General features: G+C 50.3%; 1 protein-coding gene across 2 annotated transcripts; it reads left to right on the plus strand.

Annotated features, from left to right (window-relative positions):
- The first annotated feature begins 26,387 nt into the window (after positions 1 to 26,387).
- On the plus strand, positions 26,388 to 57,241 carry CYTH4 (cytohesin 4). 2 transcript variants are annotated; one of them, XM_086404015.1, is made up of 13 exons: positions 26,388 to 26,491; positions 35,662 to 35,744; positions 37,600 to 37,664; positions 39,002 to 39,068; positions 40,563 to 40,681; positions 42,400 to 42,480; positions 44,079 to 44,191; positions 46,251 to 46,399; positions 51,268 to 51,379; positions 52,779 to 52,855; positions 53,315 to 53,386; positions 53,921 to 54,075; positions 55,302 to 57,241. In XM_086404015.1, exons 1-13 carry the CDS (start codon positions 26,473 to 26,475, stop codon positions 55,372 to 55,374), a joined length of 1,185 nt encoding a protein of 394 aa, XP_086260141.1. In that variant the 5' UTR covers positions 26,388 to 26,472; the 3' UTR covers positions 55,375 to 57,241. The 2 variants fall into 2 exon arrangements, with proteins under 2 accessions (XP_086260141.1, XP_086260142.1); XM_086404016.1 differs by lacking the exons at positions 26,388 to 26,491; positions 35,662 to 35,744; positions 37,600 to 37,664; positions 39,002 to 39,068; positions 40,563 to 40,681 and adding an exon at positions 42,065 to 42,158.
- Positions 57,242 to 70,951: the final 13,710 nt, after the last annotated feature.

The raw sequence follows: 70,951 nt of genomic DNA on the forward strand, positions 1-70,951 counted from the left end.
CCTGTTCCATAAATTATCTTGTCGTATCTCTTGTCCACATCTCTACTCTCTGATACTTTTTTGGTGAAGTTCTTTATATATTCTGATTTTCAAACTTAAATTTACTATATGCATTACAAATCTTTCTTCCAGTCTTCGAGATGTCTTATAATCAGTTGTGACTTTTAATACATAAAATTTTCACTTGGATGTAGTCTGATTTAAATTTCTTTCCTAATAACTTGTGCTTCTGGAGTGAGTTTTGCTTACAAAGTTCTGCCTTATTCCCAACTTCATCAAGATAATCTACCACATTTTCTTCTAAAGCTTCTAAAGTTTCGTTTCCTACATTTCGGTCCTTAAACATTTGGGATGGATTTTAGGCTGTGGTAAAATAAGATTTCTTCAGTTTTCATGAGGTTAAGGATTTAATTTCACCATCGCCATGACCAGTTACTCCAATAATTTAAGAATAATTGTTTAAATTTTGTTTATTTAATTTTGGTTGCACTGGGTCTTTGTTGCTGTGCAGACTATTCTCTACTTGTGGAGAACAAGGGCTACTCTCCAGTTGTGGTGCACAGGCTTCTCCTTGCCGTGGTTTCGCTTATTGCAGAGCGCGAGCTCTAGAGCACGCAGGTTTCAGTAACTGTGGCACTTTGGGCTCAGTTAGTTGCGCTCCTGGACTCTAGAGCACAGGCTCAGTAGTTGTGATGCACAGGCTTATTCACCCAGCAGCAAGTGGGATCTTCCCCAAACAGGGATCGAACCTGTGTCTTGTGCATTGGCAGGTGGATTCTTAACCACTGAGCCACAAGAGAAGCTCCAGCACCATTTTTTATTTATTTGTTTCCAATTTTTGGCTGCACTGGGTCTTCCTTGCTGGGACTTTCTCTGGTTGTGGCAAGTGGGTGCTACTCTTTGCTTCACTTGTTGCGGAGCACAGGCTATATGAGCACAGGCTTCAGTACTCGTGGTGCCTGGGCTTAGATGCTCTGCAGCATGTGCAATCTTCCTAGACCAGGAATCAAACCCATGTCTCCTACATCAGCAGGCAGATTCTTAACCACTGGACCACCAGGGACATCCCAGCAGCACCATTAATGAGCACAGCTGCCTGTCTTGTCACCAGCGAGCTGCGGCCGAGCTGTCCACAGCAAGTGTGTGAGTCTGCTCCTAGCTTCTCCATCTATTGGTCTATGTGTCCACCTTGGAGCCAGCATCATGCTGCCTTAATTACCGAAATTCTGTGTTAGGTCATTATATTCAGAAGTACTAAGTCTCCTCTCAAACTTTTTCAAAGTTGTTACAGTTGTCACTAACCATTTGCTCTTTCGCAGAAATTTTAGAATCAGTTTGTCAAGTTCCAAGAAAAACTATGACAGCATTTTGATTAGAATTCTGTTCAATTTATAGAAGAATTTGGAGAGAATTGACAACTTGGTAACATCCTTCAATCATTCTACCATTAACATGTCATATTTCTTCTTTATAGCTTTCAATAAAATTTTATAATTTCTCCCAAGAAATGTCATGCACTTTTAAAGTAAGATTTATCCCTTGATACCTTATTACGTTCAGTGTCATTATAGCTAACACTTTTTAAAATGTCATTTTCTGTTTGTTACTTATTCATAGAAAAATGTCAAACATTGTAGATTGCACTTATATATATGGCAACCTGGATGGAAATTCTTATTATAATTTATGGAGAGTTTGTTACTAATGAGTCTGTTTTTGTAGACAGCTTATCTGTGAAAAATGACAGTTTTATTTCTTCCTTCCCAATTTTTATAACATAACTCCTTGGGTTGAATAGAATCAGTGATGGCAGACATCTTTGCTTATTTCTGATTTTAAAAAGAATGCTTCTAGTATTTCACCACTGAATGTGATGCAGGCTTTTCTTGGCAGATATTATTATCATATATTATTATCAGTTAAAGAAACTTCCTTGCTATTCTTAGTAATAACAGCTTTATCTTGATCATAAGTGTTTAGTTTTGAGTGCTTTTTTTTTTCTTATGTATCTATGGAGATACTGCGAATAATATTAATACATTCCCTGATGTTCACTTGGGGCTTCCCTGGCAGCTCAGCAGTAAAGGATCTGCCTGCAGTGTAGAAGACATGGGTCCGATCCCTGGGGTAAGAAGATCCCTTGGAGAAGGAAATGGCAACCCACTCCAGTATTCTTGCCTGGGAAATCCTGTGGACAGAGGAGCCTTGCAGGTTACAGCCCATGGGGTTGCAAAAGAGTCAGACATAACATAACAACTAAACAAAAAAAAACAAATGTTCACTTACCAATGAAATAGGGAAGTCAGGTTTATTCCTGCATAAACCTAATTTAGTCTATCTGGGAAATGCTGCTGACTATCCCCCAGTAGCCATTCTCCATTTCTTTTTTAAGAACAGAGCTCCAAGATATGTAGCCAACCCCACGCATACCCAGCTGAAGTCCGCATCTCTCAGTGTCCCCGGCAACAAGACGTGGTCCTATAATTACATTTGGAGGAAAAGGGTATGAATGGAGTGCAGTTTATATTACCATCTCCTTGAAGGCTACGCCATGTGTCCTGTACATGTTTTTTTCCTCTCCACTGGACAGGAAGTATTGATAGAAATACTGCTGCAATCCTAGATGTGTGGGAGATGGTAGATTCGAACCATTCACAACTGGATGTGAGAGAGAAATATACCTTGTCTTCTTTAAGCCATTGTGTTTGGAGGTTTTTTGGTTACAGCAGCTTAAACTGTACCCTAAGAAATGCAGTCATGATGATTGTCTTTTATATATTGCTGGCTTCAAACTGCCAATATTGGTGGGGGACCCCAAGTTCATCAGTGAGATTTGCCAGTAATTTTCCTTTTTCACGGTGTATTTTTTTTTTTTTTTGAGTGGAAGGTATCAAAGTTATACTAGTTTCATGAAATGAGTTGGCAGTAATTATTTTTTTTTCCATTTGTAGAGAAGTTTGGGTAATGTTGTATTGTCTCTTCATTGAATATTTTGTAATATTTGTAAAGTCATCTGTGTCTAGTTTGGGATGATGTAGGAGGAGGGGGTGGTAGATTTTAAACTACTAATTCAATTTCTTTAATAGATACAGAGCTATTTGAAATTTCAATTACTTCTGAAGTCAATTTTTGTCTATTTTTCTAGAAATAGTCAATACATTTTTCTATTTTGCTTAGGTTTTAAAATTCACTGATATAAAGCTATTCATAGTATTACTTTGTATCTTTTTTATCTCTACTTTTTAATTTTTGTTACAGCCCTTCTTTTCATTCTACATTGATTATTTTTGTCTCCAAACTTTGTTCTTAATTGTTTCCCAAAGTTGTTCGTTTTATTAGTCTTTTCAAAGAACCAACTGCATATCCTTTCTACTATACAATTTTTTCCACTGAATTTCTGGTCTTTGAGTTTATTCTATTGTTCTTATTTTAGTTCTCAGTTTTGAATGCTTAGGTCATGAGTTTTCAGCCTTGTTTTGTTCCTCATATAAGCTCTTGAGGCTATAAACTTTCCTCAAATACTACTTTAGCTACAGCTTATAGCTTTTTAAAAATTGTGGTACAATTTTGATGTGTGATATTTTATTGTGTTTTAGTTCTAAGTATCTTAAGGTTTTCATTATTATTTTTTGACTGTGTCATTTGAAAATGTGTTAATTAATCTTCAAATGTTGGGGAAAGGGGTTTTTTGTTTTGTCTTCCTAATGTGGTATTGTGGTCAGAAAACATGAGCTGTATTTCACGGATTCATTTAAATATGTTGAGACTTGCTTCATGTATGACTTAGTATGAGGTTTGTTTTTTCATAAATGTATAGGTTCTTCATACAAATGAATTTACTTACAAAACAGAAAGAGACACACAGGCTTAGAGAACGAACATATGATTGCCCAGTGGGGAGAGATAGTTAAGGAGTTTTGAATGCGTACTGCTATATTTCAAATGGATAATAAACAAGGATCTCAGCACATGGAACTCAGCTCAATGTTATGTGGCAGCCTGGATGGGAGGGGAGTTTGAGGGGGAATGGACACATGTATGGCTATGGATATGTATGGCTGATCCCTTTGCTGTTCAACTGAAACTATCACAACATTGTTAATCGATTGTATCCCAAGGCAAAATAAAAAGCTTAAAAATAAATGTGTAGATCTACAGTGTTCCATATGTGTCTCATGAGTCAAAGATGTTAACTGTCTGCTTAAATCTTTTATATCATTAGATTGCTTTAATTTGTCTCTTGATCTATCAGCTCCTGAGAAGGGTATTGATATGCTGACTCTTGCACTATAAAGGCGAATTTCTCAGTTCTTGTAATTCTGTCGCTTTTTACTTTTGCTTTATATATTTTGGGGCTGTATCCAAAATCACTACAGATGGTGACTGCAGCCACGAAATTAAAAGACGCTTAGTCCTTGGAAGGAAAGTTATGACCAACCTAGATAGCATATTCAAAAGCAGAGACATTACTTTGCCAACAAAGGTTCGTCTAGTCAGGGCTATGGTTTTTCCTGTGGTCATGTATGGATGTGAGAGTTGGACTGTGAAGAAGGCTGAGCGCCGAAGAATTGATGCTTTGGAACTGTGGTGTTGGAGAAGACTCTTGAGAGTCCCTTGGACTGCAAGGAGATCCAACCAGTCCATTCTAAAGGAGATCAGCCCTGGGATTTCTTTGGAAGGAATGATGCTAAAGCTGAAACTCCAGTACTTTGGCCACCTCATGTGAAGAGTTGACTCATTGGAAAAGACTCTGATGCTAAGAGGGATTGGGGGCAGGAGGAGAAGGGGACGACAGAGGATGAGGTGGCTGGATGGCATCACTGACTCGATGGACGTGAGTCTGGGTGAACTCCAGGAGTTGGTGATGGACAGGGAGGCCTGGCGTGCTGCGGTTCATGGGGTCGCAAAGAGTCGGACACGACTGAGTAACTGATCTGATCTGATCTGATCAAATGCATTCAACTTTAAAATTGTTAAATCTTCATAAAAATGTTAACCTTTTATTAGAATAGCAGCCAACATTTTCTAAGTCTTCCTTGTATTCTAATATCTGGCACTGATATGGAACTTAGTAAATTTTTAACAGAAATAAGAATTTTTAAGTTAAAAAAACAAAACAAAGCAATGGGATGAAGTTGCCCTGGGTGTGTCTCTGGCAGGCCCCCTAGAGGCAGCACTAGGAACTGATTTGAGTGGAGCCTCACTCTGCCCTGGTCAGCCCCAGGCTCAGCATCACAATCAAGAAATGTCGGAAAGGGGTGTCCAGGGAAGTCCCTGGCCATCTAGTATATAAGATTCTGCACTTCCACTGCAGGGGGCATGGGTTCAAATCCTGGTCAGGGCACCAAGATCCCACACGCCACGCTGCTGCTAAGTCGCTTCAGTTGTGTCCGACTCTGTGCGACCCCACAGACAGCAGCCCACCAGGCTCCCCCATCCCTGGGATTCTCCAGGCAAGAACACTGGAGCGGGCGCGGTGTGGCCAAAAAAAATTTTTTTTAATTTAAAAAGTAAAAAAAAAGAAAAATGAAAAGGAGGGGTAACTAGCTCCAGGCAGTCCCCATTGATGGTATCTGACCCCCCGCCTGGCATGGTCCTCCCAGAATGACTGGGCTCTGGAGTCAAATTCCTTGAGTTTTGGTTCAAACAGCCGCTGAGGGCTGTTTGCTACCCTCGGCCCCAACCCAGCTTCCTCTGCCGATCGCTTCAGGCCACTTTCCACTTCCAGTCATCTCCCTCCTTCCTGCTAGAGGAGCCTAGAACAGGCCCAGCAGCCTCTAGGGGGCAAGTCCAGGGCACAGGGAGGGGATTTTTGCTTGGGAGTTTCCCCACAAAGCCCTGGACGCAGAGCGCGGACCCCTTTCTTCTTCAAGTACTCTCCTTCTGCCCCTGGATCAGGTTTTGTATCCCAGACACATCCAGGACCGAGCACAGCCAGGCCACTCTTGCTCCCCAGCCCTCAGACCCCAGAGCCCTCCCCTCATACCCTGAGACCACCCTTCGATTGATGGATCACTGAGAACTGCCCCTCCAGTCCTGGTTCCCCGGCCAGGTCACCCTCCTCCTCCTCTCGTTCACACATCTGCTCCTGGGGTGCTGTCTTGACCTTTCTCTTACACCCCCTGGAGTCATCTCAGCCCTCTCTGGGTTCTATCACTGTCCCCAAAATACGACTCGTGGATCTCGCTCCCCTGCCCACTGTAGGGGCTACCCCCACCCCCCACAGACGGCCCACTGGTCCCTGCAACTCCACAGCTTTCCACATCTCCCATCCCATTACAACACAACTATCCTAAACTGGAGCCTAGACAGCATCATGGTTAAGCTTTTAAAATTTTTTGTAATTTTAATATTTTGACATTATCTCTGAATGAGTAATAACATTCACATGGTCTAAAACCTAAAAGGCACACAAGAACTGACCATGACAAGTCACAAATAAGCCTATCTTCTAGCCCAGCCACTCAGTCTCCTCCTAGAAAACCACCTTCATTGCTAATTTCCTTTGTGTCCTTCCGGAAGTACCCCAACAGAAAAAGGCGTTCGTTATTTCCTTTATGTCAACCGCAAAGGGAGCACACGATGCCTGTTGTCTCACACGTAGCTGGTTTCCATTTATTATTTACCTTCAAGTTTGTTCCATATTTGCCGATAAAGAGCTTCCTCATTCACTTTTGCCGCTGAACAGAAGTCCATTGTTTCACATGCTGGAATTGATCTGATTACTTCCTACTGAAGGATGGCTTGGTTTTCCTCAGCCTGTTTCTCCTCCAGCTGTGCTGCCGTGTATTACAGCGTGCACACACCGTTTGGTCAGGTGTGAGTGTCTGAAGACTGCTGGGTGCTAGAGCTGTCGTTTGTCTCAAATCCCCTCCTGGGCTGTGTCAGCCATCCTCCCACCAGCGGGGCATGAAAGTTCTTTTCTCCTCATTCTCATCAACAGTCTTCTAGGTGACTTTCTTACGTTTGATATTCCAAGAAGCCAAAAAAAGAGAAAGCAATGGCATCTTAATTTGCATTTGTTTTAACATGAGCGAGCAGGCATTTTTTCATAGTGTTGAAAGCCATCTGCATTTCCCTTTTCTGGGCACTGTGTTTTCATGCCCTTTGCCCATTTTCTTATTCTGGCTTGGTCTTTTTCATTGATTTTCATTTTAGGAAAATTAATTCTTTGTCACATGGGTTACAACCACATTTACCCAGATTGTCACCATGTTATTAATAGTGGCTTGAACCAAGCAGACTTCTTCAGAAGCATGTCATTCATCTCTCTGTCTTTTCTTGTCTGGCTTCTAGTTTCTTTGTAATTCTTAGAAAGGCCTCTGCCATCCTGAAATTGCATTTCTAGAGCCTTCTATGATTTCTCCTTGCTGTCATGATCTCGGTTTTACGTTTGGCTAGTTGACACATCTGATACTATCACACTGTACCATATAAGGTACCACTCCTACCTTATTCTTTCCAAATGGCTACCCCCCTTTTTTCTTTTTCTTTTTTTGGCTGTGCTGGGTCTTCACTGCGGCATGCAGGCTTCTCTTTGCAGAACACAAGCTCCAGAGCACGCAGGCTCAATAGTTGTGGCTCACAGGCTTAGTTGTCCCAGCATGTGGGATCTTAGTTCCTCGACCAGGGATTGAACCCATGTCCCCTGCATTGGAAGGCAGATTCTTAACCACTGAACCACCAGGAAAGTCCTAGATGGCTGCCCCTTGACCAACACCATCTACCCCAAGAGTGTACCTTCTCCTCGCTGCCTGAAGCGACCTTCATCTCATGCTACCTTCATACATGGGTTTAGCTAGCCTTGAACTGAGCAGCATTTCTGGGCTTTCCCTCCTCTCTGTCCAGCATCCAGGGCCTTGAGGGTTCTCCCTCCTGAATAGTTCCACCTCCTTCTCTCACAGCCCATCTCACAGCCTGGCTCAGAACTCACCGTTTCTCTCCAGAGGTGTTCCGATGTGTCAGTATCAGTGCTGGGGGAGGTTTCCAACATGTCAGTGGGATCCTGTTTTCCCAGAGAAGGCCCACTCCCATCTGGTTAGGGCAGGAAGGTCTCGATGCTTGTCCCCATCCACCTTCACCCTCTATCATCACTGGGGCAGACCCCAGAGGCCCTCCATTGCCCGCTCAGAGTGGTCTTGCACCTGCCATTCTTCCTCCCAGAAATCTGTGCTCCTCCTCCTGCCAGGCCAGATGTTACTTCTCCCCAAGACTCCGCATTGGGTGTACCACCCCCAGCTCCCACCACTCACCTCTCCACTCCTCAGCACAGCCCCTACCTTCACCCTGAGCAGGTAGGAGCAGAGACCACCCCCATCCTCCAGTCAGCCTTCCTGTCAGCCTTCAGGCCCCACATGAACCACACAGGACAAACCAAGGCACAGAGACTCCTTGGCTCCAGCGGCCAGAGGCCAGGAGTCTTGGGGCAGCTTCTACTCCATCCACTCTTAGTGTGCCCTCCTCCCACACGGACCCCCAGCCATTTAACCCCGTCACTCTCACCTTTTCCCTTGTGCCCTTGCTACGGTCAGTTGTCCAGCTCTGCCTGCTCTCATGTGGGTGAGCTGGAGCCCTAACCCTAAGCAGGGAGAGGGAGGGAAGACACCTTCAACAGGACCTGGCCTGGGGGGTGGGAGGACACTCCCGGACTACAGGTCACCTGTGCCACTCCAGGCTGACATGCGCTATTCAGTGCATACTCAACGACTTGTCCTGGGCACCGGGCCCTGGGGATATGGCAGTGGAAAAGGCCAAGACTCTGCCCAGGAGAGCTCAGAGCCGGCAGGGACACGGACTATAAAGAATATAACAAATAGAATGAAATACAGGTGGTGAAAGTGCCCTGAAAAAATAACAAAGGAGGCTGGGGAGAAGAGAATGACACAGAAGGGCAGAGGCAGACTTAGTGTGACTAGAAACCAGGCTGAGTTCTCAAAGATCGAAGGCTGAGCACTGCAGGAGGGACCTGCCAAGGGCAAAGGTGGGGAGGAGCTCGAAGTGTTCTCAGGCGCAGCAAAAAGGCCCGTGGAGCTTGAATGAAGTGCACTAGGCCAAGTGGCCAGCAGGCCTACAGGTGCCAGGCACCACTGTGCACTCAATCTGTGAACAGGGAAGCCACAGGAGCCACATCAATATGGCACCCTCTGGTGGCCATGTGAGGAATAGACCATTGTGGAACAAGGGCAGAAGCTGGGAGACCCTGTCATCACAGAAATGTCCAGGAGAGAGGGGACTGAGGCTAGGACCACCAAAGTAGTGGTGGAGGAGGTACAAAGTGGCTGGACCCAAGATATGCTGTGTGGTCTACAGGCTGATGGAGTCAAGGATGATGCCAGTTTCATTCTTAGCAACTTGGCAGGTAGACGTGCCGTTTAACCAGGAGGGGGTGATGGTGGGAGGAGAGGGTTTGCAGGATGGGAATTCAGGCTTCCGTTCTGGAAATTTCGGTTGAGAAGACTGTTGGACATGAGAGTGTCAAGTATGGAGTTGGATGATGTGTCTGGAACCAGGGAAGGAGCCAGACTAGAAATATAAGCATGGAAAATCCCTCTTACCGTATACTTGTCACTGAGTATGAAATATCTTGGGAGGGGGAGAGATTCTGTCCCCTTTCCAGGCTTTTCCAGATCCACCCTCACCCAGCTTCGGCCTCCTGCCCTGGCCCCCTTCTCGTCCTCCCCTCCACACCCCAGACAGCAGCTCATTCTCAGATTGCTCTTCCTGCCCAAGTTACCCAAAGCACCCTTAATTTCTCCCTACTTTGTTCTTCCAACCACACACTGGCTGGCTGCCTCCCTACCTCCTACCCTCCACCCCCTACCTAGCCCATTCATGGGCTGCACACAGTGATTGGAGAAAGCCCATTGGGGCAAACTCCAGCTTCAGTCTTGGCAAGGCACTGAGGTCTCAGCCATCCTCTTACTGAGCCCTTGAGGGCGCTCTTTCACACACGCCCCGGGCCCTCTGACCATCACCTATTCAGGAACCACAAACCTTCTCCTTCAGTAGACCTCAACTCCCATCTCATTCTAACCCAGCCAGAGATGGGTCCTCCTCCAACTTCCTTCTCCCCCGACTCACGGACCTGGAGTCAGCTGTGTGGTCACGCCCACCCCCTTCACTAGCGGGAGAGCCATGAGCACATGGCCAGTAATGTGCGAGCCAAAAACACTCCTAAGTGTCTGGGAGGCTGAGGCCACTGGGCCAGGTTTCCCGTTCATCATCTGTCCCTCTCCTCTCCTCTAGGATGCTGCTCTGTTCTTTCTGCAACATCTCCAACTGCTTTTCCACATTCACCCCTTCCCATACCGAGCCGCCCATCTTACAGAGGAACAGTCCTGGGGCTTTGCCTGTGTTCCCCCAAGCTTCCACCCACCTATCCAAGCCATCTCTTGGCTTACCTCTTAGGAAACCCCTCACCCACTGCAATCTGGTTGTTCTGTGGCACAACTGTAGCAGGATCAGACCCAGATGTCAATACACAAAGATGAGGGGTCCAGGGACTAGGCCTAGAAGGGCTGGAGACAAGGGACCCCAGTGGAGATTGGCCTGTATCTATGTATTAGGCCATGTTCTTCGAAGGCACCAATGGAGCTCCAAAACGGATTGCCCCTCACCACCATTGAAAACACTCTCTTAAAGGTCATTTGGGACTTCCAGATTCCTAGACCCAAGGGCCACTTCTTGATCCTGAATCAGTCATATTTTTGTGCAGGAACTAAAACCACCCTAGTTATCTTCAGTAGAGAGGGATTTAAGGTGGAGAATTGGGTGCTTTAAAAATCACAGGAAGTACTCTGTGAGTGGGTGGGCCTCCAGGAACGACTCCTAGAACACCACAGAACTGACCAAGAGGACCTGCAGCCAAGGCCACGAGCAGGACAGAAAAGCACAGTGAGGGAAGGGTAAGAGAAGGCAAGTGAGCTCACCCAGGGCTCCATCACAGGCTCCATTCTCCTAGCCTGTCTGCGTCACTCGGCTGCACTCCCCGCCCTTTTAAGCATACTTGCTTTGCATTTGCTTGGTTTCCTTTGCCCGAGCTCCAGGTGTCTACAGAGTCCATTCTGCTGCAGGTAACAGAAACCCAGCAGCAGGGGCTTGATCAGGTCAGCCAGTCAGTCAGTTCAGTCGCTCAGTCGTGTCTGACTCTTTGCGGCCCCATGGACTGCAGCCCGGGCCTCCCTGTCAATCACCAACTCCCGGAGTTTACTCAAACTCATGTCCATTGAGTCGGTGATGCCATCCAACCATCTCATCCTCTGTCATCCCCTTCTCCTCCAGCCTTCAGTCTTTCCCAGCATCAGGGTCTTTTCAAATGTGTTAGTTCGATCAGGCAGGGGGCCTTATAGCCTATTCAGCAAAACAGGAGGAGGCCACCCAGGCCTGAAGCAACAGTCTTGTGATGCCTCGATTCTGCCGGTGTCTTGATACCATCATCCTTGGCACTTGTCCTGCATCTCCAGCTTGTTGCTGTGTATCTGCCAGATGGTGGCCACACACTCACCCCCCTGCCCCAGCCTCACAGTCACATTCCAAGCAGCAAGAAGGCAGAAGGGCAAAAGACCCCAAATTGCATTCTCTTAATGAGAATTTCCTTTTACTCAGGAAGGAGCACCCTTCCCCAGGGACTTCCTTATTGGTCATAAAATGTCACATGGCCACCTTTGGCTGTAAGGGAGGCTCAGAAATAATAATTTAGCTTTCCAGACTTTGTCACAGAGGAAGGAAAGGAGAAGATGGATTGGGAATAGTGTTGAGTGAGACAATTTTTAATGTTTGCCATAGCCAAAAAGGGAATTATTAATGGTTGTCCAGGCTTCAGGCAAGGATGGATCCAGAAGCTCACATCACGTTGTTCGTGGGGCCATGCTCAGTCGTATCTGACTCTTTTTGACCATTTGGACTGTAGCCTGTCAGTTTCCTCTCTCCACGGGATTTTCCAGGCAAGAATACTGGAGTGAGCTTTTCTGCCTCCAGGGGATCTTCCTGACCCAAGGATTGAACCCACATCTTCTGTGTCTCCTGCACTGGCAGGTGGGTTCTTTACCACTGCATCACCTGGAAGCCCTTATAAGATGTCATCCAGACTCAGTCTCTCTTGCTCTGCATCTCCCACTCACCATCCTCTGCTTTGGCTTAATTCTCAGGCTCCTTCTGGTGGTACAGGAGGCTGCAGATCTGTATCATTTACCCACCTAGAAATCACACCTGAAAGTTTTGTTTTCCTCCTTGTTCTGGCAGAAGTCCCAGGATTGAATCTCACTGGCCCTACTTCAGTCATGGGACTCCTGCTGAACCAGTCACCACAGCCAGGGGATGGAATATTATTAGCTGCACCTGGGTCATGCCTTCTCCACCTGCTTCCTGGAGCTACAGATGAGGTCAGCCTCATAAATCACCTGGACTGAAAGTGGAGGTGTGCTGGTCCCAAAAGAAAGCTAAGACCCTCTCTGGCTAAGGAAGAGCAGATGCCAGGTAAACATGAACAGCTGATGTCTCTAACTCCTGCCCTCGCCTTCCCTGACCTCTCTCCTGCAGGCCTTCTGCCTGTCTAACCTCATTCTCATCTCTGGGGCCCTCATCCAGCTTGGAACCTTTAGCACAGTGCCCCAAGGGGATCTGAGCTCAGTCCTATTCTCACTCCAAAGCCACCGTGACCTCATGCAGTTCCGTGACCCTGTGGTCATCTACATGGTGATGATGCCCAGACGCATACAGCAAGCTAGATCTTGCTGTGGAGTTCCAGATGTGTCAACCTACGATACTATGTCATGTATAAACACATATAATATACACGTACATTTGTAATATGTAAATACATACCACAAATACACATAACATAAAAATCACCGTCTTAACCGTCTTGAAGTGTACAGTTCCGTGGTATTAAATGCACTCATAATGTGCATCCAGCAACCACCCATAGCTCTTTTCACCTTGTAAAACTGAAACTCTGTCCCCATTAAACAGTGACTCCCCACCCCCTCCCCCAACCCCTAGCAACTGCTGTCCTACTTTCTGTCTCTATGATCTTTACTACTCAAAGGACCTCATATAAGTGGAATCATACAGTATTTGTCCCTTTGGGACTTTTTTCACTTAGCATAATGTCCTCAAGTTCCATGTTGCGTGGATGGAGCTTGCAGACATTCTTCATTTTGCAGAATTACTTCAAAAAATTCTTCATTTTGCAGAATTTCCTCTTCTTTAAGGCTGAATCATATTCCATCACGTGTATAGACCACATTTTGCTTATCCATGCAACCATCAATGGCTACTTGGGTTGCTTCCACATTTCAGCTATTGTGAATAATGCTGCCACAAATGTGGGTACATTTGAGGCTCTGTTTTCAATCCTTTGGGGTCTATACACAGAAGTGGAATTTCTGGATCAAATGGTAATTCCATTTTTAATTTCTTGAGGAACCACCCTGTCGTTTTCTACAGCAATTGTACCATTTTACGTTCCCACCAACAGTGCACAAGGGATCCAATTTCTCCACATCCTTACCGTCCTTACCTTACTTGTTTCCTGTTTGTCTGCTTTTGTAAAACAATAGTCATCCTAATGGATATAAGATTGTATCTCACTGTAGTTCTACATTTCTCTGATGATCAATGATGTTGAGCATCTTATTATGTGTTTATTGACCATTTGTATATCTTCTTTGGAAAAAATGTGTGTTCAAGTCATTTGCCCATTTTTTAATTGGGCTGTATGTTTATCTCTTGTTGAGTTTTAGAAGTTCTGTATATATTCTGTATACTAATCCCTTATCCTAAAGGAAATCAACCCTGAATATTCATCGGAAGGACTGATGCCGAAGCTGAAGTTCCAATACTTTGGCCACCTGATGCGAAGAGACAGCTCATTGGAAAAGACCCTGATGCTGGAAAAGATTGAAGGCAGGAGGAGAAGGGGACAACAGAGGATAAAATGGTTGGATGGCATCACTGATTCAAAGGACATGAGTTTGAGCAAACTCCAGGAGATGGTGAAGGACAGGGAAGGCTGGTGCGCTGCAGTATATGGGGTCACAGAATTGGACTTGACTTAGCAATAAACAAAAATAATCCTTTATTGGATATGTGATTTGCAAATATTTTCTCCCATTCCCTGGGTTGCATTTTTACTCTGTTGATAGTGTGTTTCTGCACTAATTTTTAAAATTTTCATGAACTCCAATTTATGTATTTCTTTCCTTTTGTCACCTGTGCTTTTGATGTCTTATCCAAGAAATCATTGCCAAATCCAATGCCATGAAAACTCTGTTCTATGTTTTCTTTAAAGAAGTTTCTTGTGTTACATCTTACATTTAGGCCTTTGGTCCATTTTGAGTTAATGTTTGTAGATGGTATTAGGTAAGGGACCAGCTTCATTCTCTTGCATGTGGATATCCAGTTTTCCCAGCACCTGTTGTTGAAAATCATACTTTTCTCTATTGAACGGTCTGGGCCTCTTTGTTGAAAATCATTTCTGTCTGTCTACTTTTAATCTGTTTTATCAAGTCCTTTTTTAAAAAAAGTATAACTGTCAGAGCAACCTTTCTAAACTGTAAATTAGAGGTAGTCTTGGCTCCCAGCTCTTCACATCTGGTTGTGTGATCCACGGGGGACTCAGCCTCACTCATCTATGAAACAAGATCACAATGGCTGTCTCAAAGGGATGTGGTGAGGAGCTCTGGAGACAAAAGACATGAACACCCTCTATGGTGTCTGGCACAAGGGAGGTTTCCTACCAAGGGTGGTTCCTTCCTGATCTATTATCAGTCTGGTAAGATAAGAAATATATGCTGTGTTCTGGCATGCAAAACCTCCCACAGTCTAGCGACCATTTTCCTTTGAAAGCTCATCTCCCCGGCCCCTACTAAAGCCACAAGCACAGATTCTCTCACCTAACAGCATGCGTTCCGACCTACAGATGCGCGTAGAGGTCACCTGCTCAGCCTCACCTCTGTGGTCCGCATATGCTCTTCCCACCACTCGATCCCCCTCCTTCTTCTGCCTTCTCTCCTCCAAGCCAGTTCACATAACCTCCCCTCTGGTCCCTTCACTGGTTATCCCCACTCAGAATCCATAATGACCTGCATACCTGTTCCAAGAACTCATCACGTGCCCATAGAACCATCAGGGGATGGACTGCCCCATCTGACTGGCTGTCCAGGGCTCGGCTGGACCTCACTCTGTCTTGAGCAGAGGCAGTGACATGAAAAGACAGATGTGGCCGTTGTGGGATCTCACATCCCTACCACTCACAGACCCTGGGACCCTGGACAATACACTTCACCCTGGGGACCTCAGTTTCTCCTCTGTAAAATGAGGATAATCATAACTATTTCACTGAACGTTTGTGAACATCGGAGATCAATGGATTGTTTAATGATGTATTCAAATATTACTGGAATGATTTTTAAATGTAAAACTCTATCAAATGGGACCTGTAGATGTTGAATGGACACCTAGGTCACCCAGGATGGGAAGCCAGGATGCAGATGCAGGCCATCTAAATGCAGAATGCAAGTTCTCAACCACCCTGGCAGATGGACAGGTGGTGAAGGGATGGAGGAAAGAACGGCTGGTGGATGATGGATGGAGGCCGGGAGGGTGGGCCAGTCACTGGATGGAGTCAAGAGGCCGCCTGTGAGGCTTTTCCAGCTGAAGTCCAGCCTTCCCCCACTTACCCCCACTATTCCCCAAAAGGGGCTGGACTAAGGTGAGACACTTTGAGGCAGTCATCTCTGGTGCAGAATCTAAAGGGAAGCCAAAGTCACTAATCAAGATAAATTAACCTTTAGGTGATAGCTTTGGAAATCAAGTGCCAAAAAGTCATGGTGAACAAAATATCAAAGTAATGTTAATTTTTTACCTTTGAAATAAAGATCAAATCTCACCCAGCAGTTGTATGACCTTGTCTGTCTCCCTTGGTCCTGGCCTTACCTACCACCCCAGCACCTCCTTACCCCTCACCCATCTCCCCCAAGACATCATTTCACTACCATCCCCATCCCCACCCTGAGCCAGCATGGAGAGTCAGGGAGGGAAGTGATGGAGAATGAAAGAGAAGGCAGGTTGGGGGCGACGCTGCCACGCTATTCCCAGCGCCCAGCCCTGGGCCCCACACAGACCCCTCAGAGGAGCTCCAGGCCATGGCTTCTCTGAGTGGTATCCCCTCAGCCACCACAGGGTGGAGCCCGTGGGCTGGTTTTGGTCTCAGAGGAACCAGAGGAAGAGGGAAGGGAAGAGGGTGGTCAGAACATTCTGGGTCACCCATGGCTGGGTGTTGGCTGCTTTTTGTGGATTCTTTCATGAAATTCCTCACACCTTCCCTCGAGGGAGGTGCTGACATGATCCTAGGTTTTAGAGAGAAGGAAAAAGAGGCCCAGGAAGGGAAAGTGGGCCATAGCTGGTGGGGATCTGGCCATGTCTGCCAGGCTCCAACCACTTACTGGGAGCCCAGAGCCCTTGAGCCTCGAAGAGCGCACTCTGGGTTGGTCCTGGGAGGGCAAACGGGCCCATTCTATAGAGTTGGAGACTGGGGCTGATGTGACTAAGGCCTTTAGCTCCTGTCACACAGCCAAGGGGGACAGAGGAAGCAAGGGAAGCTTGACTGCCTGGCATCATCCCATGCCTTCCACCCCCTGCCCAGAGTGACCCCCAGCCGTGAGGCCCCCTGTCCTGGCCTGCAGACCCAGGCCCAGAGAGAAAGTTCTAGCAGGTGGGGGTCAGAAGTCTTTGTCCGTCCCTACTCAGTGACGACTTTAGCCAATTCACATGCCCCATCGGTCCCAGGACCATCTCAGGGCCCTGTGGGCCTGGGGTCATGTGAAGAAACCAAACGGGGCCTCCTCACAGCCCTCCCAACAGCCTGGTGACCCGAACAGCAGGGTCTGAGGGGCAACCAAGGCAATTGGACAGGAGATAAAGAATAAAAAGCCTCACCACCATTTTTTCCTCTATAACCATAAAGGGCCTTTGAGCAGAACATTCTGGGATTTCAGGATTGCAGGCCCATTGCCATCACAAACTGATCTATATCACCATCCCTGGACATGAGTCTTATGGCCCAGCCTGGCCTAGGGGCCTAGCTTCCTGATGACCGAAGGTTCTGGTTACCAGAGCTGCCATGATCATATGGGGATGACCAACCTCAGAGAGAAATAATGGCTCTCATTTCATCCCAGGGCCCCATTGGGAGCATTACCATCTCTGAAACCACAGTTAGCAGATGGAGAAGAGTTGCCGGCTGGCCACCTGCCTTTTGGTTAGAAGGGACTTTACAGTTGTAAAACGTAGAAGGTCGGGGATCAAAAAGTCCTGAGAACAGATTTGGTCAAACCCTGACACCCACCCCAGCCATTTATTCATTCAACAAATTCTTAACATCACCATGTTCCTCAGGCTAATGAATTAGAACCAGCCTCTTAGAGTTTATGATCCAGCAATGAAAACAAATATTACTGTCCTGAAGGCAAAAGGGAGCCAACTAAAGGTTCTTAGGCAGAAGAGTGACGTGACCAGATTTATGTCTTAGAAAAATCAGTCTGAGTACTATGAGGGCAAAGGGTCAGGGTAAGGGTGGGGCGAGGCTTGAGGCCAAAGGACCTACTTGGCCTGTCACAAGAGGAAGGACAATGGTGGCCAGAATAGGGAGGTGGCAGCGAGGAGGCAGGACTCCTGAATAGGGAGTCCATGGCTCTGAGAGTCATTCCAGACACCAGGCTCTAGGGAACATTGATTGTCCAGGCAGGGAGGAGGGAAGAGAAGGGGTCAAAATTGACACTTGGGATCCCACCTGAGTGACTGGGGATGGAGTGGGAGCAGGAAAGCAGTGCTGCCCTTTGCTGAGCTGGAAAACATGCAAGGAGCCAGTTTTGAGACCCACTGAGCTGAGAAAGCACCCAAATGGAGCTGTCAAGTGGGAAACTGGAAATGTAGGTCAGGAGTCAGAACAGAGCAGAATGTTGGTGTGGGGGTGCAGCCCTTGAACGATAAAGAAAAGGTTGCTAGCCTGCTACATACCACTGTGCCCATGTCTGCAGGGCCCAATGTGTTGATTGGCGTGAGGAAGAGTGGCAGCTGGTGTTTTCCAAAGAGGGCACCACCAATCTCCCATCCACATACCTTCTCCCAGTGTGACCCTGTGACTGTGGTGGAAGTGACGCTGAGAGACTTCCAAGGCCAGCTCATAAAAGGCTCTTCCATGGGCCACACCCCTTGGCTCCCAAAGCTACTGGCTACCCTGGAACTGCCGTGTTGGAGGGGCCATGTGGAGAGGCCACAGAGAGCAAGAGAGAGATGCCAAGGAGTTCTAGATGTTCAAGCCCACAGACCTGTCACCAAACATGCAAGACACAGAGTCGCCAGATATCCCAGGACCAGTCTTGGCTGCCCCAGGTGATACCAACTGGGGTAGAGACCAGCTGTCCCCACTGAGCCCTGCCTACATTACAGATGTGTGAGCAAAATCAACGTCTTTTAGATCCACCAGGAAGTTTTGGAGTGATTTGTTTCATAGCAGAGCAGATTGGTGCTTCACAAATATGTATGGACAAACACTTCAGGACACGTGGAGAAAGAGAGCCTGCAGAGGAGACTATGAGATGGTCAGGAGGTCAGAAGGGATCAGAGAGTGTGAGTGAGCGGCCCAAAGATACACAGCAGGCTGGTGGCCAAAACTTTAAGTTTGGTCTCCCCTGACCACTACATTTGAGTAGTGGTTTTGCCTGAGATTTTTATTCCATCTTCTTCCCTTTCTTTCATGTTGAGAATCTATATCTCCCAGACTCCCATGTATACAAAAATCCAGGAATATGAAAGTAGAAAATCAGGTTCAGGAGAAAAGAAGAAGGCAAATATGGCAAATGATGCTAAAATTGAGCTTCAGATTTGCCTGAGTTTCCTGGCAGCTGGAGTAAAAAGGGAAACAGGGCAAGTTACTCAGTTCTCCTTACTGGAAAGGCGGAAACAGGTGAGTTCCTCGGTGAGTTGCATTTTCCTAACACCCTGCTAGAAGAAAGCTCTGTGTACTCTTGATGTAAGGACCACTGAGTGACATCATGCCTTCAACAGCAAACACAGAAGTGGTTTCCTTATTTCCTGTAATAACCACTTTGCTAAAGGCTGACCCCAGAGCTCTGAAGCCCGGAATATACGCTGACATCATTTCAGAGAGGAGGACAACGTCTCCCTTGCTGAGGTCTCAAGCATCTGAGCATATGTTGATTTCTACATTTTTATTTATTTTTGGCTATGCTGGGTCTTCACTGCTGCTTGAGGGATTTCTCTAGCTGCAGCAAGCAGCGGCTCCTCTCCAGTTGTGGTGTGCGGGCTTCTCATTGAGGTGAATTCTCTTGCTGCAGAGCACAGGCTCAGTAGATGCGGTGCACAGGCTTATTTCCCCCATGGCATGTGGGATCTTCCCAGACCAGTGATTGCAGAAAAGGGGACTGGGGGACCCTCGAGGACATGTGTAAACTGAACGTTTTATTAAAGCTCTATAATCAGACTTTTGAGAAAAAATAAGACTGTGGTAAACCGAGACTGACTCAAATTTACATACTGAAGTATTGGGTTTCCATCTTTTGAAGACTGACAGAAACTTATTTTTGAGGAGCGGCCTCCAAAATAAGAACTGATATCCCAGGGAGATGACCCAACCTCAACCAGAGTAACCCAAAAGTCAGAATCAAACTTCGGGCCGAATCCCTGCCTGCTGGTGGCGAACAGGGGGCGAGGTGGGGGTGAGGCATCTCTGAGCCAGTTTCCTAGTCTACAGAGCAGGGAGCTGAGGGGCCTAGGGGCCTCCTCTGGCCGCCCCCTCAGCTGCCCTCCACTCTGGTATATCCTCTCCTCCTTCCTGGGACCCTCTCCAGTCACAAACACCCGAGTCCCTAGCCTGGCTCAAGTAAAGTCACTCCCTTCTTTAAAGTGCCCTCCTCCTCCCACCAGCAAACCCTACTCTCACTCTTTCCTCTCCAACAACCCCGCACTGCCTCCACTTCCTCAGCTCCCCGGCCTGCTGCCCTTGCCTGGCTGCTTCCCACTCGAGCCACCCAGCCGTAATGCAATGGACACTCAGGGACCTTCGACTCTGCCGCCTGACTCTGCTGGGGACACCCTCATCTCAGGGTCTCTGACCACATCCAGGTTTCCTTCTGTCTCTCCAGCTGCTCCTCTTCCATCCCCATGGTGACCTCTCCCTCCAAGGCCCCACAGGCCAACACCTTGGTTCCTACTAACAGTCCCTCCCTGGCTGGGAGAGCCCATCAACTACCTAGATGCTGCAGATACCAGGGGCTCTGTTTACCAGGATCCCTGGCATTCCAGGTGCAAGCATGGGTCTGCCCTGGCCACAGGGGATGAACAGAGCCCTGGTGGGCACAGTCGAGTAAATATGAGATGCTTGGAGCTGCTGCAGCCATCTGGTGACCACAAGGGAGAGAGGACACGGGGATACAAGGCCTCTGGCTTGTCTCAGACCTCAGCCCCATCCCACCCCACGATGCAGCCACCCAGGCCCACTGGAGACCTTCTGCTTCTTTCCTGTCCCCACTCCAGTGAGCTTGGGAGGAGGGTTCACCTGGGTCACCTTCTGCATGTGCATTATACACACAGTGCCCTTGGTTTGTGCACGTGTGTGTTCCTGTGCCCAGCAGAAACTTCTGTCCCCAAACTGCTGCAGCCCAAAAGGAGAAATCAGAGAAAATTATGAAGGATTGGAAAGGGGAAGTGGGAGTCAGGGAACCGCCAAGTGGAGGGCAGAGGCCTAGGAAGAGGAAGAGGTTCAGGGGAGGCAGAGAGCTCAGGCAAAACCAGATCCAGGCCTGGATTCATCCCAAGCCCCACTCTCCATTTCACCTCAAGCCTCCAAGCCTTGGCTTGTGCTGTTTCTTCAACATCCTTCCTTCACCTTCTCTGAAGCACAGACTCTTGCTTGAACTTCCAGAGGATTCTTTCCTTCCATGTACACATACCAAGACTCCAGACCAGCATCCCTGCTCTGGGAAGCCCTCACTGAGTGGTGTGGCAGTGATTGGTCCAGGGATGGGCACGTGACCTAGGCCTAGCCAATCAAAGTCATTCCCTGAAAATCTTTTCAGGTACGTCCTCTTTCTGAACTCAAAGGTGACTTGATATGAACCTGGAGCTTTTGGTGGCCAGATCAGCTGCCCCATGGAAAAAACTCATGAGACAGAAACAGCTAAGACAGACAGAGAATGAGGGAAAGACAGAGAGAGAACAAGGATATTTTGAATTTCTGGCCCAAAGCCAATCACATCCCTGACTCTCCAGGAACTGAGTCAGTATATTCCAGTTGAATCCAGACTGAGTTATGCTTACTTACAAACAAAAGATGCTTGAATTCTGCATTATCCTCACTCTTTTTAATGACTCACACTGACCCATCATCTGGGCACAAAATAATGTATTAAGCGTTTAGTCCCTGATTTGCATTTTGACTCATCCCCAATTCCCTGATTATCAGTGATACTGGGAGGAGCCTCTGTGAGCTCACTCACCCATTTCCACATATGTGCAGTTATCTCACTAGAGCCACTTTCTAGATGTGACCTTGAATATGAAAGTGTGCTTCACTGCCCATACACCTATCCATCCAACCCTGTCTTTGGCTGAGCCATGGACCCTCCCACAAGTCTAGGTTCCTCTGTCCCTCTGTCCTACAGGCTCCCAGGAAGTCTTGTGGTCAAACCTAGATGAGGAGTGATAGGTCTGGTGGAAATCAGGCTTGTTTGGTGAGCCCATGGACTTCGAGAGCCCTGCTTGCTGCTCAGGTCTCACAGGGCAGACCCCTGGCAGCCCCCAAATGCAGGACTACCCCACCCACCAGACCAATGCTATCTCCAGCTACGAGTCATGAGAAAAATGAGAAGTCAGAGAAAATTGTGCAGGGGAGGGACTTCAGAGATGACTCATCCCAGATACTCACCCTACCCACTGCATCCCACCTAGTCCAGCTGACTTAACCATGTGCCCCATGAAGGCCAAGATTTTTGTCATGTGCCAGTGCCAAAAACAGCACAACACATAGCAAGTCTTTGATAAACACCAACTGAATGAGTGGACAAATGGATGGATGGGTGGGTGGGTGGATGGTGGATGGATAGATGGTGGGTGGATGATTGGATGGATGGGTGGGTAGATGAATGAATGGATGGATGGATGGATGGATGGATGGATATATGGATGGATGGATGGAGGGTGGGTAGATGGGTGTGTAGGTGGGTGGATGGATGGGTGGGTGGCTGGCTGGCTGGATGGGTGGTTGGATGGTGCATCAGTGGGAGGATAGAACACTCTAACTGTACAGCATAAAGGGTTTCAAGGGCAGGTTCTGCCCCTTCCTCAGTCTAAGTCCCCTCCCTCTTCAGGTCTCAGTTACCTTATATGTAAAATGAGGTCATTGAATTAAACCACCTCTAAGCTCCTTCCAGGTCTCTTTCCCTGAGCCAACTGTGTTCAAATGAGGAATTCTGAGTGTTGTGGCAAACAAAGGTGTTATCCACATAGTTTTGCTACAGTTTGATTCAAGTGCTTTTTGTCTCTCCCTTAAGGTGTGGACAGGCTGCTGAATTTCTTTCTAAATGTTCAAAATGATGCTCGCATAAATTCAGAGTGGCAGTGAAGTCAGCACAGGGCTTGAATCTGAGTTTTGCCTCTTCCTGGCTGCATGACCTTGGACAATTAACTTAACCTCTCTGAGCTCAGTTTCCCCCTGTATAAAACAGGGATTGTATCACACTTCAGTGAGTTGTAAAAAGGATTAAATGAGGTGATGTGCACTTGGCACATCGCCTGACAGGTAGTGAGCCTTCTAGAAATGGTTGTGGTGGTTGTTTGGGGATTGTTGTGTGTTGTCCCATAACCAACTATGAACCTTCACCTAGTGTACATGAAGGAAACAGAGACTCCTAACATCAGGTCAGAAAGAGCTTCAGGAACAGCCCTTTAAGGGAAGCCCTTCTCATCCTCACTCTTCTTCCTAATCTCATATTCAAGCATAACAGCTAGAGATCATGCAGCCACTTTGGACCATGAGGAAACCCCAAGGACAGAAGCAGTAAGTTAGAAGGAGCCTGCATCACTGATTACCAGGCCTCCATGAGGGTAGTCCTGTATTACCTACCTTGGGCTTCTTTCTTGTAAGAGATATATACCGCTGCTGCTGCTGCTGCTGCTAAGTTGCTTCAGTCGTGTCTGACTCTGTGAGACTCCAGAGATGGCAGCCCACCAGGCTCCCCCATCCCTGGGATTCTCCAGGCAAGAACACTGGAGTGGGTTGCCACTTCCTTCTCCAATGCATGAAAGTGAAAAGTGAAAGTGAAGTCGCTCAGTCGTGTCTGACTCTTAGCAGCCCCATGGACTGCAGCCCACCAGGCTCCTCCATCCACAGGATTTTCCAGGCAAGAGTACTGGAGTGGGGTGCCATTGCTATACCTCTAGTTTCTTTAAACCATTGTTATTTGGGTTTTCTGTTTCATGTAAACAAACTTAGTCTTATCTGTCCCCACTTTGCCGATGACTAAAAACAAGGCTCAAAACAAGGGAGAAGTTCACACAAGTGGCAGATGTTGAGTCAGGATTTGAGTCCATGTCTCCATAGCTCCCCTACTCTTGGCTCTACCAAACCCTTTGCCACTCATAGTAAGAGTACCTGAGATGCAAGAGACGTGGGTTCAATCCCTGTGTCAGGAAGATCCCTTGGAGTAGGAAATGGCACCCCACTCCAGTACTCCAGCCTGGGAAATGCCATGGACTGAGGAGCCTGAGAGTCAGACATGACTGAGCGACTGAGCACACACACTCCACCATTTCCCCTTTTGTAGCCATATGTTTGTTTTCTGTGTCTATGAGTCTTCTTCTGTTTTGTAAATGAGTCCATTTGTAGCAATTTTTTTAGATTCTACATATAAGTGATTGCATATGGCATTAGTCTTTCTCTGACTTACTCCATTTAGTATGATAATCTCTAGGTCCATCCATGTTGCTATAAATGGCATTATTTCATCCTTTTTTATGGCTGAGTAATATTCCTCTGTGTGTGTGTGTGTATGTGTGTGTGTGTGTGTGTGTATCACATCTTCTTTATCCATTCATCTGTTGATGGACACTTGTATTGTTTCGATACCTTAACTACTGTAATAATACAAGCAGGTCTTTTAAAGGATAACATTTTCAGCCCCATTGTTAACACTTTTCTGCGCAGAGAACGGTACCTTTCTCCCCATTTCTCTTTTTGAAGTGACCCAGGAAATTTTTTTTTGTGCCTGAGGCCCAGATTTGTTGAGAAAGTTCTAGTTTACCATGAATATAAATTCAAAAAGTTTTCTGAGAGACAACCTTGAGTTAGGCAAGAACCAGTGGGCAAGGGGTTATAGCATGGGGGCAGCTTTGAAGAGTCCTGAGAGTTCTAGACCAGTAGTGAAAAGGCCCAGCCACTGGTCCTGAGCTGGCCACTCACTCAAATTCCAACTTGGTCAAGCATCTCCCAGAAAGGAGCCCCAGCTTTCTCTTTTCCGCATGTCTCCATCCTCAACAGGCCACCCAGGGTAGCTGGGCCACAAGGTTTCTTAAAACCTTGCCTCGAAAATCATGTAACATCACTTTTGCCACATTCTAGTGGTTGAAGAAAGACATAGCCCAGCCTAGATTCGAGGGGAAGAGAAGCAGACACCGCCTCCTAATGGGAAGAACGGCAGTGTCACAATGCAAAGGGGTGTAGAGACAGCAAATGGTGGAAATCTTAGCCAGCTTTCACGTCAACCAGGCCGTCTCAACTGTGTGCCCTTCACTCATCCATTCACTCATCCATCCATCCATTCATTGTATCCATGACCACCTACTAGGCTCCCAGCATTTCCCAGACATGGAATACAGAGGGGACCTTGTTGTCATGGGGCCTCAAGACTGATGGGGAAACAGATAAGTAAGCCAACATGTGCCACAAAGTTACAAGGAATGAGTGTTTATAGATCTTTATTTACACCGTAATTTTTTCTGATAAAGGATTGAATCAGCCTGCCCAAAAAGGCACATGCAATAAAATTATGCATTTTAACCCCTAAAGAAAACTGAAACCAAAGGGAGAAAGAAGATAGTGTTTACTGAATAGCCAAGCACCTCACACATATTCTCTCCCTCCATCTTTTTCACAAGCTGAGGAGAGGATTAGTATACCCCTTTTATAGTTAGGTAAACCGAGGTTCCCACCCAAGACGAGCAGGTCATGGTGGAGAGGTCTGACAGAATGTGGTCCACTGGAGAAGGGAATGGCAAACCACTTCAGTATTCTTGCCTTGAGAACCCCATGAACAGTATGAAAAGGCAAAATGATAGGATACTGAAAGAGGAACTCCCCAGGTCAGTAGGTGCCCAATATGCTACTGGAGATCAGTGGAGACGATGGATATGAGTTTGAGTGAACTCCGGGAGTTGGTGATGGACAGGGAGGCTTGGCATGCTGCGATCGTGGGGTTGCAAAGAGTTGGACACGACTGAGCAACTGAACTGAACTGAAACTGAGGTTCATGGTAGATAAATGACTCACTCAAGTTCACAAGGGTCCTGAATGGCAGGGCTAAGTCTCACTGCTGAGTCTGGCCTCAAAGTCTGCGTGCGACAACAGAACAGCTGTAAAAGAGCTTTGGATTTGGTGGAGCTTCCTAGTAGCCTGGGGGAAAAGGGAAACTGAACATATTGCCCAGTGGATAACTAGAGGAGAAAAAACTAGGTATTTCATTGAGGGGAAGCAAAGCCCTGCTTAGCATTGAATTAATTTTTCTTTGCTCAAGAAAGAGTTGGTGAAAGAGAGTTTATGGGGTGGAATTAATGGGGCTCAGCTTGGACCATCTAAGTTGGATGATCCTTTAAAAAAAAAATGTATATATTTGGCTGTGCTAGGTCTTAGTTGCTGCTCACAGAATCTTTGTTCTTCATTGGAGCATGCAGAATCTTTAGTTGCAGCATGTGGGATCTAGTTCCCTGGCCAGGGATTGAACCCGGGCCCCCTGCATTGGGAGTGTGGAATCTTAGCCACTGGACCACCAGGGAAACCCCCTGAATGGCCCCTAAGTTTATAGGCAGGGAGGTTCTGTTCTCCAGTAATCATCTTCGTCTGTGTGTGTGTGTGTTTCTCTGTGTCACTGTCTTTCTCTTTTTACCCACCCTCTCATCCCTCTTTCTGTCTCCTTTGCCTCTATTCCTCCCTTGCCTACACTCGAAATGCAAAGAATCCCCACCACTCAAACTCCGCTGGTTTTAGGAAGTGCTACTACGTCAAGAGGCTGCGCACTAGACCCCAGCAAGACAGGACTTCCTCCCCAGGCTGTGCTGGGCGGAGCAAACGGGAAGGGGCCTGGTGTGTCTGAGGTGACACATCCCTGCCTGAGCAGCCCGAGTGGCAGCGGGGTCAGCGGGCTGCAGGAGTGCAGGCCACTCTCCCCCGGGGGCTTCAGAATGGACTTGTGCCACCCAGGTAAGCACCTGGGCTGACCTGTCTGGGCCTCAGTTTCCTATTCTGTAGAATGGGGGTAATAGTGCCTGCCTTACAGGAAGCAGCATGTATAAATAGATATAACACAGGTGGGACATGCAGAAACAGGCGACAGACGTTGATGAGCTCAGGCTAGGTGCCAAGCTGTGTTGCAAGTACTGGGAGTCCAGCAAACAAAGCAGGCATGGCCCCTGCCCTAATGAGCTTACACTCCAGAGAAGGAGACAGACAGTAAATATATGAATGTGCTATCAGATGGTGAGAAGCAGGATGAAGAACAGTAAAGTGAGATAAGGAAGATGGGAGAGAGTGGCCAAGAAGGCCTCAAGAGGGGACACTGTTTGAGCAGAGACTTGTAGCAGAGAAAGGAGTGATCCATGTGGGTTTCTGGGAAAAGAACTTTCCAGGCAAAGGAATCGTCAGTGCAAAGGCCCTGAGGTGGGATTGAGAAAGGTGGTTTGTGCTGAAGATGATGATGTTGCTGAGGAGGATAACTGTCTGGGTGACATAATAACCCTGCAGCCCGTTTGGCCTCTGGTGGGTGACGATGGCCTTTGGGGAGGCTAAGGACACCAGCTTTGCCAGGGAAGGGACTGGCAGGGGATGAGCAGCAGGGGCTGTGGCTGAGAGTCTGCCTGGTAAGCAGGCAAGGAGGCTGGGCAGCTGGGATGAGAGCAGGACCAGGCTGTGTTGTGTTGTGTATCTGTGATGCAGAAAGGACTGGGACTAAGCCTCTGTGCCCTGCATCTCAGAATGTTCCAGCATGGCCTGGAACTCCAGAAGACATAGGCTGCCTGGAGCTGTCCATTTCCCCAGGTCCAGATGACATGAACCCTGTTAGCAACAGAACCCTTTCTTCAAACAAAACTTAAGACAGAGCATTCTGACCCCACCCACTGGGACTCCCCTTGCCCCAAGGGTTCTGGGGAACACAGTTAGAGAACCACTGATCTGTTTCAACCGCCCTCATTTACTTGTGTGCTCAGTTGCTAAGTCATGTCTGAGTCTTTTGTGACCCCATGGACTGTAGTCCGCCAGGCTCCTCTCTGTCAATGGGATTTTCCCAGGCAAGAATACTGGAGTGGGCTATCATTTCCTCCTCCAGGGGATCTTCCAACCCAGGGATTGAACCCATGTCTCCTGAGTCTCCTGCATTGGCAGGCGGGTTCTTTACCCCTGAGCCACCTGGGAAGCCCTCATTTAGAAATGGAACAAAAGGAGGGACACAGTCTTGCTGAGGTGACTCCACACCCCCTGGCTGCCTGTTCAGCACTCTCACCACAACCGCTGTGCTTCTCCTGGGGGCTTTTGGGGCCAGGTGGCAACTAGGGGGGCAAGAGGAGCCCCAGGATAAGCAGTGCCAGGCTCAAGGTCACTCAGCAAGGGTGACAGGAGACAGTGAAGTAATTCCCGCCCCCCAACTACCTGTCTTTGCACCTTTATTCTTGGGGTCTTCAGATACAAAAATCTTTAGGATGGTTTGTCCCCACCATGCAAGGAGGTTGTCCTCAGGAGACTGAAGCTCACAGAGGTGAACTGGAGGACAGGATGGAATTGCCCAAAGTCAGGCAGCCAATAAGTGGCAGAATAGGGACAAGATCTGAGAGGAGCGAGAGCCCCAGTTTAGCCTGGGCTGTGGAGGAGGTGCGGGAGGGGTGGGGCCTCCCAGGGAGGCCAAGGGGTGAGTCTCTGCTTCAGGCTGGTCCCGGGAGGACAGGGATCCAGCGGAGTCACTGCAGGCAGTCTCTTGGGAGATCTGAGGATTCCATTGATCAGTTCGCCTATTCATTCATTCATACAATAAGCAGTCCTCTGGTGTGCAGGTCCTGGGCTGTGCGATGCTGGAGACAGCAATGACCAGGCCACAAGCCCAGCCCTGAGGGAGCTGCTGGTCTGGGATGTGGGGCAGGGGAAGAAAAAATCCTGCAGGACAGTGACCCAGGGCAGATGTGCAGAGGGGCACAGACCTGCAGCCTGGGAGGGAGACACTTTCCACCCAGGGCAAGGGAGATCTGGGAGGACTTCCTGGAGAAAATGAAGGGAAGGAAGGTCATTTCTCTGCTACCCAAACTGGGTCTTTATTGGAGCTCCTTCACAACGTGGTGACTTTCCCTCTCTGAGCTCAGGTGTGTCATTTCTAATTGGGCACCGTCATCCCAGCAAGACCTAGGAAAGCGACCTGATTCAGGTCCCACCTCTGCACCAACCTGCCAGTGGTCACAATGGGCCTCTTCCTTCTGTGGGTTTCAGTTTCCTCACTTGTACAATGGACGGGATGGTGGTGAAGGGGCTGCCTCCCTACCTCCAGCTGTGGGTGTCTGATACCCGCAGGTCCCCTCCCCCGGGTCTGCTGAAACGCTGAGCGGTCTGGGCAACAAAGCCCCGGTGTGACCAAAGGCAGCCGTGGGGCTGGTGCAGCAAGACTGCAGGTTAAAAATAGAGGCAGCTGGGCTGGGGGAGGAAGCCACACGATGCGATGGGCGCACAGGGCCTGGGGGGCTGGGGCGAGTGTAGCTAGTTGGCCGCCCCCCACCCCAGGTCCCCTTGCTGGATTCTGAGGAGCCTCTGCCTTCAAGGCCCCTGGATCGCACCCCCTCCTGCCCTAGAAAGGGGAAGCTGGTCCAGCTGTCCTGGAAGTGGGGCTATGAGCAGATTTCTAAAAATATGCTGGGAAAGAGGAAGGACAAAGGGGAAGTAGAGAGGAGCTGGGGAGCTGGCTGGGGCGGCACCTGGGCACACTCAGCCGGCCTGGGCCTGGGGCGCAAGAGGTGGGGCGGGGGTAGGGTGAACAGCCCAGCTTGATGAGGGGGAGTCATTGGCGAAGGCGGCCTTCCAGAGGTGTGGATTTACAGCCCAGTGAGGAGTAAACAGATCTCATGGCAGCGGCAGTTGTTACTAATATTTTAATATTCTTGTATTTTTTATCATTATTATCACTATTTTTATTATTGTTAAAAATCCATCTCCCACGAGCCGCACCAGTGCCTGAAACTTCATCATCACTTGAATTGGAATCAGCAGTGACCCCTCTCAGGCCGTGCCCTTGTCACCGTCTCTGAACCTCAGTGCCCTCAGCTCTGAAATGGGGAGAAATCCCCAGTTTTAAGCAAACAGGTGAAGGGTCGGAAGGCCCCTGTCCACCACGTGAGGAGAGCAGCAGGTTTGGGGCCGTCAGCACTGTTTCGGGGTTGGAGGAGGGTTAGATGTACTTGGCCAGCTGCCAGCTGTTTGGGTCAGGACCTGACAGAAGGGGACAGTGGCCTGAGAGGGTTCAGGAACACACCTGCCAAACCATGAAAGGAGCTACATGAATAAAAAGGCAGGACTTCCTGGCGGTCCAGTAGTTAAGACTCTGCACTTCCAAAGCAGGGAGCACGGGTTCGATCCCTGGTTGGGGAACTGAGATCCCACTTTTTGGCCACGTGGCCAAAAAGTTTAAATCATTAAAATAAAATTGAGCCTTAAAAGAAAAAAATTTTTAATAAATAACCTCTCACTACCCCTTTGTCATTCCACTCTCCCAGGTAGAAAAAAAATAGCACTTTCCCCAGCTCTATGATGTTGGCCTCGTTTTATTTTTTTACCCCAAAAGAGAAGGGGGCTCAGACTGTGGACATCACCCTGCACCTTGTCTTCATCCTCCTTGGTGGTCAGCAGTTCTGGGTAGAAGATCCACACTTAGCATCTTGTGGGGGTTTTGACGATCTGTACAGAGATACCTGGCTGCAGAAGATGGGTGTCAAGATGGGTATCAAAGCTGTGGCCTCAGAGCCCCAGATGGGCCAGGGTGTGAGCCACAACTCTGCCACCTTCCAGCTGTGTCCCCTTGGGCACGTCACTTTACCTCTCTGAGCCCCTGGTGCCTCATCTATAGAATGAGATTTAGAAATACCTGACTCCAGAGTCGGGGTCAGGATCAAACAAGATAGTGGATGGCAAGAGCCTGGAGTGCCCAGGGCCTGCAACACAGTAGGTGCTCAACCAGCATGTCTTTCCTTTGCCAGCAGCTTGGCTTGTTCATGGAGCAAGATCCCAGATTTGCTGCAGGGATAGAGGGGGTTGGTGGTGCACAGATGGAGCACAGGAGGGCCCCAGAAGAGATGGAGAGAATGAGTAGGCACTGCTAGGCAGGGAGGAGAAGGAAGGGCATTCCTGACCCAAGGAACAGAATGTGCAAAGGCCTGTGGAGGGAAAGAGCAGCCAGGAGGCCCTCAGGCCAAGGGCAGGGGTGGGTGCAGTGTGAGATGAGCATCGGCCAGGTAAAACTTGGGGTCTTCTTTGTAATATTGATTGTTTGGCTATGCCAGATATTAGTTGCTGCATGAGGGATGTTCAGCTGCAGCATGCGAACGCTTCATTGCAGCATATGGGATCTAGTTCCCTGACCAGGGATCAAACCTGGGCCCCCTGCATTGGGAGTGCGGAGTCTTAGCCACTGGACAATGGGGACATCATGGGAGACTGGATGGGAGGGACAGAGTGGAGGCAGGGAGGCTTCAGGAGGCTCTGAGTTATCTGGAGAGAGTAGCCCAGGGTCTGGGTGAGGATGGAGGCTGTGGAAACAGAAAGAAGATAAACAGGGCTTGGTGATGAAGGAGACACAAGGCTGAGAGTGAGGTATGTGTCAAGGTGCCTCCTGGGGTTCTGGCCAGGGTATCTGAGGGGCCATTCCCACAGCTTCAGAACTCAGGAAGAAGGCCAGGTTGAGGGGACATTCTAGGAGTTCTGCTTCAGTTGCAGTGACAAACGAGCTGATGGTCAGGACACAAGAGGGGTGGAAGGGTCTGAAGCTCAGGGCAAAGAGTTGGAGCTGAGGGTCTGGGTGTGATTCCTTGGCCCAGAAGGAGAGGGGGTAATAATGAGACCCCACAGGAAGGGAGGAGACGTCAGCCTGGGCCCCAGACATGGGATCTCCTTGGTTCATCCTTGACCATCTACCTTGGGGAGCATCCGCAGAAACATGGAATTCCTACCTGGCTTCTATCCAACAAGCAGCCAGTCGGGAATTTACTTGGCCTCCACCAGCAGGTATACCCTAGGCGAGAAATGGGCCTTCAGGATAAACCCCTGCCAACGGGAAAACAATGAAAAGCAAACAAACACAAAAGTTTGATCTTTCACTCCAAAGTCAACTAGAAGTGACTGGGTTTTTCCACTGTGGAATTCAGCCTCCCTCCACTCCTGACAGAGGAGTTCCAGGTCCCAGTCTCTAGCACCGCCTCCCCTGCTATGGCGCTGCTCCAGTCCCCGTGAAGATGGCCCCTCACTCTGTCCATCCCTGCATGTTTCCAAAGGCATGCAGAATCTACTTCTCCTGGGATGGAGGCTTAGGTGTGGGAAAACTAGGGTTCTGATGCCAGCACTGCCACTTCCTGGCTGTGTGACCCAGAGCAAGTCACTTCACCTCTCTGAGTCTCAGTGTCTTAAACTGAGAAAGATCCATTTAGAGGTTAATGAGACGCTTACTTTGTCCCTTGGTATAAGTGCTACCTCCTCTCACCTCCACTTCACTCCCACTTGGAAACCAGGATCTCTAGACCTCATAGTTGCAGGGAGAGAAAGGAAAACTCCCAAGTGGGTCACTAGAAGGATGGTACCACTCCTGGTTCCTGAATCCCAGTAGATTACCTCCTGGAAACAAAGCACCATCTAATGGTCATTGATTTAAGGTGTGTAGTACATCTTCAAGGATGGTGCCCCATCCGAGCAGTTTAACACCTGCAACTGACAGCTCAGCTGCATCTTCAACAGGCTGCTCTGTCGCTCCATCAGGCCAGCATCTTCCAGTGGTAAAATGCGTGAGAGCACCATTGAGTCCTTAGGCCTCATGCTCCTCCCACGCCTTCTTCAGTGTAAAGAGGGCGCCTTAGTCCAGTGGAATGTTTTGCTGTATTCTGGGTCAGCAGATTGAGTCCCTGGATAGTGGTGCTGGCCCAGGCTCTGTGGGCAGGAAAAGCCACCATAAGCAGAATGAGGGATCCAGTGTAATAGATTTGCTGCCAAGTTGCTGGCTGCTCTTGTCGAAAAACAGTGGGTCTCTGTTGCTGGCAGGTCTGATGTGGAGTAGTGGCAGTAGCCTGGGGACCCTGGATGAGTGGGTCCCCACAGAGCCTCCAAAGGGGTCACATGGCTGCTTCATCATGCACCATGCAGCACTGGGCTAGCCAGGCAGAGACTGGCTGATGTCAACTGGTTGAGTCATTCTCTCTGCCTGGTGATTTAGTGACTCTCCTGTGGTGGCTGTTTCCTGGGGAACATCAGTGTGTTTACAAAAATCTTCACACTCTGCACACTGCCATAGGGCCACCCACTTGCCTCTTCCCCAGGCCTTTTTGTTCTCAGTCTTCTTTCTTTCTGACCAGTCAAGGCACCTTCTTCTACTCATGAATGCAGGTATATTCTCACTTCACACTGCTTCTCTTTCCACATGAAATAAATGCCTTTCCCAAAGCTCTGCCTACTGGAAGGACTTCTCGCCATTGTCCTTCCTGAACACCTTGAGCAGGGTTGTAGTTCAGTAGCTATTCAGTTTTACTTGTAACCAAACCCTGAGCCATCCATCCCAGAACAAAGTGCAGCGTTTTTCTCCTTTGTCATCAGGTCACAAGGGACCCATCCGTGAAGACATACTATGAGCTGAAGGACCTGGTGTAACAGCAGTGGATGACATGGGGGTCTGGGTCATCTGTCCCTGGGGCTTCCTGGATCCTTCTGTCTCTAAGGATTGCTGTTGCGCTCACTTGACTTTATCACTTGGTGGGTCAGACAGACTCATCTTGGCTGCTTGATGAGGGGGTCATTACCATATATACTTGATACAATGTTGCAGAAGCCTTCCTTCTCTGGGCTTGGCCTCTCCTTCAGTCAATAGGGCTTGGGTCTAAAAACTGGCTTGGTCCACAAACCAGGCAAGGGGCCTTGACTTTTTATATAGTGCCTGCCCAATGGGAGCAGTGTATCCTTGGGTGAGGCAGCTCCACTTGGGCTGAGGTAATTTCTGAGGACAGACTCAGCTGTGAGTCCTCAGCAGGTTACACACGCCCACAGCCGCCACTGAGCGGGTGGGTGCCTTGGTCCTGCAAGGGAGAGCTAGGAGGCACAACGTGGCACCCATCATATGTGTGTTGTGCCCTTACCATATGTCACATACTCACAGAGTGTTTGGCAAAAGTCAGCATTTTTAATCCTGACGACCACCCTCTAGGTTATGGTTCATGTTTCAGAGACAAGAACACTGTATTAGTTGTTTCATGTTTGGCTGATGTAACAAAAAGGCTCAGAATAACAGAGAGTGAGACATCCTCAAAACTTATCTCTCTCATTGAAAAATGACTCTTCTCCATATGGATGCCTGGAGCCCAGACTCCTTCTAGCCCGATGCCCTGCCATCTTAATACCCAGCTGACATCTCAAAGTCCAAGATAGCTGCTCAGTCGACAGCAGGAGGACGTAGGGAAAGGGACCCCTTGATAGTCTCTCTGCTTTTATTTGGAAGAGATCATGTCTGTATTTGCAAAACCTTTAAGAAATGTGATCAGGCGCTTCCTGAAGCTAAGCCTTGAGAGTCGAGAGAATTTGGATGAGCAGACGAGAAGAGGCATCCTAGGGTGGAGGAGCTATAGAGGCCAAGGTGGGAAAGTAAGACTGTTAGGCCATTTGAGGGCAGGCTGCACTGGTGGGCTCTTGTTGAGAATGGCGGGGAACAAGGCTGGCTGGAGAGGCCTGGGAGACTGTGGAGGCCCCAGGACCAAGATGAGAACTTTCTCCTCTAAGGAATCAAGATTCCATGGAGATTTTGACCAGGAGAGTGTTATGGGACAGGAAGCACAGCAGGGTGAATAGCGATGGGTCAGCTGACCCAGGTGGGGAAACGGTCACAGTGCCTCGCACAGGACACTGGCACACTCGCGTCTCCTTTCGTTCATTTCCAGGTGAATTGTAGTCATCCCAACCCAAGTCCCACCCTGGCAGCAACTTGCCCCTTTGGAACCCTGGCCAGCCCATCTCACCTCTCTGAGCTTGACTGAAATGTCCCCCCAAATCCAGTTTCCTCATCTTTATAGTAAGGATATCAGGGCCACCCTACTAAAGGCTCATTACCTCGCCTCTCTTGAAGGTAGCTGTGGCCATGTGACAACAGGTGGCCAACGGGATGTCAGGGTAAATGATTGCCACTTCCTGGTCACACAAATATATGAATAGATGAGAGATACATGATCCAATGAAGAAATAAAGTTACAGCGAAGGATGAATGCCTCTGGCAAGTATGGCACTGAGTACTTGCTATGTCAGCCTCTTTCTAGGTGCTGTGTGTGTGTGTGCTCAGTCATGTCCAATGTTTTGCGGCCCAATGGACTGTAGCCCACCAGATTCCTCTGCCTGTGGAATGTTCCAGGCAGGACTGGAGTAGGGTGTCATTTCCTCCTCCAAGGGACCTTTCCAACCTGGGAATCGAAACCTCATCTCCTGCATTGGCTGGTGGACTCTTTCCTTTTATTTTTTTAATGTATTTATTTTTTGGCTCCGCTGAGCCTTGGTTGCTGTGCAGGCTTTTCACTGGTTGTGGTGAGCGGGGCTGCTCTCTAGCGGTGGGGCTCAGGCTCCTCACCGCGGTGACGTCTCTTATTGTGGAAGGGTACAGGCTCAATAGTTGTGACACACAGACCTAGTTGTTCCGTGGCATGTGAGATCTTCCCAGATCAAGGATTGAACGTATGTCTCCTGCAATGGCAAGTGGATTCTTTGTCACTAGCGCCACCTAGGAAGCCCCTTACTTGGTGCTGAGGATATAGCAATAGCAAAATTATTGAAGCGCCTGTTCTCATGGGGTTGAGTGGAATGAGTAGAACACAAATGACGCAAGTAAACAGATGGCTGAGCGAGTCTGTACCCAGAAGGGCAAAAGAAACAAAAACCTGGTGGACGGCGAGGGTGGGGCAAGAACTGCTCTAGACAGAGCAGTCAGGGAAGGCCTCGTGGAGGAGGTGGCATCGCAGCCATGGCCTGAGTGAAGAGGGCAAGCAAGTCATGGGTTTCTGGAGGGAGGAGAGCCCTGGGGAAATGAGAGATAGCCAGGTGGCTAAGGATGGAGCTGAGGGATGGAGGGGAGGGCTGGGAAAGAGCCAGGGAACCACCAATTCTTCTCTCTCCAGACCCAGGGGAGCTGAGCAGCGGGGAGGCGGAGGAGCTGCAGCAGATCAAATGGCACCGGAAGCAGCTTCTGGAGGATATCCAGGTGTGCTCACACTCAGCTCACAATACACACGCTTTTGTCCACACTCGTGTTCATGCCCTCGAACCGCACCCACACATGAGCAAACACTCTTACTCGCTCCTGAGCCAGCCAGGACCAAGAGCAGGCGTAGATTCCTGCCCACTCGGAGCCTTGGCCTTGGCCCTTAGGAGTGGGAAGGACAGAATTCCCAAGGGGACTCCCCACTCCTGGCTCACTTCCAGGGCCTAGAGAGAGCCACGAGAGCAAGGCAGAGAAAGGGAGCAATTAATTAAGCACCTACTATGTGCAGAACCCCACCTTCATGGCCTCCATCTGGTCTCATCCCCACCCTGGGCCTCAGCTTCCACCCTCCTAACATGTAGACCATTTAGTCAAGACAACGCCAATATCTGCCTAGCACTTTGCCACCTCATCAGCTCTCAGACGTTAGCTCATCTGATTCCCAGAAACCTTCTGAGACAGGCTCCGCTTCTGCTCCTGGAATGAGCCACGCAGCTCGGTCCTGCCCCTGGGCCTTTGCACTCACAGTTCCCTCTGCCTGAGACTCTCCAAGCCCTCCTTAGAGCTCCTCCTTCTAGTTCATTCTTGGCTCAAATGTCTCTCCTCTTAGGGACCACCCTGTCCACCCTGGCTGTAGTTGCTGGAACCCCACCTTCCACCCCACCACGCATATACCTAGGATTCCAGAGAAAGCCAAAGGCACAGGATCATTCCCTCAGCAAGTACCTACCACCTGACAGGCTCTTTCTAGACCACTGCTCTGACCATGTTCTGTGTGGTCATTTCAATTGTCCCAAGATCCCAATCCCACTGGACCGTGAGCTCCATGTAAGGGGAGCCTGGGTCTGTTTCCCACCACTGCATCCCCAGCCCAATGGTCAGAGCATAGTAGGTGTTCAATTAATAATTTTGCATGAACCCACCCCCCATTTTATTTGTTGAGAATTCACTCAGTGACTGGGCCAAGATCGCATGGACAGGAGCTGACTGGGCTTAAAAGCTCTAGGTTCTACGCTGCCCCTAGGTCCCAGGACAACGCCCTAGGAATCACCCGCCCCCTTCCAAGGTCTTGGTGGAGGAGAGGGAGGGCTGGGGTGCCTTCAGGGGCTCTTGCCAGGTGCGCATGCTGCTGCCCTGCAGAGGGATGCTGGACAAGCTGCCACCCCTCCCCATCTACCCAGTGGTGGTTGTTGGCAGAGTTAGGGGGTCTCCTGGAGACATGTTGGACACATGATCTCACCTCTCTGGGCCTCAGTGTCCTCTTCTGTAAATTCCACTGGAATTGCAAAGTCCCCGAGAAGAGAGCCTAGGCTGTCTTGTACCATGGTGCACCCAGAGAATCTGGCTTGTAGTGGCCACAGAGCCTAGGGTGGGGCAAATGGATGGAAGGAGGGAAATCAGAGAGGAATTGGGCCCTGATCACAGGGCAGGAATTTGTCCTTCTTGATGCGGAGGTAGTAGGGAGCCATGGACAGAGTTTGAGCAGAAGAAGGGCCAGCACCAAGCTGTGCTTCAGAAAAATGGCAGCTGGGTGGAGGAGGGCTTGTGGGGAAGGTTTGACTCAGGGCAGGACACCTTACAGCGGCAGAGGCAAGAGATGGGAAGACTGGAAATAGAGTGTAGACTGGGGACTCCCTCACCCTGAGACAGGAGCCCAGGGAGAATTAGATATAAGAGACATCTGGAAAAGGGATCTTCCTGGGGAGGGACCCTTAGTGACAGCTCAAGACAGAGGTCTGGGAGTCATGCCCAGGGAGGGAGTGGTTGTGTTGTGTGGAGAGGGCTATGAAGCCCTTTTTGTCCTGGCCTCCACCCCCTGACTCTCCCTCTTTGTAACACCCCTGCCACTCCACAGAAGCTGAAGGATGAGATCGCAGATGTGTTTGCACAAATCGACTGCTTCGAGACAGCAGAGGAGAGGTGAGGGGCCGGCCGGGGACCCAGGGAAGCTGCCACAGTGGTTTCTCGAGGATATCACATGTCAGGAGTGAGAGTGAATGAGCCCAGGCTCTGGTGAAATCGGGGATCAGACCCCCAGATGGGAGGCTTCGGGGTGAAATAGGAACACGGCAGCTCTGACGGTCCATCCTCTGGTCTGGTCTGGTCCTTGCTTCCAGACTGCCCCCTCTCTTCAGTACCAATCCCTGTTCTCCTGCCTCCTCCACCCTAAGTCTCTCCCAGCCCACCTGACCCCACCCCTGACCAATCACTAGCCAGGAGTATCCTGGGAAAGGTCAGGGAGAAGGAAAACTCAGCCCCAAGGATGAGGACTAGGAAGCCAAAGGCCTTATGGGAACAAAAGCCATGCCTGTGGTCAGGCCAAAGCTGGTCCACCCCACCCCACTCATGAGTGTCATCCACTCCGCCCCTTCTGTGGGAAGATGCCCTCTGGCTCTGAAACCTGCGGTTGGTCCTCTCCCTTCTCTGGGCTTCAGTTCCCTACTTGTGCAATGAGAAGGTTGGTCCATACATAACCCCTAGGGCCCCAGGGCACTGACTCCTACGTTTGGTGACTCAGAAAATCCCCACCCTGCCCCTGCCAGCCTCAGTTCTCTGATGCCTCTAATCTCCACCTTCCAAGCAGGACACACACACGCACACATGCACGCACACTGATGCGCGCACACACTGTTACACACACACACACACGTGCACGGCCCCCATGTCTCTAGATCCCCTGCTCCAGCCCCAACAAAGACAGTAACATAATATTTACACAGCTCCTACCACCCATTGTTTTCAATGCTTTAACCTCTCAACAATGATTGGAGTGTTGGAGGTGGAGTCACCCCCCTTTTTACAGAAGAGGAAACTGAGTCCCAGAGAGATGAAGTGACTCCCCCTGAGTCACTTCAGGAATTTGCACCTGAGTGGAATTTGCACCTGAGTGGAATTTGCACCAGGAGTCTGGCTCCAGATCTTATGCTCTCCTCACCCTCCCCCACCCTACCCACCAGCCTCCTTGTTATGTTGCTTCCACTCCAAGCCCTTCTAAATCCTCTCCCCGGGAGCATCTCTGGCTCCCGAGGTCACAGCTTCAGAGCTGGTTAAAATGCTGGTGCTGAGCCCATTGGAAATTGGGTTTCCTGGCTCAGGAAGGGGTCCAGACCCTGCATTTCTCACATTCTCCCAGGTGACTCTGACCCCACTTGGAGGTCCTTAAGGAATACTGGCTCTAGCCAAGGAAAGCGTCCTTGGGGATTGGAGGGGTGCCCTGGGGTCCAGGGGCGTCCAGGCTGATGTCTTTCCATCTACAGCCGCATGGCCCAGAGGGAGAAAGAGCTGTGCATTGGACGCAAGAAATTCAACATGGACCCCATGAAGGTGAGGGGGCTCGGGTTGGGGGGCCAAGGGAGCTGCATGCTGGGCACCTCCACAGTGTCCCCTTCTTCCCCTCAACCGACACAATTACCTACTTTCCAGAGGAGGAAACTGAGGCCCCGCTGGGCTCAGCATCTTGTCCAGTGCCCCATGCCATCAGGGCTGGGGGCTCCGCCACCCCACAGCCAAGTAGCCCCAGGGCCTGAGGTGGGAGCCAGGAGGATGATGGGGGCTCTGTGATGTCTATGAACTTGGGGTCCCGTGACTTTAGGCCCCTGTCTCCCACTCTGTGAGTAGGACTTTGGTTGGTCGGGCCTTTGGACTCTGGGGCTCAGTCTCCGGAAGGGTCTTTTAGTTGCTCAGCTTAGGCAGCCTGTCCTGAGATGCTGGCATAGAGCCCTGACTGCTCAGATCTCAGCTATGATCTAACCCCCACCCCCACTGGCCTCAGAGGAACCCCAGCCCCCACCCCTCGCCCACCTAAGTGGCAGCTGGGCTCCTTTCCTGCAGGAACCGAGACAGGAGGAAGCCACAGCTGACACACGGAAGTGGGGTCAGGGCAGCCACGGGGTCCCTGGAAATTTACTGCTCTGGTTTAGAAGGCTGTCTCTTCTGCATCACAGATCTCCTGTGTTCCCAGACACAGAAATGGACCCCTGCTCCCATCCACATGGACCACACAGACCACACACACACACAGACACTCACATTCCTGCCTAAGTGCCCCTCAGGGAGGGGGCCTCTGAGGGGCCCCGGGGCCATCTGCCTGTCACACAGAGCCTTCCACAGTCTATCCCCACTCTTCCAAGCAGCCTCTTCTCCAAAAGGAACAGGGATGCAAAGGCATCATCACAGAAAACCGGAGCCCAACCCCTCCAACTCCTAAAATTAGAATGACAGACTTTGAGTGCCTGGGTTGTGAGGTGAGATGTTTTGATATTGTCAAATCTGAAAAGCGGGGCAAGGCACACTCCCATTTTCATGCAGAAAGGGGAGGAAAGGCACTACCGGCGAAAAGTGTCTACCTCCGAGCCGTAGCAATTTCCTCTCCTTTTGATTGAGCTGGGTTTTTTTTCTAATTTTTATACAATGGACATAGATTACTCATGAGAAAAAAATGAAACACTATTTTAAAATAATACAAATATTAAGGGGACAAAAGGAATAGCTGAATCATTCAATCTTAAAATTATAAATTCATTGAATCATCAAAGCATATGATCAGAGAGTGGCAGACTGAGGGGGACCTGGGGGAGCAGCTGGCATGAACCTGGTTCATGGCAGGAACCCATGTCTGTTTGCATACCTCTGCTGATGGGGAGCTCATCACCTTAAAAAGGCAACTTCAATTAAGGAGGGTCACAAATTCCCAGAACAAGCTGTGCCAGTGCTAGAATTCCAGGCCCCAGGGCTCTGGCCACAGGTGCTCCCTCTCTCCCCCTTCCCAGGCCAGCTGCTGGGTGGGGGCTGCTTACAGGCTCTGTGTACCACCTCCAGGGCATCCAGTATCTCATTGAGCACAAGCTGCTGACCCCCGACGCCCAGGACATCGCCCAGTTCTTGTACAAGGGTGAGGGCCTCAACAAGACAGCCATCGGCACCTACTTGGGGGAGAGGTAAGGAGGGTGGGGCCTTAGGAAGGCAGGGAATGAGGATGTGCAGCTGTGCACAGGTATGTGTGAGGGGTGGGTTGTGTGTGCAGGTAACTAAGGAATGAAGCATTTAGGAAAGTCGTAACTCCTGAGGCTTGAGCAGGTTAAGTCATCACTCTCCTTCCAGACCTTGAACCAAAGCATGTCTGCCTTCATTCCTTCCTTCACTCATTTAGAAAACAAGTAGATATTTTTAATATCTACTGTGCTTCCTGCATAGCTCAGTTGGTAAAGCATCTGCCTGCAATGTGGGAGACCTGGGTTCAGTTCCTGGGTCAGGAAGTTCCCCTGGAGAAGAAAACGGCAACTCACTCCAGTATTCTTGCCTGGAGAATCCCATGGATGGAGGAACCTGGCGGGCTACAGTTCACGGGATCCCAAGAGTCAGACAAGACTTAAGGCTATCTTTACTAGGTTTACAAGGTGCACCAGGCAGTGCTCTAAGCCCTGGATTTATACCAGTGAAGAAGACAAAACTGCGGGGCAGGGAGTGGGGATAAATTGGGAGAATGGGATTAACAGATGCAATACAATACATAGCAGATTAACAACAAAGAATTACTATGTGGCACAGAGAACTATATTCAATATCTTGTAGTAAACTACAGTGAAAAAGAATTGAAAATAAAGAATATATATATATACATACAAATCATTTTGCTGTACACCTGAAAATAGCACAGTTATAAATCAACTATACTTCAACTAAAAAGAAAAAAAACTTCTGCCATCAGGGAAGGTACATTCTAATGGGGAAGACAGGTACCAAAATATGTAAAATAAGTTAGAAAAAATTAAAAGTTCTTTGGAATACAAACAAATCAAGAAAGGGAGATGAGAAAGTTCTGGGAACTGTGCTTCAAAGGCTGTGACTTTAAATAGTGTGGACACAAAGGGTCTCACAGAGAAGGTGAAATTTAGAGGAGGTAAGCAGTGTGGCTCTAGGGGAATAGCATTTCGGGTCGAGGGAATAGAACATGAAAAGGCCCTGGGGCAGAAGCCTGCTGAAGGACCAACGAGCCAGTGAGACAGGGGCAGAGGGATGGAGCGTGGGAGGAAGTAGTCGGCGACAGGCGGGGACACCTGAGAGGGCCCTGGGCCGAGGGGTACTCTGAGGGGATCCCTCTGGCTGCTGGGGGAGGGCACAGACTGTAGGGGACAGGTGTGGAGCTGGGCCAGCAAGCCAGCACCCCCTCTCCCAGGCACCTCAGAGAACACTCTCCTTCTCCTAAGCAAGTTGGGAATGCAGCTGGCAAGAAGGGCAGGGCTTTCTGATTTCAGATCTGAGAAGACAGAGGAAGTGGGGGTGGACATGGTTCTCTCCATTTTACAGATGAGAATACTGGGGCTTGGGGAGGTCTGGTGGTTTGTGAGGGGTCACCCAGACAGGAAGTGACTCAGGACAGGCCACTCCGAAGCCAGAGCCCCTCTCCTGACTGAGGTCAGTGCTGGTAAGCCAGGAGAGTGGGGCGGGGGAGTGTCTGCTGTGAGTGGGAGGACATGGGTGTGCAGATAGCGGTGGGAGGATGGTGATGCAGGTCAGACATGTGAGCAGACCAGAGGGTGGCTGGATTCAGAAGGAGGATGTCTCTCCCCTCCTTGGCCTCCCCCACCTCAACCCGCTCTAGAAGGGGGTACAGATGCTCAAATGTGTCCCACCCTCCCTTCTGTCTCCTCTCCAGAGACCCCATCAACCTGCAGGTCCTCCAGGCCTTTGTAGATTGCCATGAGTTTGCTAACCTCAACCTCGTCCAGGCCCTCAGGTGAGTGGTCCAGGAGGCAGGGGCCTGACTCCCAAGGGGCTGGAGGGGTGTTGGGGGCACCATCATCCACATGGCTAACAGCACAAACAAAGCATCAGGAGCAAGAATTAATTAATGAGGGAATTCCCTGGGGATCCAGTGGTTCAGACTCAGTTCTTTCACTGCTGAGGGCTTGAGTTCAATCCCTGGTCAGGGAACTAAGATCCTGCAAGCTGTGCAGTGTGGCCAAAAAATGGTTTTTAATAAATAAATAGAAGTAATTGATGACAGTATCCCCAAAGAGAGCTGAGGTTAGATGAGATAACAGGCATGGACTGCCTGTATCAGCACCTGGCTTGTTACTACTACTACTACTACTACTACTAATTACTATATTACATCATTATTATAATAATATTTAATCATTTTAATCACTATTACTATTATTATGACTGCTATTCCCACTGCTTTTTAAATTAGTGCTTATTTTATTTATTTAATTAATATAGCTTAGTGTGTACTACATTTATTATTACTTATTATTTTCTAATTAGGATATTATTTTTGCTACTCATTTTTACAATGATGGGAGGCATTAATATATATGGGTAAGGAACACAAACTCTGGAGCTAGACTGCACAGTTCATATCCTATATCTGCTACTCACCCCTGGGGAAAGTCACCAAAAAAAAACCCCAAAAAAAAACCTCTCTGTGCCTCAGTTTCTTTATCTGTAAAATGGGGTTAATAACAGTACCAACCTCATAGGGTGGTGAGAACTAAGTAAGAAAATGCTTAGAACTGATCCATAGTAAGGGCTTAGTAAGTCTTGCTGCTGCAGATGAAGTCTGGAAAATCATCTCCTGAGTAGGGGCATTTGATCTGGGTTTTGACAGATGATTAGGAGTTTGCAAGGGAGAGAAGGAAAAAGTCACCACTATCTAAGCAATGTGGCCTTCCCTCCAACTCTCACGCTTTTTAAAGGAGAGGGGTAGGTTGGGAGTCTCCAAAATTCATTCGTTCATTTATTCATTTGTTCATTTTCTCACTCATTTAACAAGCCTTTACTAAGCAGGCCCTGGCTCAGTAAACACAGTCCCAGTGTTCAAGGCTCAGTGGGAGATGTGAGAGGAGCAGGCATGGCCCTTGACCTTGGTGAATCCAGTTGGAAGATGTGGATATCATTCAGTTCCAAGAAAAGGAAGCTCAGCCAAGGAAAGACAACCTCCCCCGGGTCCCACGGATCCCAGGGCCCAGTGGCCAGGTGGAGAGAGGCCTTAGAATCTGAGAATCTGCATTGGTCCCCTCATGGGCTGGAGTGGACTGGGCCACAAATCTGGGCCACAGATGGGCAGAGAAGAGTGTCCACTAAGCTCCTGTATTCTAGAAGAAAAGGCATTTCTTGGCTCCCTCCTGCAGACTTGGTGCTCACAGCACAAATTCCACTGACCCTTCCCATGAGTCTAGATGTCAAGTGCAGAGTCTCCCATTTACAAGATAAAAAGACTAAGCAGAGAGAGGCAGAGCAGTTTATTGAAGGGGAGGAATGGGGGGCCCTCTTGCTCCCCTCCGAGAGCCCTCCACCTCCACTGCCCATGGCTCTGTTCCCTGTCCCCAGACAATTCCTGTGGAGCTTCCGGCTGCCAGGCGAGGCCCAGAAGATCGACCGCATGATGGAGACCTTCGCCTCCCGATACTGCCTCTGCAACCCCGGCGTCTTCCAGTCCACAGGTGCCTATGTGGGAGGGGACCCTGCCAGGTGCAAATCTACCTCCTGAGGCACCAGGTCTCTCCCAAGCACCCAGACCCTGGGAGCCAGATCCTGTCATCAATGCTCACTGAGCACCATATCCGTGCCAGACCCTCTGCTGGGTGTGTGTCAGGCAGAGCTGCCTACATACACATCTCCCGAGGGCATGATCCTTGGGAGAGAAGGCAGGAAATAATGGCATGGGGTGCTAAGGTATCAGTGTCTCATCTGCGGGTGGGGATGGGGGATTCAGCATGTCCAGGCTGGCTTCCCTGAGAACCTGATTTCTGAATGGGGTTTTGAAGGATGAATAGGAGCTCTTCAGGAGGTCAAGGGGAGAAAGGGCCTTTGGGACTGGGGTTCTAGTTTGAGCAAAGGTACAGAAGCATGAAACAGACTGGGCAGGAAGCATAGGGCCAGGGTGGATAAGAAGGATATCAGCAAAAATCAGTCCTCCACACTTCCCAACAGGATGGGAGAGAAATGATGGCAGGCTTGTCCTGGCCTCTTCTCTGGATCTGAAGGTACCATAGCAATAACCAAGTCCAAGTACTAAGCACTCTCCATATGCTAAGTGCTTTACCTATGCAAGTCATGTAATCCTTACATCTACTCTATGAGATCAGCAGTATTCTTATCCTTCCAGATACAGACTCAGAGAAGCGAAAGGGGCTTCTCAGCAGTGCATCTATGGACAAGTCCTACAGAGCATTTGCCTACTTTGTGGTTATACATAAATTAGGGATTTGCTTGCTTAATATCTATCAGCCCCACAATTTTAAACAACCCACAAGGGTGGGGACCATACAGATTTTTTCACCAGTGAATCCCCATTCTGTAGCATTTATTAGTTACTCAATAAATATTTTTAGGAAGGAAGGAATTTTAAAGCACCAGATTTGAATCACAGTTGAACTATTTAATCTTGTGACCTGGGACATGTAACTTACTCTCCCTGTGCCTCAGTTTCCTAATCTGTAAAATGGGTGGGGGCAGTAACAGTGCCGGCCTCATTAGTGTTGTCAGGGGATGTAAAGAGCTTAGCATAGGGCAAGCAACAGCAACATTAGAGTCACTGTTATCAGAGGTAAAATCGTTAATGAACATGAAGCTTTTTCAAAGTTAAACCTTCTAAAATATTGCAGGGGCTTCCCATGTGGCACTAGTGGTAAAGAACCCGCCTACCAATGCAGGTTAGACATAAGAGACGCAGATTCTATCCCTGGGTTGGGAAGATCCCTGGAGGAGGGCATGGCAACCCACTCCAGTATTCTTGCCTGGAGAATCCCATAGACAGAGGAGTCTGGCGGCCTACAGTCCATGGGGTCACAAAGAGTCGGACACAACTAAAGCGACTTGACACATCTCATACTGCAGATGGGGAAGCTGAGGCTCTGGGAACTCAAGTACTTTTCAAGGTCAACCAGAGAGCTGGGGTCACAGCTGAACTTCCCTGGCTCTGGACTCAGGGCTTTAAAACATCACAGAGTAGCGATCATCTCCCTCCCAAACGCTCAGCCCAGCCTGGCTCCTGAGCACAAGCACGTGAAAGTCTGAATAATAGAACAGGAGCTCGGCTCTGGGAGCCCCACAATGCCAGCAAGATTACCAAGCAGCACGTGACCAAGCCCTGAACAGGGTAGCAAACAATAAGCATCCTCTGAGTTCCAAGGAGGCAGAGAACAGAGTGGGCAGGGGAGCAGGAAGGGCTCGGCGGGGAGGAGGGCTGGAGCAGGAGACTAAAGAGCAGGAGGGTTTAAATGGGTAAAGGGGAGAAAAGGGCGTGCTAGGCAGGGGGCCCAGCAGGAGCAGAAGTGCCGGGTGTGAGGCACACAAGGGCTCGGGCAACTGACAGTTGAAGCTTGTTTGCAGCAGGGAGCTCCGGAAGAGTGGGAGGTGAGGCTAGGACTTGAATGCCAAGCCGGGAGGACAGGGTGGACCTTCAGGGCATTGAAACAGCCAACTCTCCGCCCTGAGGGGTTAGGGCGGAGGAGGGGGCGTGGCCAGGGCCAAGACTCTGACCGCTGTCGCGTCCCGCAGACACCTGCTACGTCCTGTCCTTCTCCATCATCATGCTCAACACCAGCCTCCACAACCCCAACGTCCGGGACAGGCCGCCCTTCGAGCGCTTTGTGTCCATGAACCGAGGCATCAACGGCGGCAGTGACCTGCCTGAGGAGCAGCTGCGGGTAAGAGGGCGTGGCCCCACCCAGCAGGTCTCCAGGCATCCAGGAGGAGCCTGCCTTTGGGCGGATGACCCAAGAGGGGCTCATCTAAGAGAGACCTCTCCAGGAGGGGGCCCTCCCAGGTCAATAACTGTCTTGAGATGTGCTAAGTTGCTTCAGCCGTGTCTCTTTTGCGACACTATGGACTGTTGCCAGCCAGGCTCCTCTGTCCAGGGGGTGGACAGTCACAAAAGAGGTTGGTCCTGAAATGGGCTTTTGCAAGCAGTCCCATCTTAAGAAGGAGGTCCAAGACTGAACACCCAGGAGGTCTGCCCAGACCTCAGCCTTTGGGGAGCTCTCGACACCCATCATTCACACCTTCCTCGAAAGGGTGCCTCACACCACCTAGTCTATTTCTTGGAATCCCAGAGTCTTAGACTCTCAGTGGGTCAGAGTAGAAAATTCCCAGTCTCTGCTCAAACCCCTCCCTCTTCCAGAGAGGAAGAAACAGGTCTTCCATAGGCTACACATCAGCTCAAGTGTTGAGTGGAACCCAGGCTTCCTATCCCATCCTAAACAGCCCTCACCCCTGCCACACTGCACCAGGCTCTGGCCTGGCATAGGGCACCCAGGGATGATTCAACCCAAGGTAAGGGTCTGGTGGAAGATAAAATACATGTGAATTCCAGCCCTGCCTGATTCATGTTATGCTGACCATAGGAACCTAGCTATGGAGACCCAGTGGACAATACTATCACTCTCCCAGAGGCAGGGAAAGGGTGCCATCGTGGAAGACTTCACAGAGGAGGTGACTTTTGAACTGGCCTTGAAAGTTGAGTGGGAGTTTGCCCAGGGGAGAAGCAGGGAAAGGACATTCCAGAAAGAGGAAGTGGCCAGCACTTGACCTGGTAGGGAAAGGGAGGGGCATCCTGGGTAGCCATCTGGGTACATACAGACAGTGATGGGCACCAAGTCCAGGGCTTTGAACAACAGCCTCCAGAGTTTACCTGCTTCCTATGGGCAAAGTGGAGCTGGGAACTATCTTAGAAAGACAGGAGTGAGATTCAAAGCCTGGCTCAGCAAAAATGAACTGACACTTCATTTCTAGGATTAGAGGTGCCCAGAGCTCTATAGAGTTTCAGTTCCCTCTGGGTCAGAGTCTGGCAGGAGGGGAGGAGACAATGTGAACCCCACCCTGGCAGCTTAGCACCCTGTGTATGTCCCGCAGCAGAAGTATGGTGGGGGTTGGGGAGAGCCTGGATCTGGAATGACTCTGGTGCTCTTCAGTGTTTGACAACAGCCATGCCCTTAGCCCTTCACCCTCCTTGATCCCCAGAGAATATTTATTTTGGAGGGGGGCATGATATAAAATGAGGGCTTGAGAGTAGATTAGAGCTCAGGTCAAGTCCCATCTCCCCGTTGTTCGCCTCCTGGATGACCTTGAGTAATGACTCACCCTCTCGGGGCCACCATTTCCTCAACCAGGAGAATGGGAATAATGACGCCTGCGTCACAGAGCTGCTGAGTAGTAATTTTTAAAACGTAAAGGGCATAGCCCATGCCAGGTACATAGCACAAGCTCTAAATGGTAGCTTAGGTCGCTATTAAGAATCACTAATAATTATTTAAAATCCCCAGCCCTTAGTAAACTGCCTGAAATGTGAAAGGCCTTTGAAAACTCATCTCATTGTGGTACTTGGAGCAGGAAGCTGGGCACACCTGGTCTGGCAGGTAATGAGTTAACAGCCTGCCAGCACCAGTCCTGTTGGATCTCCCAGGTGCCACTTTATTGCTTCTGTCCCAGGAGAGCCTCCTTCAGCGGCTCCCTCCTTAGGCATTTTTCCCAATTCAAGTCTTTTGTTAATAACAATGCGCTGCATTTGTATAGAGCTTGTAACTTTCTTCTCATAGGGCTTTTAGGTCTATTATCTCAATTTAGCTTCAAACTCTGCCTGGGAGGTCTGGAAAGGGTTTATTATCCTCCTTGGCAGCCAAGAGGCAGGGAAAAGAACAGAGCGTTGGAGTCACAGCCACATCCAAGTGCTAGCTCCTCCATTTTCTAGTTGTGTGACTTTAGGTGAGAGGCTTGACCTCTCTGAGCTCCCAGCTTATGGGATTAGTGTAGACATGTAAGGTATTTAGCACAGCACCTATGCCTCTGGGCTGGCTAATTAACCCAGAAGCTTTCAGGGCACAAAGTGAACCACACTGGCCTAGTCCTTGCTCTTCAAGGCTTTTACAGAAAGCTGCTGTGGACAGGGGTCTTCTTGCTTTCTTTTGGGGCTTCATCTTCCCCATGTGTAAAGCAAGGACTCAGCTTTAAGTATCTTTAAGTATCAGTTTGTGGCTTTGCAGAAGGATTCTCCAGGACATATAACATTTTTAAATGACCTGATTTATGAAATTAAATTGACACAGACACATCACCTAAAGAGAGGTCACTCTGTGACCATGAGGGTACGCAGGTGGGAAAGGCTTTGGAGAGGTGCATGATTGGAGCAGGGGCTCAGGCAAGTTGAGCGAGTCTTGCCCTGGCCATCCTGATGGGGACAGGGCAGAGTGCCTAAAAGACTCAGGGCAAAGGCACAGGGTGTGGACTCAGAGGACAGGAGATCAAATCCCAGCTCCGCCTTTATGGCTACATGTCCTTGAGTGTGAGCCTCAGTTTCTCCATCTGCAAAGTGGGCTGATGACACTGACCTTACATTGTTCTCCTGAGAAGCAGACAAAGCACTTCAAGTGCCTGGCTCCACTCACCATGACTGGGCTGCCCAGAGAGGGACCTGGGGTGGAGAAGGGAAAGAAGGAGAGGGGACAGAAGGAGAGCTCATCCATCCTCTGGTGCCACAGGTGGAGAAACCAAGGTCCAGCAAAGGAAACAGTCAGTTTGGGGCATCTTCTGCTGTGGGTAGGGCCAGACCTCCTGGGTTCTTGTCCAAGCATCTCCATCAGAAATGACTGTATATTGGGCTCCTTAAGTTCTCCTGACAACCACAGGCATCAGGTACCATACCCCCACCCCCCCAACCCCAGTTTACAGCAGAGGAAACTGAGCTCCAATAGAGGTAGCTGGCCAGGGGGGCTCAGACTGTGAGGAGTCCAGGTTCAAACCCACGTCCATCTGAGCCCTTCCCTCTGCAGAGACCAGAAAGCAAGATTTGGGAATGCAGATTTTGACTTGTTTCCCAGCTTCCAGTTTCTTCCTCAGCTGGAGGAATTCTCAACTCATGTCAATGAAAAGATGGGGGACTGATGTTCAGCTTCAGGTTCGGCTAGATCCAGGTGCTTCGTTGAGGTCAGGGCTCAATCTGGTCTTTCCATCTCTGAGCAACCTCCTCTTCCAAGTTGGCTTCCTTCTTAAACAGGCTTCCCCCCAGGCTTCCCAGAGAGGACCTGGGCAACTCCAGGCTTCCATCTTGCTTAACAGTTTAGAGTCCCAGAATGAAGGCTTATTCGCTAGTGTAGGTCACAAGTCCCTCTCTGAATCAGTCACTGTGACCAGTAGGATGAAATGCTCTAATTAGCCAGATGGGAGTCATTCACTGTCTCCTAGAGCCATGAGGGAGTGCTGAGTGGGCAGTGTCAAGCCCCTGAGCAACCTGGACAGAAAGTAAGGGGGTGATTCTCCAGAGGAGAACAGAGTGGGTGGGGAAGGATGGACGCAAGGCCAGTACAACCACTGATGAGTGGCTGTTGTCTTTCTGACCACGTCTACCCAGCCAGGAGAAGACAGCCTGATTTGTTGGTGGGAGGTGCAAGGGTGTTTTCTTACAGGGGGTGAGGGGAGCCTGGTTTTACAAGATACAGGAAATGTGGGTGAACAGAGCTTCTTTCCTTGTGGGGGCAGAATGTGTAGGCTGTAGAAGGCCCTCAGAAGCTGCCAGGGGGCTCCCCGTGGGTGTCATGAAGGATGAGGCCCTGTCTGTGCCCCTGCTTCCCGCCTTGGGCCTTCAGAATATTTGTATGGGCTGCCAGCTTTGCTGACAGAGAACGGGCCTTAAAGAACAGAACTCCTTCAACCAGCCGGTGCTACTAGGGAAAGCTCAGGGCCAGGCTGGGCCAGAACGGGAGGGGCAGCAGGGCTTCCTGGCTGCTCTAGGAATGTGGGGGCTCCAAAAAGGGAAGGTGGTCCCTGCCCTTCCCCACTCACCCCACCACAGCCAGCTGAGTCCTCTCTGTCAAATCCAGGAAAACTTGCTACAGGCCAGCGCCCTCCTCCCCAATCCTTACCCTACCACCACCCCTAAGCTCCTGGATCAGAAAAGACTTTAAAAACCAGCAAACACCATTTCTAAAACTTTGGGGAATCGAACAGTACTTGTGAAATTTTTCATTTAACATTTCGAGGAAACCATCTGAACAGCAGCACACGCAAACACAACAGAAGGAAATGATTTCATTATGTCGATGATGGCGACCCAGCATTGTGCCTGGTTTTAATCAGCAGAATTAGACAATTTAGAATGTTTTTCCCAAACAGTTGGAAATCTGGGCAGGTTGTCCGTAGAAGGCAGTGTCCCACAGCAGGGGTTCAAAACACAGAGGGATGATCATTGCCAACATCTACAACTCTCCCACAGGGAATTCTCAGCCCTGGCTTGCATACCTCTGGTGACAGGGAACTCACTGTCCTACAAAGTTGCTTCTTCCATATTTCAGCAGCTCTAACAGCTAGAAAGTCCTTCACAGAGAACTGAAATCTGCTTTCTGGGAAATTCCCATCCCTGAGAAGAGATCTCTGGTCTCTGCCTAGGAGAGGGGCCTATAAGAGCCAAGATCAGCATCCCACCTTGAGGCACACAGAGTCAGTGATCTGCCCGAGGCCACATAGGCCAGACCCAGGCCCTGGATGAATGTCACAGCGGGTCTTTCCCTCCCTTCTCTTGGGGCAGAACCTCTTCGACAGCATCAAAAGCGAGCCCTTCTCCATCCCCGAGGACGATGGCAATGACCTCACCCACACCTTCTTCAAACCTGACCGCGAGGGCTGGCTGCTCAAACTGGGTGAGACGCACACTCCTGCACTCTGGGGCACATGCACTGATGTGCCTGCAACACTCAGCAACACAGCTGACACATGCACCCATTTGACTTGAAGCCTCGGGTGGTGGAGTTGAGAGTCTCCTGAGCCCCAGGGCAGCAGTCTGCTTGCCCTAACCCTCCCTCCGTCTGTCCTGGGGATGAGGGGACAGTGGGGGAGGGAACAATGAGCAGGAAGGGAGACAGAAAACTGACAGATTCATAGATAAGGCCTTCAACCGCAGATCTGTCTTCCTGAAGTGATTCTGAGGAAACCCAGGCCCAGTGAGGTTAAGGGACCAGCCCAAGCCACATAGCCAGCCAGTGGCAGAATTCGGTGGGCAGATGGCTGGCTGTCCCTGAAAGATGGGGGGCGGGAGTGTGAGAGGATGTGGCTTGGGGAGCCTCTCCTCAACAGGACTAGGGGCAGGGAGGGCTTTGGGCCTGCAGAGGGGAGCTATGGTGGATGCCACAGCAGCAGCCGCTGCAAGTTCTAGCAGCGGAACTGTAGGACCCGGCCATCTGAGCCTGTCACCCGCACACACGCTGGGCACCTCTGGGCAGGGGCAGCCAGCCAGGCCCAGAGGCTTTCCAAGCCAGAGGAGGACAGACGCCGTATGTGAGAGCAGGGCCCTGGCCTGGGAGCCCATCCAGACCCTCCGTCTCTCCAGGCCCACCTCCCAGTCCATCCACCTGCAGACTGCAACCTCCTTTTCTTGCCCAGCTGACAGTTCTCAGCCCCAGGGCAGCTCTAAGTCACAGATCCCAGCTCCTCCATCCATCCTTGGCCTCAGTTTCCACAGCTGTGGAATGGTAACAGTCATCCCTGGGAGGATTAAACATGTGGGGAAATGACCATGCACTTGGGCTCTGGGGCTCAGACACTGGGGTTCAAATCCCAGCTCTGCTGCCAGACCTTAAGCTGATGATGTACCCTCTCTGCCCTGCGATCTCCTCATCTGTAAAACGGGGTTAATAATGGTCCCCTCCTCATAGGTAGTCATAGGGATTAATAAGTGAATGTTTCTTGAATCCTCTTGAACATTGCCTGGCAAATGAAAGATGAAAGGCTTAGGCACAACACCAGGCAGGGAGCCAGCCAAGGGATGAACAGAGTGGTGAGGGCAGGAGGAAAGTATAGGAATGGCCAGCCTGCCCCTGGGGCCGGACCAGGGAGGAGCTCTGGTGCAGCCTGGAGGTGATGGAACCCCTCAGGTTTTTAAGTGGGGGAGAGATAGATAAGGGGGAGGTGTGGGAAGCTAGGGGTTAGGGGGCTAGGGTGGGGGCACAGAGGTGGGCATCGGAGGCCCTGCTCTTCCATGGAGAGAAGTGCTGGAGCCCAGGGCAGAGGAGGGCTAACTGACTCCATCACTGGCTCTTGTAGGTGGCCGCGTGAAGACCTGGAAACGACGCTGGTTCATCCTGACAGACAGCTGCCTCTACTACTTCGAGTTCACCACTGTGAGCCTTACCCTTCCCTGTCCCTCCCCTCAAACCCTTTCCAGATTCTCACTAAGCAGTCCATTGTAGAGCTGGGGCCTCTTTGAGATCATTTGGTCCTCCTCCACACCCATCTTACAGATGGGGGAAACAGCTACAAAGAGGTGAAGGGGCTGGGCCAAGGTACAAGGCAGAGCTGGGGCTTAATGTCCGGCCTCCTAACTCCCAGCCAGGGCTCTTCCCATGCTGCTCCCTTGCCCTCTCCAGGGCTTGTCAGAGTCTAGGGAAGATGGGCACACTCCTCTTTGGGTATGGGGTGCTGCTGAGTTCAGACAGAGGAGCCTGGCAGGCTATAGTCCACAGGGTCAAAAGAGTTGAAGACGACTTAGTGACTAAACAACAAAACTTCCAAGTTCACTCCCTGCCCTTGACTCGAGACTCCCTTTGCTGATCCTGATCTTTCTTCTTATTCTCCTGCAGGACAAGGAGCCCCGGGGAATCATACCCCTTGAGAATCTCTCAGTGCAGAAGGTGGACGACCCCAAGAAGCCAGTAGGTGTCAGTGAGGTGGCCTCAGGCCAGAACAGCTGTAGGAATTTCCAAAACAGAGTGCAGGGTGAGGGCGGCTGGGCTGGGCTCTCCAGGAGGCGAGGCCATGCCTGTGACACCTTCCAGTAGCTCAGGCTTGCCTCAGCCTCCCTCTTAGGGACGGGGATCCTGGCGTCAAGAGGCATCAAGAGGGCCTGGCCACACTGTCTCTCAGAGCCTGGCCCCTGATACTGGCTCTGGGACCTTCAATAAGTCTCTGCTGCTTTCTGAGCCTCTATTTCCCCATCTGTCAACTGGGGATTTTAAGAGGAATCATGGATTTAGGTCAAGTCAGGCACATAGTAAGTTCTCAACATGAGAAGCTGCCTGTTCTCTCACAGGAGGGCCTGGCAGTCAGGTGTGTCCTGCTGCTCTTCCAGATGCTGGTCTTGCCCAAGTGTCTAGGCCTCTCCAACCTCTCCGAGCCTCCCCGAGAGCCCACACGGCTGCCCTTTCCTCCTACCCCTGCCCTGCCCTCACCTGGCCACTTCCCCACAGTTCTGCCTGGAGCTGTGCAACCCCAGCTGCCGGGGCCAGAAGATAAAGGCCTGCAAGACCGACGGCGATGGTAAAGTGGTGGAGGGCAAGCATGAGTCTTACCGGATCTCAGCCTCCAGCGCCGAGGAGCGGGACCAATGGATCGAAGCCATTCGGTAACGGATGGCTGGGCTGGTGGGGAGGAGTCTCTGTTACCTTTCAGAAGCCTCTGCTCCTCTCAGGGTCCTGTTTCCTTGCCTGCAAAGAGGGCTAACTCCAGAACTTCCCTTCTGTTTCTGGCATGCAAATCCCTACCACCATGTTCCGTGAGCATCCTCTCTGGGCCAGGCCCAGAACACGGAGGAGCAAGGCACAGAATTCATGGGAATGGTGGAGGATCATGGGAGATGTTACAAGTAAAGCTCTTTGCCCAGTGCCTGTTAGCATCAGAATCCTAAGTGGTCCTGGAAAGGCCTGGTGCAGGTCGGGAGGAAGACTTTCTAGGTGGAAGGAGCAATGCAGGCCAAAACAAAAGGGCAGGTCAGGCATAGGGATGCCTAGACATCTTCCTGGATAGCTGGTGCTGGGCAGCATGGGACCAGGCAATGCCGGGCAGTGCAGCGGTAGGGCTATGTAGAGACCAGGCAGCGTGAGGACTAAGCATTGGGAAATGAGGCTGCAAAGGATGGCAAGGCCTTGGTGGCCATGGCAGAGAGCTCAGGTTTCTCCTGAGTGTGCTGGAGAGCCACAGACAGGTATGATGAGGGGAGAAAGTCCACCATGCAGGTGCTGGGGTTCAACAGGTGTGATGGTCAGTGGAGGGACAGGAGGCGGAAAGCCAGGTGAGGGGCAGGATAACACCTTGACTCTGAGTCCATGGGGCGATACCAGTGAGGGTGAGTCCTCTTAGACAGAGGGAGACACAGAAGTGGTCAATGGGCCAGGGACCAGGTATGTCCCAGAGACTTGTAGGGTCTTTTCCCTCCAATCTTGCAGCAGCCCTGTGAGGCTGCCAGGCCAAACCCACTCTTACCCTCATTTTACAGATGAGGACTGAGGTCCAGAGAGGGAAAGGACTTGCCCAGGGCTACACAGCCAGAGAGGGGCAGAGCTAGGACTGGCAAGCAGGTCTGCTAGTTCCACTTGGGCTCTTGTCACCTCCTTCCAAGTCTGACGGGGTCTGGGAGGCGTCCAAAGATACGTGGGGGCAGAATTCCCGAGGCTCTCAGGCCCGCCTGTGGCACACCCTGGCTCGGTCCTTGTTGGGGTCATTAGGCTTTACCCCTCCAGGTAAAGGCCAACCTCGCCCTGGGAGAAGCACACCCTTATTACAAGCCCTGGGAGATGAGATCCCTTTGCCAGCCCATCCAGCCCTGAAATCTTTTTACTACCCTCACTCCAGAGCCAGCATCACTCGTGTCCCTTTCTATGACCTGGTCTCTGCTCGGAAGAAGAAGATCGCCAGCAAGCAGTGAGCTTCCTTGGAGGTGGTGCCCGGTGTCCTGCGAGCCCCATGACCTGTGGTACCTGGAGACCCACTCCCACCCCAGGGCCCGCACACATCCTCCTTCAACCCCCTTCACTTCGACCTGACAGCGAGGGGCAGGGGTGGGGGAGGCAGGGCTCAAGAGCCAGGATGGGTGGGAACCACCAAGGTCTCAGAGCCCGATCATGAGGCTGCTGGCCCTGGGCATCCAGCAAAGGCCCTACCCCTGCCCCAAGTCCACTACAGGAAGGGGTAAGGAAAGCGGCCACAGCCTGGCATGCTGCCCTCTCTCTGGGCCTCAGTTTCCTCTTTTGTTAGAAGTCTCCTTGCCCTCTGAAATGCCATCAGCCTTCAAAGCAAGAGGGGCCTGAGTGCTTCCTACCCTCCACCATGGCGATGCCTCCTCTTCTGCTCAGGGGATTCTCAGCCAGCTCCTCCCCATCTTCAGTGGGAACTTGGCCCTCCCTGCCCAAGGGACACAGGAAACACATCTCAGATCCATGGACATAACCTTTGGGAGACCCAAGAGCACTGGACTAGGAGCCTGGACATCACAGTCTCAGTCCTAGCTTTGTCTCAACTTGCTGTGTGCCCTCGGCTGAGTCACACTCCTTCTCTGGTTCCTGGAAAACTGTGGTGCTTGGCTAGGAATGTCCCAGCCCTTCTGGTTCTGTGCACTTCGCCCCTCAACCTGCCAGCAATGGCCCCTCTCAGACTGCTTTCTGTCCGTGAAAGGATAGGAATGTGCTGGGTCTCCCAAGGAGCTTCTGGCTGGAGATGTCTACACCTGTTTACTGAGCCAGAAGAGGCTCTGGATTGAAGACTGCTGGGAGGCGGAGAGCAGAGTGGGCCCACCCTCAAGGATGTTCATTTTAGAGAAGGGACATGTGGGACTCCTCGAGCAAATGGCAGAGACATACAGACATACTCAAGCAGACATACTCAAGCAGAAATGGTGGTACAACCAAGAAGCCAAGAAGAGAGCTTTGTGATCTGTGGTTACCAGGAGGGCTGCCTGGAGGCAGCAGCCATGCCATGAGTGACGTACACCCTTGTAGCAGAGTCTCCGCCACAATTTCCCTGCTAGACCACTGCCCAGGGCCCCTGAGGTGATAAGCAGCTGCCCCAGCAGGGTCCTAGCATCCTGAGACTCTCTGGCATAGCACCATCAAGCATGAAGCTGGCTTCACTACCCACAGGCAGGCAGTTCTGTCTCCAGGGAGGCCCCAGCCTGGAGGAGCATTCCACAAACAGGTTTCTTCTCAGTAGCACGACTTACCCCGCACAGACCCTGGGGGAATCCCTAGGGGGAAGTTCCCTTGCAGGAAAACAGGATATGGGGTTACCTTGGCTCGACTGTCAGCCTGCGTAGGTGAGCCAGACAAGGTGAATTCCCCAGGGAGGGGAGGCAGCCTCTCTTCCCCCACCTCACAACACACACACAACACAACACACAAACTCTCTGTGGGGTCAGGACAGAGTAGCTGCCTTGCAAGTGGTGAGGCCACTGTTTCTGGAGGTGTGCAAGCACCTCGTAATGATACTGCACTGAGGAGGATCTGTTTGGGTGTGACAGGAAGAAGATTTACAGGACGTCTGAGGTCTTCCACAGGCCCCATGGCAGCATGGGAGCTGAGTGCCACATCTGCTGCCTTTTTTGGCCCTGAAGGGAGAGCCAGGGGTCATGGGCTCTGAGGTCCTCTCCTGCCACTGGCTGTGCAATCTTAGTCCACTCTCTTCCCCTCTCTGGTCCTCGGCTTCCTTCCCTGTCACTGAGAGGGTGGAATGGGGGATTTCTGGGCATGAGTGGCTGTTCTGGGAATCACTCAGAATAGAGAATAAAGCTCATGAGTCAACTCGTGGGTGGGGCTCTGTCCTCTCCATGACCACATCTGCCATCCTTGAGGCCAATGTAGACCCTTCACCCTCATCCCTTTCCCAGCTGGAGACCAGGAGGGCCAGATGGGGAAGAGTGGGCATTCAGCAGACCCTGGACCCTCATCCTCTGGCCACTGGGGGCTGCCACCTGGACAGAAATCTCCAGGAGCTAAATTTTTGAAGCAAGGGTCCCTCTAAGCAGGGGCAAGAGTGCACTGGTTCTGCCAAGGCCAGGGGAAAGCAAAAGAACTTCCCAACAGGCCATGCTGTCTGAAGACAGAAAGGATGCTGTTCAGGAGATAAGTAGTGAGTTCCCTGTCCGAGAAGGGATACAAGTACAGATTGGATCCAATGATCACTTGGGGAGTCACAGAGGGTCTTGAATTTGTTACTCTTCATTCATACTTTCCACAATCTTATATTAAGTGCCTTGTTTCAAGCACTGGTAGAACAAGACAAAAGCCATGCCTGCATGGGGCCGACATTCTGGTGGTCCTGAGTTCTAGGCAGGCCCTTCAGATGTATAGGGCACTGAGATGGCCCCCACACCTTAATCCAGCCCCTTGGTTGAAATGCCACCATTGCATCATTCTTTGAAGACCTTAAGGCGTTGAACTGATCAACTTTCATTCGGCCCAGGTTTTTGAAGCACCTACTATGTGCCAGGTTCCACACACAGAACCAAGGATCCAAAGATGATCAAGGCAAAGCCCTTGCCCTCAAAAGGAACTCAAGTCTAGTGGAGAAAGACAGCCCATTTCAACTCTCCACAGAGTGGAGCACATGGGCCGGTGGAGGGCTGAGCTGGGCAGCGAGGCAATCCGGCGGGCTTCTCGAAGGAGCCGTACTTGAGTGTTGGCAGCCAGAGGGGAGAAAAGACACACACCTGATACTGCAGTGAGCTCACTTCAGGTCTGCCCCTCCCCATCACACACATCTTGACTGCGAATTCCTCACAGGCCAGATTGTCACTGCTCGGTGCCTGGCACACAGGATGCGCGATAATTCTGACTGAAGTCAACTGAAGACTCTCTGGGCCTCAGCATTAACTAGTGCAAGTATCTAGAGGCGCAGGGAACTGTGGAAACGGTGAAGCCGCTAGGAAGGGGCGTGACTAGAGAGGTGGGCGGGGCCACATCGCAATCTGGTCCCTCTCTGCCTTGCTGGCCAGAGACTCACCAGCTCCGGTGGCCTCTGCCCACCTTCCCGTCCTTCTGCCACTCCTCGCTCTGGGCAGCAGGGGGCTCCCACCACTCGTGGATGAGAGGTTCCACGACACAGTTCAGACAGCTGAACTGGCTGCCCCTTGTAGGAATGAGGCCTCGGCCCAGAGTAGAGCCTTGACGTCGGCCTCCTGGAGAAGGATGCACCCGGTCAACTAGGACCTGTGGGCTCCAGCAGCCCCAGACACCTGAGGGCACAGATGCCCATCGGCCTCCCCCCTCCCTTCATGTGGGGCACAGTCACCCCTGCTCAGCCAAGGAGTCGGGATACCCTGGCTCTCTGGCTTTCTGGTTGTGTGACCCTGAACTAGTAGCTTGCCCTCTCTAGATGTGATCTTCCTTCCTGAAGGGTTCAGACAGGGGAGTTTCTGGACATAACCTTTAATGAGGACTTCCCTATAAGTGTCAGACACGGGTACCAGGTGGCCCCTGCCCTGAGATGAAGTGAGACTGGTGTGTGTGGTGGGGTTGGGTGGCAAGTGAGAAGGTGCCACAAAAGCTCCTTACTGTAATAGGCCACAGGGGGCAGTGGTGAGGCCATTCGGGGTGGCGGGGCGGGGGCGGGGGTTGGAGGGGGTGCATGGGTTCAAAGCCCAACTCTACCCTGTGTCTTAAGCAAGTTTCCTAGGCGTTCTGAGCCTCAGATTGCCCATCTATAAAAAGAAAATAATAGACTATATGCAAAATACTTAGAACAGTGTTGAGTACCTACTCAGGGTTAAGTGCCATTATTATTATTATCACTTCAAGGCAAACTATATACATGCTTTGATGAAGATACAAAACAGTCTGGACCATCGGAGGAGGAAAGATTCATGCGGAGGTTGAGGGGGTTGTAGATCCGGGAAAGCTTCTTGGCAGAGGTGCCCATGAAAGATAAAATAACTGGAGGCCTGGCTTTTCTAGCCAGGAGGAGCCAAAACAAGGATGCTTATTCTGGGACTCCCTTGCGTGTCCCAGAACAAGCCCCCAAAGCAAGAATGTGAAAGGTTGAATGGGGGCTGAGCTGTGTGCCCCAGGATGTAGTCCCTTGCATCTCAAAGGCTATTTTGCCCTTTGTCATGAAACTCTGACTGGGGATTCAATAACATGGCTGCTGAATGAGGCCATCACAGAAAGAGAGAACAAGCTTGGCACAGGATGGCCTGAGGTGGAGTAGGAGTGGGTAAGGAGGACCCCTGCCCAGTGCCTGGAAGCGTAGAGCTGGTCCTGGGGCCCTATGCCCAGATGCCTGGGGCCGGGAAATGGGGAGGGGGCGGGCAGCCAGGAGTCAAGTGACAGGTGTGAGAGACCTGGAGAAATTGATTTATTAGAGACTATGAAAAGAGCTAAATATGTTTGCCAGCTCAGCGATGACTCAGGCATTCCCCAGGGGTCCACAAAATGTGAGCATCAGGGAATCAAAGTCAGGCCTCTTCCCACCCGGGCTCTGCCAGCCTGGAGCCTGTCCTTTGCAATGGAAGGATCATCCAGAGTGCCCTGAGAGAATGGTCCTCAGGGGGCAACAGAGACCTCGCCCCTCTAGCTAGCATCCCCTGTCTGCCCCCTTACCAGCCAGACTTCTCCAGAATGGCTGAAGAATGAAGCTTCAGAGTGAGACATATCTGGGTCGAAGTCCTGGCCTGGCCCCAAATTGCTGCGTGATTTTAGACAAGTGACTGACCCTCTCTGGTCCCACATTCACCAGGAAGGACAGATCCCCACCAAGTCAGGGCCCTTCCTCCATCTCCCTGTCTGGCAGTGTCATTCCTACCCAATTTGGCTTCTTCCAGACAGCTGTGAACACAGCCTTCTCTGCCTAAAATCTACCAACTTCCCTCCAGGAGACAAGCCAGATTCCACAGGGCCTCATTTCCAGAGAACTCGCTCTTCCGGTGCCGGGTTCCGGGCTGGTGCTCTGGGACAAACAAGAATGAATCAGAGTCAGAGGCTGGAGGCAGGGTACACAAAAGAGGGAGGAATGGTCTCCTTGTGGGGCAAAGGGCTGGGGGGCTGCAGTAAGGGGGTGGAAAGAGGACCTGGGAAGACCAAAGGAAGAGGGGCTCTCGGGGGAAAAAAAGGGTCAGTTGAGGGGGCATTGCAGGGATTGCTGGGGGAAAGGCGTGGATCCCCTGCACAGCAGTGAGCATGGATCTGGCAGACCAGGCGCAGTGAACTGTTCATCCAGCATGGAGGGGCCTGCGCCTGGGACAGCAGAACTAGGGAGCCAAACAGAAGCGGGGACGAGACTGGCCAAGGAGCAGTTAGCACCAGGGGTTGGGGAAGGGGTCACGGCAAGAGACAGGGGAGCTAGAGGTTGTTTCCAGGTGGTTCCTCTAGCTGCTAGTACGGATGGATTAAGGAAGTACATGAAGGCGGGGGCATGGGATGCTGGGGGAAATGACTAAGGGACAGCATGGAACCAAGACCATCTGACCTGAGACCTGTGCAGATTTTAGTCATCAAATTACCAACCAAAATGGGGCCCCTTTTAAGAGTGCTGGAATGCCAGATGAGAGTGGATGCTGGGACAACAGGAGCAAACGAGGACTGTCCCAGGTCCCCAAGACATATGATCACCCTGGATACTGAACATATCTACTAGGGACCAGCAAGGAAGTGGGGACATACAAGGTGGACCTATGGGCTGGAAGGGACGTGACCCAGGGTTGCTTAATCACGGACAAGCAAAGGCAGCTATTTCATCTAGAGCAGATGGGGCTCTGCCACCACCTAATTCCAGGGAACACTTCCCCCTCATGAGTCTTCCCAAGTCCTGTCCCAAAGGGGTGTCATATGGAAGGATCATGAATGTAGCAAGCCTGCATTTGTATACCAGACACCCTCTGCAGAAATTTGCAGCCACTGTCGTATGAGAGTGGAGTCGTTCTTGCAAGACTGAGAATGGGGACTCTGAACAGAACTGCTACAGGTGCCAGGGGCTGCCCATCCCATCCTTCCCGGCCCAGCTGAAGACCCCCCTCCTGCAGAAAGTTGTCCCTGACTACTCCAGCCTTTAGGGCTCCTTCAAGATTCCCAGAAGTCTCAGAACACAGGCCCCGTAGCCCCAGGACCTACTAAGGGGACTCAGTACCTACTTCTGTCTCAATCTTAAATATTCACAGTTGTGGCTTTGGAGAGCTGGCTTCATGGTCTGGTTCTTCCAGGCTCAAGAGAGGGTATAAGATTTGATTCTGCTGCTGGACTCCAAGGCCCACAAGCCCCTTCTCCCCATCTCTCTACTTCTACACAGAGAGCCTCCAGTTTCATTCACAAATGCCTTGGCCTGTAAAACCATCCTTCTTCTTCATGAGGAAACTGAGGCTCACAGAGGTCAAAGGGCATGTGCTAAGGGGTCACCCACCATTGAGGCTCCATGAGAAAAACAGAGGCAGAAAGTACCAGTATTTACTGAGCATCCTTCATGTCATCTGATCTGGTAGCTCACAGGGTAGACAGGATTATTTCCATTTAACAGATAAGAATGTGGAAGCTCAGTGAGTCTGTGACTTGCCCAGAGTAACATGGCCAGGAAGCAGCATCTGATCGGCTTGTTTTTGTTGAGCTGTTGAGGCTGGGAGGACCCAAGAAACTGCAGGGAGCTTCCAGCAGAAGTAGAGGATTAACTCTGTGACCTTTACAGTCCCCTTGATTCTTTGAAACTAACACTTAACTTTCTTCTCTTCCTGCCTCCTCCAAAAGATCTTCATTTAATAAACAAGAGCCCAGAAAAGACCCAGCTTTGACCCAAGGAAATTATATTTTGAATAAAATGTCTCCTATGAAAAAGGAATAAACATGCTCATTGGAGAAAATTGGGAAATGCAATGATCAAGAAGAAAAAAGCTTAGATCAAGAATTCTTCAACCTGATATCATAAACATTTCAGATTATTTCCAACACACTTATACACTTTATGTATCACATCTCTGCAATGCTTCTACTGCATAGACAAGTTTGTAAAAGTCCTTAACATGACAGAAGCAATATTTCCCCAGTTGTATCAGTCAGCTCAGGCTAGGTTATGCTGTAATAACAAATAACCCCTAAATCTCAGCACCTTCACACATAAGAGTTTATGCCTTGCTCACACTGTATGCTTAGTGGGGGTTGGACAGGGGCCTCTGTTTATCACAGTCACTCAGGGACCCAGACTGGGGTGGTGCCATCCTAACGAAGTCCATCCAGAGTACTGTCTGGACATGATATCACTTCCGCCTACATTTCACTGGCCAAAGCAAATCACATAGCCACCTAACTTCAAGGAGCCAGTGAGTTACCCTCTACCACCAGCCTACCAAGAAAGGAGAACAGAAATACTTGAATAGCAGCACTAATGCCCATTATAATTAGGATGACCAATTGTCCTCATTTGTCAGGACCAAGGGCTTTCCTGGAATGCAAGACTCTCAGAACCATAACTGAAAAAGTCCAGGGCAGACCAGGACAAGCTGTTCACCCTCCCTGTACCATGTTACATATTCTTTACAAACTCATTTCTCAATGACTGTACAACAGTCCATCTAGGAGATGAGTCATGGTTTTTCTCCCTAATCCCCTATTGTTGGAGACTTAGATTGTTTCCAGTTTTACACGTTTATAAATCCACTGTCTTAATAGCTTCATGAATAAAATCTTGTTCATATAGCTTCTCAGAAGTGCAATTACTGGCCATTTTTCAGGCTCAGAATACTCACTGTCCCTCCGTATTTCAAAAGAGTTTGGAACAACATGACTTGCCTTTTACAGCAGAAGCAAGGTCCACTCCTGAACACTCACCTGGAGCCCTGGGCAATCATTCTCCAATCTTTGCAGCAGAATCCCCTGGAGGGCTTGTTAAGGAGAGCTTATTAAAACAAACTGCTGGGCCCTACCCCCAGGGTTTCTGATTCAGTAGTTCTGCTGCTGCTGCTGCTGCTAAGTCGCTTCAGTTGTGTATTTCTAGCAAGTTCCCAGGTGATGATGGGGGTCTGAGACCACACTTTGGGAACCATTGCCCTAGAGGTTCAGTGTCCCTGCTTTGTAATCTGACAGGTGATGCTACTCAACTACACACCATCTGTGTAATTGGGAAGATTGTGTAACTGATCTCCCTCAGCTCAGTTTCCTCATCTGTGAATTGGAGTCATCGTGAGGATGAGCACAAGCAACATTTGGAGAGCTTTTAAAAGCATATCGGGGACTTCCGTGGTGGTCCAGTGGTCAAGACTACAAGCTCCCAATGCAGGAGGCATGGGTTTGATACCTGGTTGGGGAACAAAGATCCTGCATGCCACTCCAAGAGGCCCAAAAAAAAAAAAAAAAAGCTCTGTTAAAGACAGTTATAGTTTTCAGCAACAGATTGAATAACTTCATGTTTTAAAATATTTGTTAATATGAATAGAATTGCAGTTATTAAAGTTTTCATGCCTTTTATGTCTTGAGTGGGAATGAATTTTTTTCCATGCAGTGATGTAGCATTTGTATTTCCTTTCGAATGTGAATTGTCAGCTCCTGTCCTTTGCCCACTTACCCTCAGGTTTCTCTGTCTTCGTGGTCTGCCCTAGCTCATTATAGAGCAAAGATAACAGACGGACCCCATGGCTGGGCTTGTTTGCTACAAAAAATTCTCCAAGGTTGCTGCTTGCCTTTCTACTGAGGTCATTTTTCTGGTCATTTTACAGAGTGGCCAAATCCATTTGACTTTTCCGTTTTTATTTCCTCTATCACTTTTAAGCTGAAATTGTCTCCCTTCCCCTGAATGTGAAAAATATAAAGGAACTGGATTGTGAATGATGGAATTTGGTGCACACTGACAGTTGGGGGTGGAGTGGGGAGTGAGAAGAGGGTGCCCTCCTGGCCCATCTCAAACCCTGTGGTTTATGCCTCTGGGCATATTCAGAAATCCAGGGCCTCTCAGCAACACCCACCACCGTGCACCCTCAGCTCTGCCCCAGACATAGCCATGTTGTCCGTCTGCCCAACGCCCCCGCCTAGAGAGGCACTGGACAGTTCAGGTTTGGATGGGGCCACTGAAAACTGTAAACTGGCCATAGGCCTTAGACAGCTTCTGGTTCAGATCTCTCAAGTGTTTGCCCTGTAAGCTTTGCCTAAGTCTCTATTTTCTCACCTTTAAAATGGGATTGATAATACCTGAAATTGGTGGTAAATTTCAAATAGATCACCAGCCATGGCGCGCTTAGCACACTGCTGGGTGCAAAGAAAGCGCTCAAATAAATGGAACTCGTGCTGCCCAATTCTGTTTCCAGGGCGGGGGCATGAGCCCCACAGCCTTTCCTCTGTGTGGACTGAAACTACCCAACACTGCGAGCCCCAAGTCCCCAGGTCTCCGCAGAAATGAACCTCAGTGCCTCGAAGCAATCGCGCGCCCAGGCTTCCAAGCGCGACCCCAGACTCTCAGCCCATCAGCCCTGCCCGCGCCCCCGGGCTCCCAGGCTCGGATAGGCCAGGCTGCTGCCGGGAAAGCAGAGGCAGCTGCGCGCCCACCCCTATCTCCCCCGGGCGTCTGAGCGTGTCTCCGGCCCTTCCGCCCGCAGATGAGCCTCGCGCGCCTCCTGCTCCCGCGCCACCGCCACCAGGCGCGCTGCTGGGGCCTGATTTCCATAATAATCAGCCACAGATCTCCCGAAAAGGCCGGTAGCGGCAGCCGCCGCCCACCAGGGATGCTCCGGAGGGCGGGTGCCCCCCTCCCAAACACACCCCACCCCCGCCTCCCCGCCCAGGAGGGAGCCTCATTTTTAAAAGCTTATAAGAAACTGTGCGCTCGGGAGGCAACTGCGAGACACCAGGAACGTCACTCTCTCCATTAAAGGGGGTGGGGGTGGGGGGCAGCAGAGAGGACGTCGAGCTAGTGTAGACCAGCCCCAGGGACAGGAGCAGAGGGGGGAAACTGGGGAGCCAAGGGCGGAGGCAAATCTTCACTGCGGCCTCACAGAGCCTCTGAGAGTGGGGTTTTCTGCTGCTGCTGCTAAGTCACTTCAGTCGTGTCCGACTCTGTGCGACCCCATAGACGGCAGCCCACCAGGCTCCCCCGTCCCCGGGATTCTCCAGGCAAGAACATTGGAGTGGGTTGCCATTTCCTCCTCCAATGCACGAAAGTGAAAAGTCAAAGTGAAGTCGCTCAGTCGTGTCCAACTCTTAGCGACCCCATGGACTGCAGCCTAAGAGGCTCCTCTGTTCATGGGATTTTCCAGGCAAGAGTACTGGAGTGGGGTGCCATTGCCTTCTCCGGGGTTCTCTGCTAAGACCCACTTTACAGATGGGGAGACTGAGGCCTGGAGAGGTTTCAGGTCTTCCCCTTGATGAGTGGCTGAGCAAGGACCCACTTCGCGGGTGGTGGATCCAGAGCTAGAGACCTACCACGCGGCCTCCTCCAAAGCAGGGTGTGTGTGCGCTTCCCAAGATGAGCCGACCTTGGAGACAGACTGCACAGAGCCCAAAGGAGGAATGCCGAGGTCCTGCACTGCACCTGGAGCTGATCTGGTCTGGAAGTTCACAGGCTTGCCGAACTGAATCCGAACCTCAGCTCTATCACCTACCAAGCAGGGGTAAGCAAACTGCAGCCCACCAGCCAAATCCTATCCACCACCAGGAACCAAGCATGATATTTACATATTTTAATATTTTTAAAAATCAAAAGAAGAATAAGATTTCCTGACACATGAAAATTATATGAACTCCAAATTTCAATGTTCATATATACAGTGTTATTAGAACACAGCTATCCCCATTAATATTGGCCACTTAAATCACTGCTTTCCACTACCATGGCACAGTTGAATCGTTCTGATGGAGAGACATGGCCCATCAGGTCAAAAATATTTACAACCTCACCCTTTCCAGGAAAAGTTTGCCCATCCTTGTACTAATGGGACAAGTGATGAAGTCTCTGAGCCTCAGTTTCCTTATCTGAACAAATGAGAACAACATTAATGAGGATTAAATGAAAAGACATCATTAAATGCAAGGCATCAGGCAATTAGTTCCTTTCTAGGCCCACCTTAGAAATACTGGTTTAGCCAAAAAGTTTGTACGTTCAGAATTTTCCATAACATGAAAAACCTGAACGAACTTTCTGGCCAACCAATATCTTTCATTTTCTTCTAGCCCCTCCCATCCCAAATCTCAGCTACTTGGATGAAGTGAAAGTTGCTCAGTTATGTCCGACTCTTTCCGACCCCATGAACTATACAGTCCATGGAATTCTCCAGACCAAAGTACTGGAGTGGGTAGGCTTTCCCTTCTCCAGGGATCTTCCCAACCCAGGGATCAAACCCAGGTTTCTCGCATCGCAGGCAGATTCTTTACCAGCTGAGCCACCAGGGAAGCCCAAGAATTCTGGAGTGGGTAGCCTATCCCTTCTCCAGAGGATCTTCCTGACTCAGGAATCGAACCAGGATCTCCTGCATGGCAGGCGGATTCTTTACTTGCTGAGCTATCAGATCAATGCACCCTGAACTCAAAGTGTTCACCACCCACTGCCTAACCCTGCTTGCCCTCTTTCCATTCTTACCAACTGAGCCCCCAGCCCTCATCCAATCAGTGATCAAGCCTGACTGGCTTCCTCTCAGTTCCCAGCACAGTCCCTGGCTTGCAGCAGATGCTCAGCAAACACAGTCTAGATAAATGGATGGGCAGTCTTTCCCTTTTTTCCATTCTCTCTGTTCTGACCTCCATCATCTCTTGCCAGGTCTCCCTGACCCCTTCATGCTCTCTCTGGTATCACACCTCCCCCTGGCTTCTCACTGCTCCCTCTATTCAAGCCATGCTCCCAGTGCAACATACAAGGGGCTGAGTTACCGGCCTTGTTCAGTCTTACCAAACATCTAAACTGCTAGTATTTCCCAGAACCCCAAAGGTTGGATCTAGCCTCCAGGTAGTTACTCATGCTATTCCTTCTTGCCTGGATTCTTCTTCCTTACCTCCAGTCCAATGGGCCTGGCATCCTCTACTAGACCCTTCCCCAAGACTCAGTTCAGTCCCAAACTCCTCCTGGAAACTTTTCATATCTTTCACCCACCTCCATGGTCTCAGTTTACAAAACTACTTGGGCACCAGTGGGATTTCAGTGCCATTATGAATATGCATGAACATGAATGCATGAATATGCATGCTCCTCGTGAGCCCTTGAGTCCCCTGAGGTCTGAGACTGCAACTGGCATTTCTGTATCATCAGTCCTAGCAAAAGCATGGCCCAGAGAAAGTTCTTAGTAAAATTTTTAGTAAATGCAACAATGAAAGCAGGAAGGAATTAAGACATATGGGATCTTGCCCTTCCCTTGCTCAACAACTTTCAGTGGCTCCCCAGTTCTCCTCTATAAAGGCCAGGCACCCAGCCTAGTCTTTAAGTCTTCAAGTCTTATAGGCAGTGACTCTGATCACACACCCTGGTGAGGGGTGGGAAAGGGGGTGGGGGAAGCGGGCAGGAACAGAACTGGATCCCCCAGGTCTGTCTTCCCTAAACAGCCCCCAGTCTCCAAGCATTTGCCCGTGCATTTCCTGCTCCCTGTACATCCTCTTGACTCACCCCCATTTGTGCCTATGGGAGCCCAGGCTTCAGGGACGCAGAGGCACCTGAAGTAGGGAAGCCAACTACCGTCACATTGCCCAGATCCCACAGCAAAAGACAGTGAGCAGGAGGCCTTGGGTCCAGGGTGAATCTTGCCTTTACTATGAGGACATCGCTTCACCTCTTGCAATAAAATGGAGAATAACACTTGCCATGTAGGGTTGCTGGAAGGTTAGACAGGTTGTGGTTTAAAGATTCTGGCACACAGTAGGTGTTCAATAAACAGCAGCTCTTCCAGGCCTGATGGGAGCTTTTCTGCCAGAGAAAAGGCTGAGGGAGCAGACCTAGAGCTCCCCTCAGTCTGCAGACCCAACCTCTCTCTTCCCCTCTCTCCTTCACCCCCGACAGCGCCTGCAGCCAGCGACTGATGCTGCCGTGGACAGAATGACAATGAGGCCAAGGCCTAAGCAAGCCCATCTGAGAACTCAAGGCTCAAGGATGAAGACGAGGCAGGGACAGGCAGGGGTAGGAGAGGGGCAGCCAGTGGGGAAGGAGTTCTGGATGAAGGTGGGGCAGAGGCTGCATAGGAGACGGCAAAGCAGAGCAGGGCAAGGCAGGGCAGGGGTTGCCAGAAGTACGGGATGGGGCTGGGATGAGGCAGGCCTCGGATAGGAACCAGAATGGCTGGAGCAGGGGTTGGGCTCGCTGGAGAGAAGAGGCTGGAACAGGGATCCAAACAAAATCACACCACACCCATGGGGCAGACTGTGAGAGAGTCAGAGGTCCTCCCAGGTCAGGAGTGAGAAAAAAGCACTTTGAGAAAGAGTTGGAGGAAAAGGAATCTAAAAGGGGAGTGTGAGCAGGGAGAGGACAGGAGGAAGCCACTAACACTTGAGTCCTGGGGATAGCCCCATTTGTGCCAACTTCCTCCCTTGCCAGGTGGGGCCAATGCAACCAGAGAAGGCCAAGGACTCACCTAACCACCCCCAACCACCGTCCCCTACCCCAAAGAGGAAGCTGAATAGAGATTAGCTTATCTCCAGACTCAGAGAGGAGGCAGAGGGAGTGGGTGGGGCTGAAATAGCGGGCAGGGTGGGACCAGCACAGACTTCTGGGACTAACAAACCAGAGAGACCACAGCCATTCCTCTCAGCTGATGCAAGCCCACATCACAGAAGGCTGGTCCAATTCCTGCCACCTGCCCTGCTCATCCCATCTCCCCACTTTTGCTTAAGTCAGTGGCACCCCCCCCAAACCCCTGCCCCAGGGGCGCCTTTATCTCCTCCACTCCAAACACTTCATTCCCTCCAGTCTCAACTCACCATCCCCTGTCCATGCACCTTGACTCTTCAGGCCCTCAGACAGTGCAGCCCTGATCTCCCTCAACAATGCCTTTCTCTCCCTCACCCTCGGGACTTGATGCTACTGGGGTTACATTCTGGTGATCCAAAGTACATGTTGGTTCCCCATAAATGTGCTTTAGTCCTCACAAACAGTTTGAGATTCCGCCTGGCCAGGTTCAAGTCCCAGCAGCTTCATTTTCTAATTGAATTTGTATGTTATATTGGAAGCACAGTTGAGTTACAATGTTGTGTTAGCTTCAGGTGTATAGCAAAGTGATCCAGTTATGCGTGTGTGCTCAGCTGCTCGGTCATGTCTGACTCTCTGTGACCCCATGGACTGTAGCCCTCCAGGCTCCTCTGTCCATGGAATTTTTCAGTAAAGAATAATGGAGCAGGTTGCAATTTCCTCCTTCAGTGGATCTTCCCCACCCAGGGATCAAACCCCTGTCTCCTGCATTGGCAGGTGGATTCTTTACCATTGTGCCGCCTGGGAAGCCCTGATATGCATATATCCATTCTTTTTCAGATTCTTTTCCCATATAGTTATTACAGAATATTGAGTAGAGTTCTCTGTGCTATACAGTAGGTCCTTGTTGATTATCTATTTTAGATATAGCAGTATGTATATGTTAATCCCAAACTCCTAGTTTATCCCTACCCTCCACATTTCCCCTTTGCAAACCATAAGCTTGTTTTCTAAGTCTGTGAGTCTGTTTTGAAAATAAGTTCATTTGTATCATTTCTTTAGACTCTACATATAAGTGATATCATATGTTATTTGTCCAGCAGTTTCATTTTTGTATAATATCTGCTTCATAAGTGCCAGCCCCTCCCCCTTCTCCCAGCCCATTGATAGATCAGGACACACACACCCACACACAGCATGTGACCAGCAGCAGCTCCTGGACTGAGCCTAGGTGCCCTTCTGTTCCCAGAGGATGTCTCCCCTGCCTTGGCCTCTCAGCACTAGCCTAAACTGTTCAGCTTGGGAGAAAGGCCCATTGCTCATTCCCCTTGAGTTTCTGCAGCTCGGGCAATCAATCGGTCGCCATAGCAACCAGCGCTCCAATCAGAAGCAGACACTTCATTGGCTGAGCTAGAACCACCCACTCTCTCATCCACTCAGGCCAGGCCATGCAGGTCCCTTACCTAGGACTACCTGGGCTCTGGCACAGTCTGGGGACACCTGCCAGCATCCTCAAGACCTTGGGATCTCCAAAGAAAGTGCATTTTCTTGGGGGGAAGGGGCAGTGACAGAATGACCACTCCATCTGACCTCTTGATTCCCATATGTTACTGCTCTCAGTGCTCAAAAGAGGCCTGAGAGGTGGGCATCATTAGCACCCTGGACAGACAGGAAAGCTGAGCCCAACTAGAGAGATAGTGGTGAAACTGAGTATATATTCCCTCCTTAAGACCCTACCTTCAACCCTTTCCTTCCTGGCCAGAATGGGAGTAGGAAAGGGGAAAACAGAGAAACTCTTGACCCCACTACAGGCACCACCTGCCTTCCCACGAAATCTGTGCTTGATACTTCCAGTGCCCACTAGCACCAGGCCCACCAGGGTTCATTAGCCAAGATCTATGGGCTCACCCACCCATATTCGGCTGTGGCCTCCAGCCCGGATCATCCAC

The sequence above is a fragment of the Bos grunniens genome, chromosome 5 (genome assembly GCF_055505025.1).
Source record: "Bos grunniens cultivar Pamir isolate PY7600 chromosome 5, Bosgru_T2T1.0, whole genome shotgun sequence".
NCBI lineage: Eukaryota > Metazoa > Chordata > Mammalia > Artiodactyla > Bovidae > Bos > Bos grunniens.

What these genes read in the sequence shown, in the direction of transcription:
- CYTH4 (XM_086404015.1), top strand. An exon ending in CGGCGTCTTCCAGTCCACAG is followed by an intron (nt 44,192 to 46,250) that starts GTGCCTATGTGG and finishes CGCGTCCCGCAG; the next exon opens with ACACCTGCTACGTCCTGTCC. An exon ending in TGCCTGAGGAGCAGCTGCGG is followed by an intron (nt 46,400 to 51,267) that starts GTAAGAGGGCGT and finishes CTCTTGGGGCAG; the next exon opens with AACCTCTTCGACAGCATCAA.